This window comes from Carassius carassius, chromosome 17 (genome assembly GCF_963082965.1).
Source record: "Carassius carassius chromosome 17, fCarCar2.1, whole genome shotgun sequence".
Classification (NCBI taxonomy): domain Eukaryota; kingdom Metazoa; phylum Chordata; class Actinopteri; order Cypriniformes; family Cyprinidae; genus Carassius; species Carassius carassius.
In genome coordinates, this window is record NC_081771.1 from 31,996,842 (window position 1) to 32,068,930 (window position 72,089).

The 72,089-nt window shown below is 39.4% G+C and overlaps 2 protein-coding genes across 2 annotated transcripts; both read left to right on the forward strand.

Moving 5' to 3' along the window:
- Positions 1 to 672: 672 nt before the first annotated feature.
- LOC132160436 (protein-glutamine gamma-glutamyltransferase 5-like) lies at positions 673 to 30,399 on the forward strand. Its single transcript, XM_059570119.1, has 16 exons — positions 673 to 679; positions 2,132 to 2,311; positions 3,147 to 3,389; positions 4,270 to 4,388; positions 4,473 to 4,601; positions 4,684 to 4,861; positions 8,822 to 8,957; positions 9,318 to 9,324; positions 9,436 to 9,496; positions 9,652 to 9,891; positions 26,480 to 26,506; positions 26,749 to 26,802; positions 26,904 to 27,110; positions 28,026 to 28,189; positions 28,880 to 29,016; positions 30,039 to 30,399. Exons 1-16 carry the CDS (start codon positions 673 to 675, stop codon positions 30,187 to 30,189), a joined length of 2,040 nt encoding a protein of 679 aa, XP_059426102.1. The 3' UTR covers positions 30,190 to 30,399.
- A 13,947-nt stretch (positions 30,400 to 44,346) lies between these two features.
- LOC132090950 (protein-glutamine gamma-glutamyltransferase 5-like) lies at positions 44,347 to 52,155 on the forward strand. The gene is made up of 13 exons (XM_059497726.1): positions 44,347 to 44,369; positions 44,740 to 44,919; positions 45,049 to 45,291; positions 45,706 to 45,824; positions 45,909 to 46,037; positions 46,120 to 46,297; positions 47,104 to 47,239; positions 48,669 to 48,772; positions 49,010 to 49,248; positions 49,644 to 49,899; positions 50,081 to 50,244; positions 50,924 to 51,054; positions 51,897 to 52,155. The coding sequence occupies exons 1-13, from the start codon at positions 44,363 to 44,365 to the stop codon at positions 52,045 to 52,047; spliced, it is 2,037 nt and encodes a 678-aa protein (XP_059353709.1). The 5' UTR covers positions 44,347 to 44,362; the 3' UTR covers positions 52,048 to 52,155.
- Positions 52,156 to 72,089: the final 19,934 nt, after the last annotated feature.

Sequence of the window (72,089 nt, forward strand, 5' to 3'; positions counted from 1 at the left end):
GCTGCATTCTCCAGAGGTCACATTTGTAGGCTGCATACTATGCTCCAATTATTATTTATTTTAAAATATTAACTAATTTGACCATCATTCTTAGTGAAGCGTAAACTGATGTAATATGCTTATGAATCGCAAATGTAATACTAATAAACAATAAACAACATTTGTGCCATCTTCCTCTGTTGCTGGCAATTTGATAATGGCAAGAAAATATACTTTTAATACATGTAAGTATTGCAGGATTTGATTGTTTATAGAGTATCAGATGCAAGTGACCACAGATTTGCACATCCTATAACTTTACATGTGACTTAATGAAGGTGACGGTCCTTTTATACATGCACAGAGGGACAAAAGCTGTGCACTGTGATGTCACCTTTGTACCATTGAACATGGATGTCTGTGTAGATATGAGTATTACTCATCCTGTGCCTCGCATACTGAATCCACCTGCTGAAACACACACACACACACACACATCGCTTATGCATTTGCGATTGTGTAATTGTTTTTAAGGTGTTGGTTCTACTGATTGTAACATTTGGCATGTATTGTCTTCTTGTGAATTGGGTATGATAACTTCAGTGGAAAGGGAGAGGCAGATGAATGCTGTATAAAAGCGCAAATAAACTCTGAACCTGAATCAAACATCAAACCCCAACACAACTGCATATCATGGACGGTAAGCGATTACAATTTTTAATCTAATTAATTACATGATGTGGTGAGTAATTAATCGAATGAATCGCACATCAAATTTTGAGAAATTACTCCCAAAAGATAATTTAAAGTCATTGTGTAAAGCATCAGCCATTACAAAAAGTAGGTTCAGCAAGAAATATTTGGTTTGATCAAATGTATTACATATGGCTTTGGACCATGTGAGTAAATGATGACAGAATTGTCATTTTTGGTCGGCTGAACTATATCTTTAATAATTTATTTTCTTAATTTTATTATTATTACTATGAAAATATGAAATTATTTTTTTAAATGAAATTATACTCTAAATAATAAACTAAAACTGCCAGTATGTGTTGTTAAATGTCTTAATGATTAGGTCATCAAGTCATTTATTCGTTCATTTGATTCGTTCAAATGGCTGATAGTTAAGTAAATGGTTCTTTATGAACAGTTAATTGAATCATTAGGCTTGTTCGACTTGAAGCCATCAGACTGATCGGTGTGTAACATCAAAGTACCGCAAGAGTTTAGAGAACAGACGACTCCTTGTGCTTTGATGTACTTTGCGGTACTTTGATGTTATACACCGATCGGTCTGTGCAGCGCCACTTCAAAGCCAACGCATATGCCTTTGGTTCAACGCGCCAAATGATTTACCAAATTCGTTCAAAATGTGGATTAAGAAATTAAATGCTGAGATTTATCTTCTGGTTGGCAAAATTGAGCAAAACAGACAACATTGTGTCTAAAATAACACAATATTAACTTCTTAATGAATAATAAGATGAGTATCACATTTGCACTTGTGTGATATTTCTTAACTATGTGATGTAAATATGAGACACAATCTCAAACAGGCGTTTTGCCCCATATCTTGAATTTTAGGGACATTTTCTAGGCTCCATCACGCAGTAAGTTGTTGCTCTGCCTCATATTAGTCATCAATCGACTGTATGAAATGGCAAATGATCCGCATAGATCTGGGGCGGGGCAAGTGCGTTAAATGCGTTAATAATTTTAATTCGTTATTTTTCTCCATAATTAATTAATCTAATTAACGCGTTACATTAACAGCCCTATTTTTTATTATTTTAATTTTTACTGGTTTATATGCAAAGGTATTTGGTTTAAACCTTTGTCTTAAAACCTTTAAAAAAACTGAAAAAAAAACTTCCTATAATTTTGGTATTTATGACTTTAACTTATTGCAGTAATCTTTACCACTGCATGCAATTGTTTTTAGATGTCATATTATTTTACTATGTTTTACATTTTTTGTGATCAACTTTTTATTGTCATATAACAAGCTGTGAAAATTATTTATAATAGTAAATAATAAATTATTAGTTAACTGCCATTTCAAACACATAAATATTTGTAGTGGTACAATTATGTATATTATCTATCAAAATAATTAGAAATAATATCACATTTGCTCATTTTTACACAGAGTTCAAGGTTCGAACTATCGACCTGCAACAGGTGCAAAACCAGACTCGCCACAGAACCGATGGTCTGAGCTCCAGCACTCTGGTTCTGCGGAGAGGACAGGCCTTCACAGTGACAGTAAACTATGATGGACGACCATTCGATTCACTGAAGGAACAACCGATCTTCCGAATTGATTCAGGTGAGTTCTGCGTGTACATCTGTGTAGTTGTTTTGACTATAATTTTAAGGACCATACTTTGAGGACATTACAAACCCAATAGTGAGGACAGTTTGACTGGTCCTCACTAGTTAAAAAGGCTTATAAATCAGCCAAAATATGTTTTGATTTAAATATAATTCTCTGCACATGCTTCTGTGATGGGTAAGTTTAGGGGCAGAGGTTGGGTTAGCTGATAGCATTAACCTAATCTGTGTGTGTGTGTGTGTGTGTGTGCGTGCATGTGCACATAATTACATTATGATAAAATTAATAGTTCATAATTCATAATTTTCACATTTATTACATTTTAGTTTTAGCTTATGAAGATAAGACTTTATTTTATCCTTCAGGTGAAATTTAGACGTTACAGCATGGACAAGGCTGTACAAAAATACACAAAATAGAATAGAGGGAAAAAAATAATACAAATTTAGATGAAAACATTAGCTGGCTAAAACAAGTTTAAAAAAGACTTAAAACAGTACATTAATAGTGATTGAATATGCAAGATAAACATCATAAATACTAACATAGTAACATTTAATTTTAGATATTTTTATTACGTCAAATTAGACTAAATAAGAAATTTTGCCTTGGCAACTAGCTGAAATAAAATGTCTATAAGTATTTTTGTATTTTATTTAAAATAATTATATTTTTTAATGATTCTAGTTTTATTTAACTTTAGATCATTTTATTTGGTAATTGGTAAAATACATAAAAACTTACAATCAGTTACTCTGTGGAAAAAAATTATTCCCTAACCATATTTTCATGCTCTATCCTGACATCCACACCTTTCTCCTCACCACAGGCCCATTGTATGTGGAGGCTCCGGTCTCTGAGTCCAGACACCCCTCTCTGACCCAGTGGACAGCGGTTCTGGAGAAGTGCATAGTGAACCCAACTGGACACCGTGCATTGTCAGTATCACTGTCCAGTCCTGCGTCTGCTCCTATTGGTGCCTACACGCTTCAGCTGAGAGTGCATACCCGCCTGAGTGTGATAACATACTTTCTTGGCCATGTCACGCTCCTCTGTAACCCCTGGTGCCCAGGTGAGTGCTGTCGGTTTGTCTAAAACTGAATGCCTTAGAAGGCACAAGTTTTTAGCATGTTGCTTTGTGGTTGCTAGTCACTTGCTAGTCCAAATCACTCTACATTAAGTCTCATTGCTTAAAAATGTAAATGAAGAAGCATCTCTTCTTATCTGGAGACATTATTTGAAAAATCATTCATGTTTGTAGGACTCAGATAGGTCCTTTAAGGTATCTTGGAGAGGTGAGGTGTCCAAGTCTCATAATCTACATACCGGGGTGCCTCAGGGCTCAGTTCTTGGACCACTTCTCTTCTCTGTCTACATGGCATGACTAGATTGTCATTCAGAAACATGGCTTTTCGTAACACTTTTATGCTGATGACACTCAACTCTACCTCTTATTCCATTGTGATGATCCGACGATAGCTGCTTGCATCTGAGCTTGTCTAACAGACATTTCTGGATGAAGTACCACCACCTTCACATTGCCAAGACAGAACTGCTTGTGGTTTCAAGAAACCCATCACATCATCACAATTTCACCATACAGCTAGGCACATCAACCATAACTCCTTCAAAAACAGCCAGTAACCTTGGAGTTGTGGTTGATGATCAGCTACCAGTTATCAGCTTCATTTTTTTTTTTAAGTTTGGGGTTGGTAATATGTTTTATTATACATTTTATTTTTCAGGATTCGATGAATAGAAAAAAACAGCATTTATTTGAAATGGAAATCTTTTGTAACATTATAAATGTTTTTACTTTTTATAAACCATTTTATACACCTTTAAAATCACAGTAATGCCTCTTAGAACTTACTGCCTTCATTTATTGCAATTACACACAGATGCAGATTTTTTTGCAGATTACAAAACAAATTGTCATTTTTTTTCTGCAGCTGATTCAGTGTTCCTGCAGTCTGAGGATTTGAGGACTGAATATGTCATGAGTGATATTGGCCTGCTTTTTAAAGGCAGCACCGGGAACATTGTCCCCCAATCCTGGTCATTTGATCAGGTGAGATGTTTGACCATTGACTGACAGCTCAGCACTGAAAAATGACTTCACTTTAACTCCTGTCATGCATAAATGTGTTCTCAGTATGAAAAAGGGATACTGGACATCTGTATGAAATTGCTGCAGTTGAGTCCTCAACATCAAGCAGATATGGGTAAAGATCTACTGAATCGCAGCAGTCCAGTGTACATCGGCCGTGTGATCTCAGCGATGGTGAGAATCGGCTCTCATTCTCTCCTCTCTGCTCTCTCTATCTATTCATGCATTAATATAGTCTCTCCGTCTTTCTAAACAGGTGAACTGCAATGATGATAAAGGGTTATTAATGGGAAAGTGGTCAGGTGACTACAAAGATGGTGTCAACCCTTCAAAGTGGTCTGGCAGTGCAGATATTCTCAGGATGTGGGCAGAAACACAATTCAGGCCTGTGAAATACGGACAGTGCTGGGTGTTTGCTGCTGTCATGTGTACAGGTGGGACAAATACACTCAAACAAAAAATTTGTTGAACGAACTTAATTAAATTAAGGAAAGGTTTTCCACGAAATTGAATTACATTGTTCCAACAATATCTAATTTGTTTGATATGATTTGTTGTAATCTTGTTGTATGAACTTGAATTCATTTTAGTGATGTGTCGTTCTTGAACGAATCGTTCTTTTTGAACGAATCATTCTTTTTGAACGAATCTTTTAGGTGAACGAATCGTTCTCGTTCACGTAATCCACTGACTCGTACTTCTCGTTCAGTGAAGTTCCTCCCTCCACAGCAGCGCGGCGCTATAAGCAGCGCATGCGCAGCTCAGTGAACCGGGTAACAACCATTTCATCCTGTCAAAGAATTACTCAACCTCGAGCCAATAGCCTTCGAGTATGAGATGTGACAGAGTATGTGATTTGTTGAATGTAGCGAACGAATACGCCCTTAATGAACGAGTTTCATATGAGTCTGAACTAGATCTGGAGATCTTATCGTTCGTGAATGAAATGAATGAACTGGTACCCATGTCGTTCGTGAATGAGTTGAATGAGCTGATACATGTCGTTCGTGAATGAAATGACTGAACTGATACACATGTCGTTCGTGAATGAGTTGAATGAGCTGATACATGTCGTTCGTGAATGAAATGACTGAACTGATACACATGTCGTTCGTGAATGAGTTGAATGAGCTGATACATGTCGTTCGTGAATGAAATGAACTGGCACATAGCTTATCTCGTTCGTGAACGAAATGAATGAGAGTAAACCGGGTTAGTCTGCCATTTAGCATGTCAATCTCGCAAAAATGCAAAGCGCAGTTAAGTACTGTACTGTGCACATACGCTTGTTTTGATATTTAGCAACTCCACGTTTAATCCCTGATTTATGAATGTGAATATATAATATACAAACTGTCTGACCAAACAATTAAAATGCTAATTAGCCAAGAAAACCTTGTGCTTTGTTCATCTGAAAAACATAATTAGACTTTATATATTGAATGTGATTATACACACATTTTAATAAAGCCAGATCAGTTTTTGTAACAAGTGAATACGTTCGTTGACTTAAGACATAACACATAATACACTCTTTTTTTGCCATCTGCTGGCTTATTTTGTGTAATACGAAGAAATGGTCACTGAACGAATCAGTGAACGATTCTGAACGAATCATTTTGGTGAACAAACTGAAAATGAACGAATCTCTAAAAAGAATCATAATTTCCACCACTAATTCATTTAGTCAAGACTTCAAAAAAAAAAGTGTTATTCCTACTAGATAAAGTTTTGCCATCCCTTATAGAGAAAATCTTTTCATGTTATCCAGGTCTAATTTTGCCATGCCAACTCTAAAAAATAATTAAGTGTTTTTAAAATGCCCACATAATAGAGCATTAGATATGAAAAAGTCTCCTTATTATCACATTTTACTAAAAACTGCATAAAATAACACTTTATTTCAACATTTTCTCTCCCCATATCCAGTCCTGTGCAAAGCATGATGGGAAGTGTAAAACTTATTTTGAGGTACTTGATTGAAACATGTTCTTTCAAAATGAAAACTTTATGTTAAACCAACGAGTGACAGTTTTAAGTCAGTTTAACATGACACAATCATGTTAAACTGAAAAATAGCCAAAATGGCATTAATTCAACATGAATTGTTCAGGTAAAGTGAACAAAACTGAAAAATAATTTTTTTTGAGTGTACATAGAAGTCATTACATTCAAAAGTTTGGGGTCAAAGCAATTTTTTTAAAAGAAATTAATACTTTTATTCAGATGCAGTAAACTGATCAAAAGCTGAAGTAACAACATTTCTAATACAACCCGAATTCCGGAAAAGTTGGGACGTTTTTTAAATTTTAATAAAATGAAAACTAAAAGACTTTCAAATCACATGAGACAATATTTTATTCACAATAGAACATAGATAACATAGCAAATGTTTAAACTGAGAAAGTTTACAATTTTATGCACAAAATGAGCTCATTTCAATTTTGATTTCTGCTACAGGTCTCAAAATAGTTGGAACGGGGCATGTTTACCATGGTGTAGCATCTCCTTTTCTTTTCAAAACAGTTTGAAGACGTCTGGGCATTGAGGCTATGAGTTGCTGGAGTTTTGCTGTTGGAATTTGGTCCCATTCTTGCCTTATATAGATTTCCAGCTGCTGAAGAGTTCGTGGTCGTCTTTGACGTATTTTTCGTTTAATGATGTGCCAAATGTTCTCTATAGGTGAAAGATCTGGACTGCAGGCAGGCCAGGTTAGCAACCGGACTCTTCTACGACGAAGCCATGCTGTTGTTATAGCTGCAGTATGTGGTTTTGCATTGTCCTGCTGAAATAAACAAGGCCTTCCCTGAAATAGACGTTGTTTGGAGGGAAGCATATGTTGCTCTAAAACCTTTATATACCTTTCAGCATTCACAGAGCCTTCCAAAACATGCAAGCTGCCCATACCGTATGCACTTATGCACCCCCATACCATCAGAGATGCTGGCTTTTGAACTGAACGCTGAAAACATGCTGGAAGGTCTCCCTCCTCTTTAGCCCGGAGGACACGGCGTCCGCGATTTCCAACAAGAATGTCAAATTTGGACTCGTCTGACCATAAAACACTATTCCACTTTGAAATAGTCCATTTTAAATGAGCCTTGGCCCACAGGACACGACGGCGCTTCTGGACCATGTTCACATATGGCTTCCTTTTTGCATGATAGAGCTTTAGTTGGCATCTGCTGATGGCACGGCGGATTGTGTTTACCGACAGTGGTTTCTGAAAGTATTCCTGGGCCCATTTAGTAATGTCATTGACACAATCATGCCGATGAGTGATGCAGTGTCGTCTGAGAGCCCGAAGACCACGGGCATCCAATAAAGGTCTCCGGCCTTGTCCCTTACGCACAGAGATTTCTCCAGTTTCTCTGAATCTTTTGATGATGTTATGCACTGTAGATGATGAGATTTGCAAAGCCTTTGCAATTTGACGTTGAGGAACATTGTTTTTAAAGTTTTCCACAATTTTTTTACGCAGTCTTTCACAGATTGGAGGGCCTCTGCCCATCTTTACTTCTGAGAGACTCTGCTTCTCTAAGACAAAGCTTTTATAGCTAATCATGTTACAGACCTGATATCAATTAACTTAATTAATCACTAGATGTTCTCCCAGCTGAATCTTTTCAAAACTGCTTGCTTTTTTAGCCATTTGTTGCCCCCGTGCCAACTTTTTTGAGACCTGTAGCAGGCATTAAATTTTAAATGAGCTAATTAAGTGGATAAAAGTGTACAATTTCTCAGTTTAAACATTTGCTACGTTATCTATGTTCTATTGTGAATAAAATATTGGCTCATGTGATTTGAAATTCCTTTAGTTTTCATTTTATTAAAATTTAAAAAACGTCCCAACTTTTCCGGAATTCGGGTTGTACATAAAAAAAACAAAGATTTAGATTTCACATAAATCGTGTTCTTTTGAACTTTTGATAAGTTCAAAGTTTCTATGTAATCATACATATTTCTTGAGCATCAAATCAGCAAATTAAAACGATTGCTGAAAGATCATGTGACTGAAGACTGGAGTAACGATGCTGAAAATGGAGCTTTGATCACAGCAATAAATTATATTTTACCTTACATTTATATAGAAAACTTTCTAAATCTTAATAATATTTCACAATATTATTATTTTGTAACAATTTTTGTTTTCAAATAAATGGTGAGATTTCTTTCAAAAACATTTTTTTTTTTTTTTACCCAAAACTCTTAAATGGTAGTGTGTGTGTGTTTTCCTTTTGTGTTTCGTGGGTTGAATGAAAATAATGTGGTTGAAACAGCATGGGAGTGTGTAAAAATTTTCATTTTTAGTTGAAGTATTAATTTCATTGGGTGTTGATTTAACATTTAATAAGTACTACTGATGATTAATATCAAAAGAGTTTATGTAATAGTAATGAGAGCCCTTGGCATTCCGACACGAGTCGTCACCAACTTCAACTCCGCTCACGACACAGATGGAAATATGATGATTGAGGAATATTACAATGAGATGGGGGAAAAACTGTCCATGAGCAGGGATAGCATCTGGTGAGTTACACTAATATACCTACAAGTCTAAAAAGTGTAGTTATTATTACTCACATGATTCTTCAGAAATCACTATGCTGAGTTGCTGCAAACATTTCTGATTATTTTTAATGTTGAAAACAGTTGTTATTTTTGTGGAAACTGATACATTGTGTGTGTGTGTGTGGATTCTTTTATGACAAGAAAGGTCAAAAGAACAGCATTTATTTGAAGTAGAAATCTTTTGTGACATTTCAAAATCTTTTTACTCTCACTTTTGATTGGTTTAATACATCCATGCTTAATTAAAAACAAATAAAAATAACCTTTTGAAAATGTTTTTTAATGTATAGTCCTTTAATGTTTTTCCTTATACTTCAGTAAAGGTGTCTGCACCATCATTAAGATATGGTATTGATTGCGGTGTAAAAGAATAATTCATTGTTTCATGATTTTTAATCTGTCAAAATGTGAGCTGAAAGTGTTTGGTCTTTTTCAGGAACTTCAGGTTTTTCAGGAACTGCAGGTTCTCGACCCCACGCCACAAGAGAGGAGCGCAGGTCTGTCATTAAAGCGAATTTTACAAGTTTAACATATATAAAAAAAAAAATAGTGAGTTGCCTAGATAGCATCCTATTCAGTTCCCTCAAAGGATGCTATTTTTTGAGCTGGGATTTGATGATAATCATGCTTAAACATCAATATTCTGTCACAGGAATGTTCCGCTGTGGTCCTGCTGCTGTTAAAGCCATTTATGAGCAGAGGGTGGATGCTCAATACGACGTGCCATTCGTTTACGCAGAAGTGAATGCTGATGTGTGTACAATAATCATCAGAAATGGGAAAGTATTATCAACCAGCATTGATAAACGCAGAGTTGGTGCTCTGATCTCCACCAAACGTCCAGGATCCATGAGTATGCAGAACATCACGTCTGAATACAAAACTGAGGAGGGTAAGAGAAAGAGTGATAAAAAAACACTTAAAAAAAAAAAAAGTTTCAGTCTGATAAAAAAAAGTTTCAGTCTGACTTTATGAAGTACCACAGTACCGAAACTGCTCTTATAAAAATAACAAATGGTCTCACAGTTAATTCCAGTAAAAATAAAGTTTAAATTCTTGTTCGTTTAGATTTGAGTGCATAAAATTGTTTGGAAAAATACCTAGGTCTTTCTGATAATGTATTAAATTGGTTTAAAACTTATATTAAGGGGAGAAATTTCTCTGTTCAACTTGGATATTATGTGTCTGAGAAACATAATTCACATTATGGAGTTCCACAAGGAAGCTGTCTTGGCTCTTTATTATTTTCATTATATATGCGGCCACTTGGAGACATCATCAGAGAAAACAATGCAAGTTTTCATAGTTATGCTGATGATACACATACATTTCTGCTCAGCCAAATGACACTGTGGCTATCAACTCCATCACATCCTGCCTTATGGCAGTGAAAAATTGGTTTCCTATAAAATTAAGAATAGATTAAAAAGTCCTGCTTATTACGTACAAAGCCTGTAAAAAAATTATACACTACATCTACTCAATAAAATTGTGGCAAAAGATTACAAGCAATAATATTAATTAAATTCAACAACTATTAAGAATCAAATCAAGCTTGCTCCTTAAAAATTAGCCATCCAAATTAAATAGATGCAAATAGCACACAAGTTTTTAAGTAAAATTTTAACAAATATATTGTTTTCATTTGAACACGTTAAAGGTACAATTTATAAGATTTTTTCAGTACAATATCCAAAAACCACTAGGCTAGTGTTATATATTTTGTCCAGCTGATTACTAAGTTGTAAATCATGAGAAACTAGTTGTAAATCATGAGAAAATTCCCATTCTAAACAGTGACACGGGGCAGTGCAGTTGCCTGTCAATGACCTTACTTCTCCTTCTTCTTAGTTTTATGGAAGATTGCAACCATGGCTTATCAGGTGCATACTGCCACCTACTGTATCGGAGTATGTAGCATGGATATGAATTGATGAAAAGATTGTCAGGGAGCTCAATCTGAGAAAAGAACATGACAAATAACAAATAAAAAGAAAACTTTAAATACAGCTTTTAATTTTTTTTAGTGTGTGTGTGCCGTGGGTGTGTGCATAAGTGAGTGTGTATGGGTGAGAAAGACAGAGATGGATTTACTTCAATCAGGCAATAATTTTCTATACAGAGTGCACACCCTATACAAATTCCACAGCTGTACAATTTTCACACCCTATACTAAATTCACCCTGTACAATAGCCTACTCATCTGGAACGAAGCAGCAAACATTCAGTGTAAGAGTAAACAAATGACACAACATTATTTAATATTTATACTACAGGGCCATTGAATGCTCAATTCTGATTGGCTGACGTACGTTCTGAGGTGTGCTATTATTTTCTCGGAAAAGCACGGCGAACATAGTTCCAGGAAGCTCTCTTGACCACATTACAGTTCCATATCACTTCGCATAGTAAAACTGTAATAACGGAAATTACAGGATTAACAAAAACAACAACATGACAGGCGATTTTCTAAAAGTACACGACATTTCTCACTAGCGAGGTAATAACAGCGCTGTTTAGATACGCTGCTGCAGTCTAATTCACACAAGCTCTCTCTCCCTCTTTCTCTCTCTCTCTCTCTCTCTCTCGCGCTCTTTCTAATAACTGCATTAATAACTGCATTATAATGCTATCAAAGTCTCAAGCCTCCGTTACCAGCTTTAAAATGACATTGTGAAACCAGCAAAAGAGGAGTTGGATAAGAAGAATTGTCAATGGTGCATGCTCCCCCTTGCATTGCAAGAATGTAATACTAGGCCACCCTGTTCTGTAAGATCATTATCTTGTGAAATGTTCCAAGAGTTCTTGACCACCATGTTTGTGTACAAGTGAGCCATGGAACGCAGCGATCTTCTGTGTTCGTGGTAGGAGCTGAATCACTTAAACATGGAATATTTTGAAAGGTGGTGTCGTCTGTTATTAGACTAAGGTGCACCTGCCATTCAACTTTACTGGTAGCACACTATAGATTGAGGTTCCGCATAGCCAAAACATGCCTGTTGGAGGGGGGATCTTGCACCATTGTTTCACAATAAATAGTTTAGGGAATGATCGAGTTTGCCTAATACATACTTCCACATCCTCATTCTTTTGTCGTCTGGATGATGAAATTTCAGTCTTCAGTGACATTCCCATTTTAACAGCAACAGCAAAGAAATCACTCACTAGTCTTGATTAAAAAGCTTTTTTTTTACTTCAATAAAGAATAATCTTTAATTTATAATCCAAAATGCAATGCTGTTTTATATTTGATTACTTTAATTTTTGTACCTAAAAACTAATGCAAGACCTACCTAAAAAAAAACCTGAAAGTCAGTTTATTTTAATTTGTATCTTTACTCTATTGTATTTATTTGTGCTGTTGCTTGTAGTTAGACTATTCTTAATAATATGATTATATAGAACCACAGATGGTTCTAAGCCCTTGCCATATGCATCCATTTAGCTGGAAATGTGACTATTCGTTCGCTGTATCTGTGTTAGGTGGCTCTTACCGCCTGACGGAGAGCATAGTACAACGTTTGTAATCACTCATGTTCCCCGACGAGAGACTGGCGTTGTTCTCAGCAGTGCGTTTGTTTACTGCTGCACAGATTGTTCTGTCCACCCATGGTTTCTTATTTGAGAATGTCCTTATAATCATTGTTTCTTGTAGCTTGTTCGGTTAGCACATTTTCAAAGCTTACTATTTTAAGCAAATTATTTTTAAATAGCAGATTTTAACTAGTATTTTTTATTATTATTATTGATGCCTATATTAGATAAATTAGAAAATTCGAACAATTTACAACAGTTTTTCATATATAAAACAAATAATATACCTTACCTTTGGGAAAATAACTGAACAAGATCAGAGATCAGCCTTGCCTCCGTAGTCGCGGGAAACTTTAGTGCATGCGTGCCTTGCGCTCATGAGCTGATTTAAACCGTGCATTGTAACAGAAAATGATTGTAAATTTAAAACAACCCATTTTCTTCATGTTGGATTCATTCAATAATCTCTCTATTTGTAATTAGTTATATCCTTAAAACAAAAATGAGTAGGTTTTATTCCAGTCATTTCCACTGGTTTTTATTCCGTTCATAAAAAAATAAAAAATAATAATTTTGTTAAATAAAGTTTACACATTATATTAACTGAAATCTACAAACCCACAGAATGACTTTTTACAGTGCAAGAACATAATTGCATTACCAGTTCTCTTGTTAATTATACTCCAGAACTTTATAATAATTTAATACAGTTCCCAGTTCTAGAAGGAAAAAAATTTGCTGATGCATCCTTTGTAAGTTATGTTCCAAAATTATGGAATTAATTACCATTAGATATTAGGGAAGCTAGTACAGTAAGTACTTTATTTTATTTTATTTATATATTTTTTTATCTTGGCATTCATTTAGTTTACTTTGTAAATGTACATTTGTGTTGTATGTTGCCTACTGTAGGTCTTTTTTATTTTTATGCTTGATGTATTTGTTTTATTGGATGTAATATTGTTGCTTATTTAACTGTGTATTCTTCATTATTTAAAGCACTTTGAGTCACATTTTATGTTTGAAAGGTGCTATATAAATAAAGTTTTATGATTACTATTATTACTGCTGTCAAAATGTGTTTCATACAAAAATCTCATTCTTTCACATTTAGATGGAAACACATGTTGTGGATCATTGGTGCAGTGCGTTACTTTGCATTGATTTAATAAGATATGTAATCTGAACGCACCCCTGGCTCACACAGCGAGTGAGGAGGTGGGTTAATAACGAGATTAGAGATTATGATTTGCCAAGGCAAAGTCATGTGTTTTATGGTAGCCAATCAGAGCCAGGGTTTTTAAACACATGCAGGCACACGCGCCAGCGGCGCCAAACACACACACACACACACAACATCTAGCTAAACAGTAGTGGTGGGCGATACTGCATCGATCCGATACCAAATACATATAGGGTCAGTATCGCCGATACCGATAACAATACGATACTTTTTACTTAAAAAAAAAAAAAAAAAAAAATTTGTGTAGGGGAGTGTAGTAGGTCTATGTCATTATTTCTGAGGTGGATGAATGATCAATTGTCACACCCAGGGGCTGGCTATGCTTTAACTAAGCCACACCCCTTCTCAACTTCCACCTCGAGGAGGTCCCCAAACCCGACCCAATGGCCAAACAACACGAGAACAAGTAAGTGATAAAACAATCTTTATTTAAATATTTAAAAATAGCTTGGGGAATAGGGAAAGGGCAATTAAAACTAAACTCTGACTCGGCCCTCCAGATGGGCTATGGCCGGGAAGAGGTCAGGGAGCAAGGGGGCCACGGGGATCCGGGGCGTGGGACTCGGGCCCCGGCCTGAGTCTTAGGTATCCGTAGCGCCCTCCTTCTTCCTCCTCTTCGCTGAATACAGCTCACGGTAAGTACTGGTTCACACAGTTCGTTCTCGAGGTGCTCACTCTCTTTCTCTTCCTCCACAGGCAACGGGCTCTTTCTCTTTCTCCACAGGCAACGGCTGGGACACACAGGCACAGTTAATTCAGCTTGGTTTTGCTCTCACCTCTTCGCTGATTACAGCTCACAGTAAGTACTGGTTCACACAGTTCGTTCCTTGGGTGCTCACTCGCTTTCTCTTTCTCCACAGGCAACGGCTGGGACACACAGGCACAGTTAGTTCAGCTTGGTTTTGCTCTCACCTCTTCGCTGATTACAGCTCACAGTAAGTACTGGTTCACACAGTTCGTTCCTTGGGTGCTCACTCGCTTTCTCTTTCTCCACAGGCAGCGGCGTAAGTGCAGGTTTCCTCAGTCTCTCCTCGTGTTACCCGCTCTCTCTCCTTTTCTCTCCACAGGTATCAACTTGGGCACAATAGCACAGTTAGTTTGCTTTGAATGGCTCTCACCTCTTCGCTGGACACAGCGTACTGTAAGTACAGGGTTCGCTCTATTCCTCCTCGTGTTATTCACTCTCTCTCTCCTTTTCTCTCCACAGGTATCAACTTGGGCACAATAGCACAGTTAGTTTGCTTTGAATGGCTCTCACCTCTGGGCTGGACACAGCGTACTGTAAGTACAGGGTTCGCTCTATTCCTCCTCGTGTTATTCACCTCTCTCTCCTTTTCTCTCCACAGGTATCAACTTGGGCACAATAGCACAGTTAGTTTGCTTTAAATGGCTCTCACCTCTGGGCTGGACACAGCGTACTGTAAGTACAGGGTTCGCTCTATTCCTCCTCGTGTTATTCCCTCTCTCTCCTTTTCTCTCCACAGATATCAACTTGGGCACAATAGCACCGTTAGTTTGCTTTGAATGGCTCTCACCTCTGGGCTGAACACAGCGCACTGTAAGTACAGGTTTCCTCTGTTTCTCCTTGTGTTACTCACTCTCTTTCCTTTCCTCTCCACAGGTATCAACTTGGACACAAAACACAGTTACTCTGCTTTGGATGGCTTTCACCTCTGGGCTGGACACAGCGTACCGTGCTATCTCCGGAGATCTGAAGCACGCTCACAACATATACTGTACTGAACTAGGCTAGGACCAGCAATCTCCTTGTCCCCCCACGCCGAAGTGCGTGAAGGCGGGGGTTTATCTGACAGGACACACGGCAATACACAGCAGCCCACAGCAATATACAACACCACGTCAAAATTATAGGTTTTCACAGCACGAAGACTCACCCACCACACTCAGTGTACGGAAAGGACACCCGTCTTCCTTCACTTCGCTTGGTTCGGATCTGGCGATGGAATATGCGGCCTAGCTAGTGATGTCGTCGTTGTGACTACTTCAATAAGTATTCCTTCGGCTCTCCCACCACACTATATTAGGGGTAGGGCCGCCCTCCTCCTCCTGGAGAGATCTACACAACGCCAGGTCAATATACAGGGCACTTTCGACTGGCTCTTAGTACTCACATCAATGCCACTTCCAATCCCCTTTTTCACGTCGTCTCAGTTCGCCGTATAATCTGTTCACTTCTCAACCTTTAAGGTTCGCGATGTCTTCACAATCATACAATTCCAGCCTGAGGGAGAGAGAGAGTTAGACAGCTACCAGCAGCGTACCAAGACGGGCACAACCCAGTGCTTCACACACACCAAAAAGAGCTCCCCAGACTGGGAAATAACTTGGCCTTAAGTACTGCCTTGTCCAGCGTATCCTCCAATCACCAACCGCTGTCCCTAACTAGGCACAGGTGCATCGAATTCCCTGAATTTCCTTCTTACGGCGCTACCGGAAGTTCCGGTGTTCTGTTTTTCCGGTCCGGGCGGAAACGCTTCCGGGCGGAACCAAACTTCCCGAATTTTGGTTCCGCCCCTAAAGATCGTCACCTTGTGACATCCTCCCCCGCCAATCCGTTCTAGTCCCTAGAACGTCCTCGGGCTGTCCACTCCCCATAGCGGGCAGGGGGTCGGCCTCGGTTCTCTCGCTGGGATCGTCTCACTGGTGAATCGGGCTCAGCTTGTTCAGGGGCTGCTTCTGGTTCTCTCGGGGCGATCGGGGGTGGTGCCACCACGGGTCTCCCTGGTACCACAGCCCAACCTTCAATCCAGGGGGCCGCTGGTACAGGTTCCGTGGGGACTTCTTCCACGGCTTCAGGGTAGTTAGGGCATGGGCGAATCATGTTCCGGTGCACCACACGGTCGGGGCCTGACTTCCCTTCTGGCCGGATGGTATAGACCGGCTGCCCCGGCCTCTGCTGCCGGCAGACTACATAAGGGGTGGCCTCCCAACGGTCACTCAGTTTCCCCTTCCCCTGCCGCCGATTATCTCTCACCAACACCCTCTCTCCTGGCAGTAGAGGGGCTTCTCTAGCAGTCCGATCATACAACCGCTTACTTTTCTCTCCTGCCGTCTGTATCCTTTTTGACACCTGCTCGTAGGCGAAATGCAAGCGCTGGTGATGGCGCCCCACCCACTCCGTTACACTTGCTTCCTCTTGGTCGGCTATCACTCCTAGGACCAGGTCAGTAGGCATTCGTATGTGTCTGCCAAACATCAGGTAAGTGGGAGCGTAACCCGTAGTACTATGTATACTGTTGTTATAGGCCTGTAGGAGGTTTGGCAAGGCACTCACCCAATCGTCCTGCCGTTGTTGGTCCAAGGTCCCCAGCAGCCCCAATAGGGTCTGATTGAATCTCTCACAGCCGCCGTTCCCCTGAGGATGATACGAAGTGGTGTGAGTTTTCGTGCAACCGTACAACTGGCATAGTTCTCTAATTACCCTGGACTCAAAGTTGGCTCCTTGATCGGAGTGCAGAAACTCCGGGCATCCGAACGTCTGGAAGACGGCCCGCCATAAAACTGTAGCGGTGGTGGTTGCAGTCTGGTCGAGGGTGGGGATAGCCCAAGCGTACTTTGTGAACAAATCCGTTATTACCAAGATGTTCTGGTAGCGATCTCGTGGTCGGCCCAGTGTCAAGAAGTCCATAGCCATGATATGAAGGGGGGCCTTCGCATGGATGGGTACCATTGGCGCTCGGACCTCCCGTCTGGACTTAAACAATATGCATCTCGGGCAAGCTTGAATTAGGGCGTGCACCGATGCCTCTAGCCCGGGCCAAAAGAAGAATCTCCTAAGCAGGGACACGGTCCTCTCCTGTCCCTGATGCCCCAACTGGTTGTGGTACGCCGAAACTAAAGCCGTTACCTCATCTGCGGGTACCACGATCTGGCGTACTTCTTCGCCCAACTTCGGGTCACTGACCCTTCTGCACAAAACGCCATCTCTCAGCTCCAGCCTGTCCCATTGCCCCAGCAGCCTCCTCCCAGTATCCGTCTGGGCTAACCTCTCCGCTGGCGTCAGCCGTCGGCCCTGTTCCAGCCATTCTCTTACCAGCCGCACATCTTGATCCCTGGCCTGTCTCTCCCTCCACCGACGGGGATCCCATCCCCAGTTCTCAGGCACGGCCTCTTGTCTGCTGCCTGGTGCCTCTACTGCTCCTACCATATAGCCCTCCTCCGGGCTGGCCCCTCCGGGGCTTTCCGCTTCGGGCAGCCTTGAGAGGACGTCCGCGTTCGTGTGTTCACGCCCTGGTCGGTACTGTAGTTGATAGTCAAAGTTGGCCAGTTGGGCCACCCACCGCTGCTCCACGGCTCCCAGCTTCGCCGTCTGTAAGTGTACTAATGGGTTATTGTCTGTAATGATCGTCACCTTGGCACCCCAGAGGTAGTCTTTAAATTTCTCACTTAGGGCCCACTTCAACGCCAGCAGCTCCAATTTGAAAGAACTATAGTTCGCATCGTTCCTCTCGGCTGGGTGGAGGCTCCGGCTGGCGTACGCGATGACCCTCTCAACTCCGTCCTGCCGTTGAGCCAACACCGCTCCCAGCCCGAGATTGCTGGCATCTGTATACAAAAGGAATGGTTTTGTGAAATCTGCGTATGCCAAGATAGGGGCCTGTAGCAGCTCCTGCTTCAATGTCTGGAACGCCGACTCACAATTTGCATCCCAGTCTACGTTGGGCGACCCCCGGCCCCGGTTACGACCTGTGCCAACCAGCAACTGATTAAGGGGTTTAGCAATTTTTGAAAAGTCCTTTATGAAACGCCTATAGTATCCCACAAATCCTAAAAAGGATCGCACTTGCCTCACTGTCCTCGGGGCCTTCCAGTCCTTCACGGCCGATACCTTTCCAGGATCTACGGACACTCCAGCCGCACTGACCACGTGGCCCAGAAAGTTGACTTCTCTCCGTAGTAAGTGACACTTATTGGGCTGTAGTTTCAATCCGTACTTCTCCATGGCCCGAAAGACTTCCTCGAGGTGCCTCAGGTGTGAATCAAAATCTGGGGAGTAGACAATCACATCATCCAGGTAAACTAATACTGACTCCATTAACTGACCTCCCAAGCACCGCTGCATCAGCCGCTGGAAGGTGGCCGGAGCGTTACAGAGCCCGAAAGGCATCCGGTCCCATTCAAATAGTCCAAACGGGGTTGTAAAGGCAGTCTTCTCCCGGTCTGCTTCGGCCACCTGCACCTGCCAGTAGCCACTGGCCAAATCTAGGGTAGAGTACCATGCCGACTGCGTGAGGCTGGCAAGCGAATCTTCGATCCGTGGCAAAGGGAAAGCGTCTTTCTTAGTCACGAGGTTCAGCTTACGGTAGTCCACGCAAAATCTCCAAGCCCCCGTCTTCTTTTGCACCAGCACTATGGGGGCCGCCCACGGGCTGCTGCTTTCCCTAACAACTCCTTGCTTCAGCATGCCTTGCAGGAGTGTACGTACCTCGGTATACAAAGTGGGCGGAATTGGGCGATACCTCTCCCGGCTGGGCCCTGCATCCCCGGTAGGTATATGATGTTGTACCACCTGGGTGCATCCGTAGTCTTCGTCGTGGGTGGCGAACACATGCTGCCATCTCCGAAGGAGGGCCTGTAACTTCTGTGTCTGTGCTTGCTCTAAATCCTCCCCTTGTAACGACTCACCCGCCAGGTGGCTCGGCACACTCCTCTCCATACCACCCCATGGGGTGTCTACTTGTGTCAGGGCCACCTCGATGACAGTGGGGCACACCTGACGAAAACTAATATCCCTCTCTTCCCTTACTTGGTGGGATGTAACCGTTGTCAGACGGGCTAATCGTTGGTGCCGATGTAGTTGCACCGCGTATGGATGTACATTCCGTATCCTCACGGGGACTCTCCCCCGCCGGACCGTCGATAATCCTCGTGCCACTTCCACTTGTGGACAATCCACATGGGGCTCCACCAGCACCCACTCTTCTGGGCCCGCTCTTCGGGGCGGTACTCGCGCCCACACAACAGCCTCACTTTTTGCGGGGACAGACAAAGCAAAACGACACATCACTCTTCCTACCTCTTCCTGTTCCCTGCGGACTTGGCTCATTTGCACCCTTCGACAGTCAGCTACCACACACTCCCACTTGGGCCTCTCTGCAGGTGGTATCTTCGATACGGGCCTAGCCCGAAATAGCTCTTCCCAGCAATCAGCGAGGACATTCATGCCCAACAGGGCTCGATGTGCACCCAGACAATGGTCTTGCACGATAATCACACCTTTCTGGGGGACCATCACTCCGTGAACCTCTAGGTCCGTCAATCGGTAGCCAATATATGGGATGTCGAGGCCGTTTGCGCCCTTCAGAGTAAGCCAGGGGGCCTCCGCCCCTGGTGCCCCTTGTTTCCCAAACACTTCTTCGGATAAACTCTCAGCAAACAACGTCACTTGGGAGCCTGTGTCTACCAGGCATTGAATCTCCTTGCCGCACACTCTCACCTTCGCCACGGGGCTACGCCCAATCATCTGGCTCCTAGAGCCATATCCTCTTCCAGGGTCTTCTCGAGGGGTCCCGGCCACACGACCCACAGTGGCCGGCCGACCTAAAAACCCCCTTCTGACGCCCTGCGGGGCCCACACTGACGGCTATAGTGACCTGGTTTGCCACAGCGGTTACAGATGGGTCGCCCTTGCTCGTCCCATTCGAAACGGGGCCGGTTAAAGTGGTTCGGGCGCCTGAACGGCTCTCGGCCTCCCTCTGAGTACACTCGGTCTCGGGGCGCCGGCCGTGGTTCCTCCCGCGCCCGTCCTTGGCGCAATTCTCCTACGAGGGCTTTAGACAGTTCAGACATCTGATCGCGGACATCTTTCAAAAGTTCAGCCTTCAGTGCTTGCTTCCAGTCAGGGCCTCCGGGTTGTGCTGGTGCTACTTCACTGACAACCGCACACACTGGGGAACCACTCACCTCAGTCTCATCACCTTCCAGGGCTAGTGCCTCTTTCTTCAGATCTTCGAACGTAAGACCCGGGTCCCTTCGAAACTGGATACGTAGGCTCTGTCTCACCGGACCCTCCTTCAACCCCAGAAGAAACTGGTCCCGCAATAGAGTCTCTCCATCTCCCAACCCGTGGTCCCGACGGGTCTGTAGTCGGGCGAATTGCTCTCGCAACCTCAGGGCGAAAGCTCTAATCGGTTGGCGGGGGCCCTGCTTACAATTGAAGAACTGGGAGCGAAGGACAGCTACGGGGGTGTGGTCACCATACTGTTCAGTGAGGAACTGGAACACGGTTTGGGCGTTGGCTCTAACGGCTTCGGGGGCGGCATGCACCTCTCGCCGCACTTCTCCATCCAGGGAGTTTAACACAAATTGAAGCCGCTGGGCTGCACTAAGGCCCTGTAGGTCGGCCAAGTACTCTAGTTGAGCCTTCCATTCAGACAATCGTACCTCGGATTCTGTCCCCCCATATTTTTGAATCCAGGGGCTCCCCATAAAAACGGGCATGGCACGGGGTTGGGCTGAAAGCCCCGCGTTGTCGGTCATTGGACGACCTTGGTTACTCAACTCGAGGTGGAAACCCTGCCGACTACGCCAAATCTGTCACACCCAGGGGCTGGCTATGCTTTAACTAAGCCACACCCCTTCTCAACTTCCACCTCGAGGAGGTCCCCAAACCCGACCCAATGGCCAAACAACACGAGAACAAGTAAGTGATAAAACAATCTTTATTTAAATATTTAAAAATAGCTTGGGGAATAGGGAAAGGGCAATTAAAACTAAACTCTGACTCGGCCCTCCAGATGGGCTATGGCCGGGAAGAGGTCAGGGAGCAAGGGGGCCACGGGGATCCGGGGCGTGGGACTCGGGCCCCGGCCTGAGTCTTAGGTATCCGTAGCGCCCTCCTTCTTCCTCCTCTTCGCTGAATACAGCTCACGGTAAGTACTGGTTCACACAGTTCGTTCTCGAGGTGCTCACTCTCTTTCTCTTCCTCCACAGGCAACGGGCTCTTTCTCTTTCTCCACAGGCAACGGCTGGGACACACAGGCACAGTTAATTCAGCTTGGTTTTGCTCTCACCTCTTCGCTGATTACAGCTCACAGTAAGTACTGGTTCACACAGTTCGTTCCTTGGGTGCTCACTCGCTTTCTCTTTCTCCACAGGCAACGGCTGGGACACACAGGCACAGTTAGTTCAGCTTGGTTTTGCTCTCACCTCTTCGCTGATTACAGCTCACAGTAAGTACTGGTTCACACAGTTCGTTCCTTGGGTGCTCACTCGCTTTCTCTTTCTCCACAGGCAGCGGCGTAAGTGCAGGTTTCCTCAGTCTCTCCTCGTGTTACCCGCTCTCTCTCCTTTTCTCTCCACAGGTATCAACTTGGGCACAATAGCACAGTTAGTTTGCTTTGAATGGCTCTCACCTCTTCGCTGGACACAGCGTACTGTAAGTACAGGGTTCGCTCTATTCCTCCTCGTGTTATTCACTCTCTCTCTCCTTTTCTCTCCACAGGTATCAACTTGGGCACAATAGCACAGTTAGTTTGCTTTGAATGGCTCTCACCTCTGGGCTGGACACAGCGTACTGTAAGTACAGGGTTCGCTCTATTCCTCCTCGTGTTATTCACCTCTCTCTCCTTTTCTCTCCACAGGTATCAACTTGGGCACAATAGCACAGTTAGTTTGCTTTAAATGGCTCTCACCTCTGGGCTGGACACAGCGTACTGTAAGTACAGGGTTCGCTCTATTCCTCCTCGTGTTATTCCCTCTCTCTCCTTTTCTCTCCACAGATATCAACTTGGGCACAATAGCACCGTTAGTTTGCTTTGAATGGCTCTCACCTCTGGGCTGAACACAGCGCACTGTAAGTACAGGTTTCCTCTGTTTCTCCTTGTGTTACTCACTCTCTTTCCTTTCCTCTCCACAGGTATCAACTTGGACACAAAACACAGTTACTCTGCTTTGGATGGCTTTCACCTCTGGGCTGGACACAGCGTACCGTGCTATCTCCGGAGATCTGAAGCACGCTCACAACATATACTGTACTGAACTAGGCTAGGACCAGCAATCTCCTTGTCCCCCCACGCCGAAGTGCGTGAAGGCGGGGGTTTATCTGACAGGACACACGGCAATACACAGCAGCCCACAGCAATATACAACACCACGTCAAAATTATAGGTTTTCACAGCACGAAGACTCACCCACCACACTCAGTGTACGGAAAGGACACCCGTCTTCCTTCACTTCGCTTGGTTCGGATCTGGCGATGGAATATGCGGCCTAGCTAGTGATGTCGTCGTTGTGACTACTTCAATAAGTATTCCTTCGGCTCTCCCACCACACTATATTAGGGGTAGGGCCGCCCTCCTCCTCCTGGAGAGATCTACACAACGCCAGGTCAATATACAGGGCACTTTCGACTGGCTCTTAGTACTCACATCAATGCCACTTCCAATCCCCTTTTTCACGTCGTCTCAGTTCGCCGTATAATCTGTTCACTTCTCAACCTTTAAGGTTCGCGATGTCTTCACAATCATACAATTCCAGCCTGAGGGAGAGAGAGAGTTAGACAGCTACCAGCAGCGTACCAAGACGGGCACAACCCAGTGCTTCACACACACCAAAAAGAGCTCCCCAGACTGGGAAATAACTTGGCCTTAAGTACTGCCTTGTCCAGCGTATCCTCCAATCACCAACCGCTGTCCCTAACTAGGCACAGGTGCATCGAATTCCCTGAATTTCCTTCTTACGGCGCTACCGGAAGTTCCGGTGTTCTGTTTTTCCGGTCCGGGCGGAAACGCTTCCGGGCGGAACCAAACTTCCCGAATTTTGGTTCCGCCCCTAAAGATCGTCACCTTGTGACACAATTATTTAGCCAATATTTTTTATTAATGTATTGAAGTCCACAAAATTATTAGTTATTAGGCACTGTAGTAGAATGAATTATTTACAGCCTTTTAAAATAAAGAATAAAAAAAATCTTTCCCTTTTTCTGGTTTTAAAAGCAAATGAAATAAAGTGCACTCAATTATTACTGAAGAACAAACAAATAACAAATATACCTGTGCAATTACATTCCCTGAGCCCCCCTTGTGGACTTCAATGTGCTATCAGCTTCGCTCACTCTGTTCGCTGCTGCTCGGCGCGTTGTGACAGTGAGTCACGTGACGACACAACAACGAATCACAGCAGAGCAGCAGGAGGGGGAGGAGTAGCAAAGTGGGCCAGGATGTGAAAGCAGCGTTTGCTCAGGATTGTAAAGGTAGAAGACACGAGCAAAGTGTAATGAACGTAGACGAGAGATATTTAAATTAAAATATTGATTCAATTACAATTGTATCGATCTGATACCAATACCAGTGTTGGCATCGATACTATCGATATTTAGATCGATCCGCCCACCGCTACTAAACAGAGATTCGCAGCAGAGATGGCAATCAGGAACAATCCGATGAAAAGCTGCCATTTTCAAGGTGGAGATATAAGCACTACTTCAAATTCATTGTGGTCAAAGGCAAGAACGTGCATTTAATGTGTACATGTAATGTGTGAGACACGCATCTACAAAGCTAGTGGCCAAAAACACTTTTCTTACAAAGATAATACTTGAAGTGCAGGATAAAACTCTTGCTGTCTGTTGACGTGCAATAAATATCGAAAGTTATGTACGAACAACCTGTCTGTTCTACTCATTTCAACTGACTTGTGAAAACTGCTCAAAAAGGAAAAAAAAAAAAAAAAATTATTTGACATAGCAACTTTTTTTTTTTTTTAAAGTAACGCAAATAGTTACTTATCCTGGTAAAGAGTTACTTTTATTATAGAGTAATTCAGTTACTAACTCGGTTACTTTTTGGTACAAGTAGTGAGTAAATATAACTAATTTCTTTTTTAAAGTAACGTTCCCAACAGTGTTGACTAGTTTCAGCAATCGCTGAGAAAAAAAATTAAATAAAATGAATAGTTGTTTTTAAAGACAAGGAAAAGTTTTTGGTGTAGGATTACACTGACACTGTTTTCCTTCTGTAAATTTCTCACATGATTTCAAGGACATGGCAATTAACACATTGGATAAAATGTGAAATTTAGAAGTTGTAAGATTAAAATAGTACAATAGTAAAATAGTACTCGTAAAACACACTTCAGTGGTCTTTGTTTGCTTACAACTTACAGCAAAAAAAAAACATTTTAGTGAAGGTTTCTTGAACACTTTGAAAAAACATTTAACAAAAACTGTTAAATTAACTCAGTGTCAACTAAATCCATTTTGAGAATATTTTTATGTAAATATTTATGATTTTCTTCTAAATACTTTTTTGTTATTCATCTAAGTTGCAGGAAGAAGCATTCCTTGCCATTCTCAACCTCAAAGTGCTATGTTCATGGGTAAGTTGTAGCATTTATTTTTCCTTTTCTCAAAACCACTGCTCTTTGTTTGTTTGAGTAAAATGACTAAATACAATGATCAAACATGTCAATTGGTGATGCATCCTTGGTAATTTATGTTCCAAAATTATAGAATAAATTTCCATCAGATATTAGGGAAGCTATAGTACCAACGTGATCTCATGAGAATACGTGTGTATTTTTACGTTAAATGTGGTTCTACCACACGTACATTTACTTACGTTTTCATGCACATAAAAACGTACAATTTAGACGTATTTATAGCAGTAAAACGTACAAATACTTAAGTTTTAGCAGCTAAAAAAACTTTTTAATGGCAGTAAAACGTACAAATACTTACGTTTTAGCAGCTAAAAAAACGTAAATAATAGAACGTAAAGTGTGAATTTATATGAATTCCCATGTATTAATATTAAAATCGTGGCTTTAATGATTTAAATCTGTTGTATTTAATTGTCATATCAATAAATGTTTTTATTGAATTTATTGAAAGCAGTTTACTCATCTACTTAATAGGAAATAACATTTCTGTGCATGCTGCAAACCATAGATACACAAAAGCACAGCATAAAATTACAAATCACATCCATTTTATTTGTTTGCTGTACTCCATATCTTTAGAATCCAGATGTTTGCAAGGAACATATCCATATCAATCGATCTTCATCTTAATTCTCAGCAACAGCGTCCGTCACAGTCAAAGCCCGCGCTCGTTTATGATTCGAATTTGAAAATAGCGCCAGTGCGCCACAGGAACGTTACGACATGGTTTACGGCACTAATATCGAACTCTCATTGGTTCTCACATAATTCGTCACAGATTGCGACATGTCGTGTTTCAGTTGATAGAGTGCGCCAGTGCGCCTTCACGGAACTGACTGGTCAGAGAACACGTTCTATCTGTACGTATTTGAGGTTGTTTTTACGTAAATTTCGATACGTATCAAACGTAAATGACACTGTAAATACGTAAAGGCACATACGTATTGGACAGTTTTAATTTACGTCTAAATATGTACGTTTTGATTGTGAGATCAGGCTGATAGTACAGTGAGTACTTTATTTATTTTTATCTTGGCATTCATTTAGTGTACTTTGTACATGTGGGTTTGTTTTTTATAGACTGTGTTTTATGTACTGTAGGTCTTTTTTATTTTTATGCTTGATATATTTGTTTTATTGGATGTAATATTGTTGCTTATTTAACTGTGTATTCTTAATTATTTAAAGCACTTTGAGTCACATTTTATGTTTGAAAGGTGCTTTATGAATAAAGTTTTATTATTTTTATGATTACTACTGTTAAAATGTGTTTCATACAAAAATCTCATTCTTTTACATTTAGAGAGATGTTGTGGATCATTGGCTGGTGGTAAGTCATTCTAGCTCTAATGTTTAAAGCTTAAAATTGTGTAATTCATTTGACTAGTTTCAGCATCACTGACTTGTAACTTAAAAAAAGGGTTCTTGAACACTTTGAGGAGACATTTAACAAAAAATGACATGCATGTCAAACTGTTAAATTAACTCAGTGTCAATTAAATCCATTTTGAGAATATTTTTATGTAAATATTTATGATTTTCTTCTAAATACTTTTTTGTTATTCATCTAAGTTGCAGGAAGAAGCGTTACTTGCCATTCTCAACCTCAAAATGCTATGTTCATGGGTAAGTTGTAGCATTTATTTTTCCTTTCCTCATAACCACTGCTCTTTGTTTGTTTGAGTAATATGACTAAATACAACGATCAAACATGTCATTTCTTGTAGATTCTAGGGGTGTTGAAGTTTCTCTCCAGCTTCTGAAAGCCCCTGTAGTGGGAGAAAACATTTCTTTTAACGTCATAATCACTAACAATGATGCTGCTGTAAAACTGCTGAAAAAACACGTGAACGCTCAGAACAAGGAGTACAACCGCAATCCCACTGGAAGCTTTTGGGAGTCTCATGATGACATGAAGATCGGCCCGAAAGAAAGTAAGAGTCCTGCAAAAATAGCTTAAAATGAGTTTTAAATGTATTTATATATATATATATATATATATATATATATATATATATATATATATATATATATATATATATATATATATAAATCACAACCTGTAAGTGTTTTACACATTTATTCGGCTGTAGTGGTAAATGAAGTGGCAGAAATATTACAATTGCTTTTTCAGGCATCATTACAATTCATCTGATCATGATTCTCTAATGTTGGTTTGGAAGAAAACATTTTTTTAATCAGTGCAGCCAAACAAATTTTGCTATTTAAAAATAAAGCCTTATAAAGTAGCAAAACATAATTTAAAAAAGCAACAGACTGATGATTTTGTGTTCAAATGAATGGATTTAAATCAATAAAATCTAAACTGATGCTAACATTTACTATTGTATGCTGACAAATGTTGCTTTCAGTATTATTATCATGATTAAAATGTCTTTAAATTAAAATTAAAATTTGTAATTTAAAATGTCTTTATCCTCTGGCAAAACAGGCTGAAACCCCAGAATGCAGTGCATCCAAATTAATCACAATATTTTACTCATTATTTCATCAGACTGCCAAATTGTTTTACAGAAAAAAAAAAAAAACTTTTACAAATTTTTACAATGACTGGAAGCCACTCGCATCATTAAAGCATTATGTGACCCTAATGTAGCACACTACCGTCTGAAATGTTTGTCATGGAATGCATACTGCATACTGTTTATTTAGTATAAGGAAGTACAGAATTACATTGAACACAATACAAAACAAAATTCTTTTACTTACAAGTCTTGTAAAAACCTCAATCTTGACCACATGGTTTCGAATACAACAAAACATGGCGAAATGATTGATTAGGAATTGTGAGGTCACATGACTGAATCCTGTTTACTGTACTCCACCAGCTGTGACTATAAAACATGAGATCTCCTTCAAGGAGTACATGCTGAAGGAGACTGCAGAGGATTCTCTGGTTAACCTGGCTGTGGTTATTGAGGATGTGAAGTCTCAGGAGAGAGTGCTGGCTTCAGAAGAGTTCAACATCCGCACCCCTTCCCTCAATATACAGGTATATGCTGGCCCAACACGACATTTATACTAGCTTCAAAAGAAACATGAACTCCTCTACCCTTGACGCCCTTCATATAATTATCAAGAATTGTTTTGTGACAAATTTAAACCATTTTCAGATGTTTTTTTTATTTTTTATTATTATCTACGCAGTAAATACATCCATCACTCAAAGATCATAGATATTATGTTGGAGAATTTAATGACAATGACAATTTATTTATATAGCACAATTAATTACAACTTCCGTCGACCAATGTGCTTTCCATTAGGTCATTAAAAACAGAGGAAAACACAACAAACAAACAGAAAAGATATAAAATCATACAAATATCTCATCAGCCAAATTTACTTGAAGCCTTTATCTATAATGCATTATAAAAGTGTTTTAATGTATTAATTATGCTTTGCAGTGCACCTTATAATGCATTGCATAATTTCATAAATAAAATATTATAAAATTTATTAGGTAATTGTTACACCTTCAGCAAATATAATGCATTAAAACAAAAAGACTAATTTCAGATGTAAGAAGGAATCTTCAAATATCATAATGCATTGGTTATAATTATTTAAGAAAACATAACACATTACAACACTGTATAATGCATTATACATAAATGGTTATGTTTTTGCATAACTAAATTCACAAGTAAATAAAACTAAAGCAATTTGTGTTTTCTTCCAGATTCAGAATGAGGTCTCTGTCACCATTAACACACCACAAGTTGCCACGGTGATCTTCACAAACCCATTCAGCTTTGCAGTGAGAGGAGAACTGACCGTATCAGGTTCAGGACTCTTGGAGGAGAAGGCTCAAATGAGGTGCATAAAGTGCAAAGTCTTTTCTGAGCATCAACAAATGAATCACACAAATGGCTGTTTTCAAACAGGTTTTCCCAAACATTGGTTTGCCATTGGTCAGCAAACTCATAGCCCCGCCCCCAAACACACACCATTGGTTGATACAATATGTCAGGCTGATTGGAATGCTCAAATAAACAGCACAATGTTTAGAAAGTGTCACACTGTTATAATTTCCCCAAAAAAAAAATCTTTGAATCTGCATCATTAGCACGGCAGTATGAGAGAAAGTATTTCAACATCCAAAAAATGACGAGCATACCCTGATGTTTACTCCATACTATAGTGAGTACAGGTTTTTTTTGTTTTGTTTTTTACTACAATAAAGCCACATTATCATACATCAGTCTCATTAAAAAATTATAAAAAAAATAAAAGAAACCCAGGTGAAGAAAGTACACTTCCATAATGTACTTAAAATACTCTATTATCAAAATTAGTGCATGAAAATAATGCACATTAAGTATATTATGGAAGTGAACTTTTTTCACCTGGGAAGAATCTTACACTGTTTATAGAACTAGATCCCTTTTTTATGTATGTTGATTATATAGTATTAACAGTGGTTATTATGAAAGAAGCTATGCTTGTCATGATCATTTTAGTTCACATGGCTGATGAGTGATTCTGACGGGCCTCAAACAGTCGAGTTCATACAGTTTTCAGTCAGTGGGAGGGGTGGTTTCTGAGATTTTTGACATGATTATCTTTGACATCAGTTTCACTGCCACAGTGTCTATAAGAAGTGTCAGTACACACTTGTTAGTCAGCATTTCTGAAGCACTTCTGTAATCATAGGCATATCACAGCAACTCATGTGAGTTCATTGGTATGTTAAACCTGCAGATTTACATCATGATACACTTTAAACTCTATTGTAAATCACCAAACCTAAACATGAGCAGCAGTAATGGTGATGCATGGAATAGTAAAAGTGATGTTTACCTGTTTTTGTTCTAAATGTCCTATGTTTTATATTTCAGGATTACAATCCAACCCCGAGAAACCACAAAGAAGCCCGTCAGTTTCACTCCCAGGATGGCGGGTGCCAAGATGCTTTCTGCTAATTTAGTGTTGGAGAATCCTCCCACCATCCTGCATGGATTCAAGACCATCAATGTTCAAGCATCTTAAGAGTCACACACTTTTAGAAATAATTGTGAAGCCTCATGGAGTGCTGCACTAGTGGTTGAAACACATTTAGAAATTGATTGCTTTCTAATCCTTTTTTATTTATGTCACTGTGAAATCTGACTTGATTCACTGACTTGTTTTCAAGATTATTTAGGCACAAGCCTGAAAATAAAGCATTTCCATGCCTTATCCATGTTTGTGATCTGTTCACATGCATTCTCCAGAAGAGGGCAGAGTAGTTCAGTCATTCACAGCAAAGACTATCAGCTTCATATTCTCTCACATTATTAATCATTATGGGAATTGGTAACTGAGATAAGCTATATATCTAACCATTATTAATTCAAGATACAATTAAGAATTAAAATAACATAAGATACTAAGCCTTGTTTTAAGGAAAAATATAAAAATTAAGTGAGTCTTGCAGTAAAGAGAAAATAATATCCACCATAGAGGCAAGATAAATCATTTATTTTCCATTTGAATTCAAGTCAAATTCTTAGGTTGCATGGCCTTTGTGTAGAACTCCTGTGGCATTAATCACCAGTCCAGCTTTCATCAGATATAAACTGACAATTTCATCATCTTCTTCACACACTCCAAACTCATGCGGCTGTGTGTGTGATATATTGCCAATGCTGGCAGGATTTCGTCATGAATGATCTTCCATGGAAAGTTATATGCAAATATATGTGCACACACCCACAAACATGCACAAACAATGCATAATTTGTCGCTGAGTCACCGTAATTTTGTATAATGTGTAATGTGCTGAAAAGTCTTGACAAAAGTTCAATATGTCAAAAAACTACCCCAGTTGAGTTGTTATTTTACTCAACACTGTCTGCTCTCAACACAACGCTGGATGGGCTGGTAATTTAACGAGTTAATTAGATTAATTATTTATGGGGAAAAATAACATGTTCAAATTATTAACACATTTGATGCACCCCAGATCTATGTGGATCATCTGCCGTTTCATACAGTCGATTGATGACTAATATGAGGCAGAGCAACAACTTACTGCATGATGGAGCCTAGAAAATATCCCTAAAATTCAAGATATGGGGTAAAATGTCCCTGTTTGAAATTTTGCTTCATATTTACATCACATACAGTCGTGGCCAAAAGTTTCTGAGAATTACATAAATATTAGTTTTCAAAAAGTTTGCTGCTAAACTGCTTTTAGATCTTTGTTTCAGTTGTTTCTGTGATGTACTGAAATATATTACAAGCACTTCATACGTTTCAAAGGCTTTCAATTACATTGGACAATTACAGTTTGTCAGAATTAGTGGGCTTTTGTTTGTCCACCCGCCTCTTGAGGATTGACCACAAGTTCTCAATGGGATTAAGATCTGGGGAGTTTCCAGGCCATGGACCCAAAATTTCAACATTCTGGTCCCCAAGCCACTTAGTTATCACTTTTACTTTATGGCACGGTGCTCCATCGTGCTGGAAAATGCATTGTTCTTCACCAAACTGTTGTTGGAAGAAGTTGCTGTTGGAGGGTGTTTTGGTACCATTCTTTTTTATGATTATTTATTTATTGATTAATTGCAAGATTGAACAAGGTCCACATGAGACCACCATTAACTATATACAAGACCAGGGTTTGCTTTGAGAAAAAAAAAAAAAAAAAAAATATATATATATATAACAGTAAAAATAGATGAATAAGTTAGGGGGTTAATTAACGTTAGCACAGCTCTAGGATTTCCACTGCTCCTTAACAACACTCCGAAACATTCAGTACATATGAGCTAACGAGTTAATATATGAGATATTTTTGTAACAAATTCAGTCCAGGCCTTAAGTGTCTTTGGTTTAGCTTTGTTGATTCTCGCTGTAGTGAGCTCTAGTAGTGCTAGTATAGTTTGGCTGCTGGGACCGTAGGCTCATGCCAGATCTTAAAAATTGTCTTTTTGGCTGCAGTTAGAGCAGTGTGTAGAATCCTGCGCTGGCTAACCGTCAGATCAAGATCCTCATCAATATTCAGCAAACATAGACCGGGGTGCTTGATGATAACCTTATCACATAGTTCTGATACACTTAAAAACACTTCATCCCAAAAGTTACTGATAAGCTGGCACTCATAAAACATATGCATATAGGTACCCACAGAATTGGCATTACAAAGTGAACAGAAGGGGGTAGGTAATCGCTTCATTTTGTGCAAAACATATGGAGTAGCATATGCCTTATGAAGCAATTTAAAGTGTATCAGTTTGTGGGCAAGATTTTTAGACATTGTTGGAATAGTGTCCCATATCAAGTCCCAATTTAGTTTGCAGGGAGCGAATTCCATCCCATATCGTGGTAATAGAGAGCCTACCACAGCCATGCTTAAGCAGTCTGTTGTAAATAAATGACACTGCTCCTCGTGCCTGTGAATAATTCACACAGTCCATCAGAGGGTGAGAGTCCAATTTACAGTTCCACGGAATTCCGTAAGCACGCATAGCACTTCTCAACCTTAAATATAAAAAATAGGAATGTCCAGGAAGATTGTAACACTCTTTCAGAATTTGAAAGGACCTCAAGCCCTGATTATTGAATATATCACACAGGGTATGTACACCTTGATCTGACCATGGCTTAAAAACAAAAGGTCTGTTATCTGATTGTAAATTATTATTATGCCAGATCGGAGATTCAGACGTGAACTTAAATGAACACCCCATGAATTTGCATACCTCATGCCAGATTTTCAGAGAATTACACACAATTGTGTTCCCAACCTTCACATCTTTCCTTAATACACCCGTGAATAAAATATACTGGAGCTGATGCGGGAGCACAGCGGACGCTTCCACATCCCTCCAGGCGATCTGGGAATCATCCTTTAACCAAACCTTAAGAGATCGCAGCTGACATGCCCAAAAGTACAAATGGAAGTTTGGAAGTGACAAACCTCCTTTATTGGATCATCTCTGTAGTGTTGAAAGTTTAATTCTTGGTCGCTTCTTGTTCCATATGAATTTGGTAATCAAGGAATCTAATTCTTTGAAGAAGGTTCTATGGGGAGATAAAGGGATCATGGAGAACAGAAATAAAAGTCGAGGGAGGATATTCATTTTGATGATAGAAATTCTGCCTTGCAGTCAGGTTAAAAAAACATCCCATCTCTGTAAATCTTGCCTGATAGAAGTAAATAAAGAGCTATAATTTTCTTTAGAAATAGTCTGCAGTGAAGGAAAAATCTGAATTCCCAGATATTTAAATGTCTTGCTGATTGAGATCGAGCTAATTGGGATCGAGGAGGACGCTAATGCAGCAATAGTCGACGCTGACAAGGGCATTAATACGGATTTTCCCCAATTAATTTTGTAACCACTTATAATGCTAAAATCATTAAATATTTTAAGACATTGAGGAAGAGAAGAGGAAACATTAGACATATAGAGCAGGATGTCGTCTGCAAAAAGAGAGATAAAATGCTTAGAGTCACCAACAGTAGCCTAATCGGGGAAATAATGTGGTCTTGTCGAATTGCCTGCGCTAAGGGTTCTAATGAGATTGCGAATAGTAAAGGGGATAACCGACATCCCTGTCTAGTTCCCCGGTTCAATGGGAATGCCTCCGAACAGCACAAACCCGTTGAGACCCGCGCAGACGAGTTAACATAAAGGGTCTGAATCATATGTATAAAACGCGGGCCAAAGCCAAAACGGGTTAAGACAGACCATAAATATGTCCACTCGACCCGGTCAAAGGCTTTCTCAGCATCTAGCGAGAGGATAGCACGTTGTTCGTTAACCGGGTCGGGTGAGTCAATAATGTTCAAAAGACGACGCAAGTTATCCTCAGCAAAACGTTCCTTAAGGAAACCTGTCTTATCGTGGGTAATTAGAAAACCGGCAACCGTTCCCAAACGGTGGGCTAGAACTTTGGCATATAAGTGAAGTGAAGTGAAGTGACATTCAGCCAAGTATGGTGACCCATACTCATAATTTGTGCTCTGCATTTAACCCATCCGAAATGCACACACACAGAGCAGTGAACACACACACACACAGTGAGCACACACCCGGAGCAGTGGACAGCCATTTATGCTGCGGCGCCCGGGGAGCAGTTGGGGGTTCGATGCCTTGCTCAAGGGCACCTAAGTCGTGGTATTGAAGGTGGAGAGAGAACTGTACATGCACTCCCCCCACCCACAATTCCTGCCGGCCCGGGACTCGAACTCACAACCTTTCGATTGGGAGTCCGACTCTCTAACCATTAGGCCACGACTTCCCCATCAAAACTTGACATGAGTACCAATTAGTGAAATCGGCCTGTAACTAGAGCAGCATAGGGGTTCCTTTCCCTTTTTCAGCAGCAGGGAGATAAGAGCAGTATTATGGTCTCTATGGAAACAACCAGTATCTATGGCGAAATTTATGGAGTCGAGGAGGAGTGGTCCAATCATATCCCATATTGCCAGATACAGCTCCGGAGGTAACCCATCCAAACCCGGGGTCTTACCTTTATTCATAGCCACTAAAGCATCCTTCAACTCTTTTAAATCTATTGGGGAATAGAGAAAAGCACATTGATCCTCACTTAATTGAGGGAGATCTAAGTTTATCAGAAATTCACTAACAGCTTGTTCATTCGCTCCCACCTCAGATCTGTATAACAACTCATAGAAGTCCTTAAATATTCTGTTTACATCCCCTGGAGCCGTGTGAAGAACATCTGTATTATCCTTAATGGCTGTTATTGAGGCCAGGGCCTCATTACGTTTCAACCTTAAAGCCATAAGTTTTCCTGGCCGCTCACCATTAAGATAGTAATTTTGTTTGGTACGGTGTATTAAAAATTCTGCCCTTTTTAATAGAATAGCCTTGTGGTCGGTTTTCAAATTTCCCAAGAGTCTGCTTTTATTTTCCGTAAAGGTTTTTTTAAGATCTTTCTCTACATGTTTAATCTGGGCCTCCAGTTGGGATAATTTTTCCCCTCTGGATTTATTTACATGGGAGGCAAAAGAAATGCAGTTTCCTCTCAAGAAACATTTAGTCGTCCCCCATAGGATTTGAGGATTAATAGATGAACTTAAGTTTTCTTGAAGAAAAAGAGATAATTTAGAACGTAACTGGGACAAAAAATCTTCATTTTGCAAGAAAGTTGTGTTCATACGCCACCTTTTAGAGCTTAAGGGAATTATCGGAGGAGATAGATTACAAATCACAGCGGAGTGATCTGAAATCAGGATAGGTAGGATATCAATGTGATTTACTCCTTGGATAAGAGATTTAGAAATCAAGATGTAATCTATTCTCAAGAATGATTTGTGGCGCGCCGAGTAAAAAGCAGAGGTGGAAAGTAACGAATTACATTTACTCGCGTTACTGTAATTGAGTAGCTTTTTTGTGTACTAATACTTTTTAAAGTAATTTTTTTAATCTGTAATTTTACTTTTACTTAAGTATATTTTGTTTGAAGTATTTTACTTCGCTACATTTTAAAACACATTAATTACTGAGTAAAAAATAAATAAATAAATAAATAAATCGCTCCCTGGAAACTACGGCAGTAAATGGGCAGGAGGGCAAACTGGCGCTAAAATCACAAGAAAGATGCAGACGGACAAAACAGGCGTTAGTGGTGCAGACACCGCTGAAAACGAAACCCCGTCATATTCTGATGTTGATTGAACTCGAAGGAAATGAAGTGAACCCATGGCCATATGTATGCTCTATTATGCAGTGTAAGCTGTACTTGCCTAGGAAGACCAAACTAGCAGCTTATAAAATCTCGACAAGACATCAACCCTTCGCAAGAATGTATAGGTAAGCTAAATAATTGCATCGTTGCATTGGTGGTTAAAATGAAGCTTTGACATTTTAGCAAGAGGTTTTGCACAAATTAGCCAAAAAGACAGTGGTGAGGAGTGTGCTATTTTTGTTTTAATGATGTTCGCGCGCATTTATAGTGCGTTCTTTCACTGTGTGATTCAGTCTCCTAAAATGCATTTAGAATGATCACAAAATTGAAGATATAGGGGCAGAAAATTCACATATTTATATAATTTCATATATTAAATCAAAATCACACAAAGAATGCCATCTTTTCCTCCAAAAATCACCATGAATATATACATACAAATATATAACAGTTCAGTAAACAAGTTAATTAAGAGACTTGCGTTTTAGACACCATATTGCCTTTTTAGCTCTATTTCTACAACAGAAAATAATTCCAAACATGAATCAACCGTTTAAATGATTCGGTTCAATCGCAATGACTCACTTATTAACAGTGACTTGCTGACACATACTGGCCATTTTAATTTCACATTTAAAGTACCTTTTGATTTTTTTAAATAATTAATTTCTTATCATTTCAAATGAGTATTCAACATTTTATGTCTTGTATATCAAAACATTATTCATGCATTTTTAACTGCAGGTTAAATGCATTCTTGTCCTGCACTAAACAGTGTAATACATCTAAATGCCACTTCCAATGAATCTTCTGCATTTCCTCTGCATTAAAAGATTAGTTTGTTGATAATGATTTGCCTGGTAACAGCCCAAATGTTTTATTATTCTAAATTACTGATTCCTTTAATTAAAAACAACTAGTTTGAGATTAATAGACCTATCCCAGGGGTGTCAAACTCAGTTCCTGGAGGGTCGTAGCCCTGCAGAGTTTAGTTCTAACCCTATCATGTACACATATCATGTAGTTTTCAAATAAACCTAAATGATTAGATTAGCTGGATCAGGTGTGTTTAATTAGGGTTATATCTAAACTGTGCAGGACTGTGGCCCTCCAGGAACTGAGTTTGACACCCTTGGCCTGTCCCATTTTTGACTCCCTTCCACTGTTAAAATGTAACTAAGTAATTTTTACTCTGAGTAAATTTTAAATGAGCTACTTTTTACTTTTAATTGAGTAGATTTTTAGACTGGTACTTTTACTTGTACTTAAGTAAAATTTCATTAATGTAATGGTACTTTTGCTTGAGTAGAATATTTTTGTACTCTTTACACCTCTGGTAAAAAGTATAATCTCTTGAGTTCCCATTTTTCACTCTCCAAATATCACAAAAGTTGTTATCAACAATGAGCTCGTTTAATGAGTGTGAAGCCGGATCACCATGGACAGCGACAAGGGATCTATCAAATAGGGGGTTACAAACTGCATTAGCATCCATACCTACAACCAGTTTGTAATCTACAAAGTTAAGAAATAGTTTAGTAAGAGATGGGAAAAAGTCTACATCGTAATTATTAGGGGAATATACTGAGAAGAGAACTATTTTTAAATTATTCCATGAGCCAGAAGCATATGTAAACCGCCCGTTTTTGTCACCTTCTATTTTCTCTATTAGAAACGGGAATTTCCTGTTCTGGAGTATAATAACTCCTCTTGAGGCACTATTATGCGAAGAGAAAGCTATCATTTTAAAATGTCTATTCTGAAAGCGAGTAACATCAGAAGCCTTGAGATGAGATTCTTGTATTAATGCAATGTCAGCTCGTTTACGGTGCAAATAATCTAGGCATTTAGATCTTTTTATGGGAGAATTTAGACCATTTACATTCCACGATATCACATTACAATCCCTCATTCTGTCACAATATAATTACCCATAAGACAACGGTAAGTTAGCCATATAACATAACGCATCATTAATAATTTCACCCCCATGAAACAGTAAAATAACAAAAACAGCAAACCCTGGTAGTTCTAACATAATATTAGTTAACAACAGTAACACAAAAAATTATTTACTATCGGCAGCTTGCAGAGGGGAAAACCGCACCCTCTTATCTGCCTGGAAAATAAATCTACTCGAGGCCATGCACTCGGACTGTCAGGGTAACAGTTACTCAAGCATCAGCATCTCTCACCTGAGTGTCCATCACCGCGAAATCAAAACTATATCCCTACTTAGGATGTTAAAAAAACAAAGGCAAAAAGGCCGAATTTAATCCTCAGGCGGCGGCATATCTAATAGCGCGGTGGTATCCGTCTCCGTGGTGGTGGCGCTCAGAGACAAGATGTACCGCTCCAGGTCCGCAGGGGTCTTGAAGAACAGTTGCTCCTGGCCGTGACGTACTTTAACCGACGCGGGGTAGAGCAGGAATGACTCGATCCCTAGTAGTTGGAGACGTTTCCGACCTTCAGCCATAGCTTTCCTTTTTTGGGACGTTCCCTTGCTGAAGTCAGGAAAGCAAACTCTTCAACTCAAACCCTTCGAAACTCAGAGGTGAAGCACTCCTGGCTCCCTGTAGGATCGCCTGTCGGTCATTGTAACGAAGAAGCTTGAAAATTAAAGTGCGCACTCTATTCCTAGAGGGATCCTCATTCGCGTAGAGACGGTGCGCGCGTTCGATCTCTATCGTCTTCCCTTTAAGAGCCGGAATCCACTTGGGAATATGGGTCTGCAAAAACTGAATTGCATTCCCGCCTTCAGCTCCTTCCCTTAGGCCCACCAACCTTAGGTTATTTTGTCTGGATTTATCCTCGTAAAGAAGTAATTTCTCCTGGAGCTCCTCCAGACAGGACTTGTTAGCAATCGAGTCTCTCTTAACATCCCGGACCGTTGCCTGCATCTGGTCACCTCTACTGCCGAACGATTTGACATCTTTTTCCAGCGAGTCCAGTCGTGCTGTTATCGTCGATATTTCCTCGCGAACAATCATCGTCATGCTTTGCTTTATGGCGCTCAGTTGATTATTGAGCATTTCGGCAATGGCGTCATGAAGGCGATCGTCATCTTTCTGCTTTTTCTTCGCCGGGGACTGGATTAGATCTCTTTTAGATGCCATTTAGAATAGCACTAGATCCAGATATTTACATGAAATGCAGCCAAAAACTTAGTAGGGATTGAAAAAGGGCGAAAAATAGGCACTGAGGTGGAGCGTCGATATTAAGCAGCCATCACCGTCCGCTGCGCATGCGCATCCCCTTTGGTACCATTCTTTATTCATGGCTGTGTTTTTGGGCAGAATTGTGAGTGAGCCCACTCCCTTGGATGAGAAGCAACCCCACACATGAATGGTGTCAGGATGCTTTACTGTTGGCATGACACAGGACTGATGGTAGCGCTCACCTTTTCTTCTCCAGACAAGCCTTTTTCCAGATGCCCCAAACAATCGGAAAGGGGCTTCATCGGAGAATATGACTTTGCCCCAGTCCTCAGCAGTCCATTCACTATACTTTCTGCAGAAGATCAATCTGTCCCTGATGTTTTTTTTTTGGAGAGAAGTGGCTTCTTTGCTGCCCTTCTTGACACCAGGCCATCTTCCAAAAGTCTTGGCCTCACTGTGCGTGCAGATGCGCTCACACCTGCCTGCTGCCATTCCTGAGCAAGCTCTGCACTGGTGGCACTCCGATCCCGCAGCTGAATCCTCTTTAGGAGACCATCCTGGCGCTTGCTGGACTTTCTTGGATGCCCTGAAGCCTTCTTTACAAGAATTGAACCTCTTTCCTTGAAGTTCTTGATGATCATATAAATTGTTGATTTAGGTGCAATCTTAGTAGCCACAATATCCTTGCCAGTGAAGCCATTTTTATGCAACGCAATGATGGCTGCACGCGTTTCTTTGCAGGTCACCGTGGTTAACAATGGAAGAACAATGATTTCAAGCATCACACTCCTTTTAACATGTCAAGTCTGCCATTCTAACCCAATCAGCCTGACATAATGATCTCCAGCCTTGTGCTCGTCAACATTCTCACCTGAGTTAACAAGACGATTACTGAAATGATCTCAGCAGGTCCTTTAATGACAGCAATAAAATGCAGTGGAAAGGATTTTTTGGGATTAAGTTAATTTTCATGGCAAAGAAGGACTATGCAATTCATCTGATCACTCTTCATAACATTCTGGAGTATATGCAAATTGCTATTATAAAAACTTAAGCAGCAACTTTTCCAATTTCCAATATTTATGTAATTCTCAAAACTTTTGGCCACGACTGTAGTTCAATATCACTTGAGTGCATATGTGATACTCATCTTATACAACAGTTCATTAAGTTAATATTGTGTTATTTTAGACACAATGTTGTCTGTTTTGCTCAATTTTGCCAACCAAAATATAAAGACAAAATCAGAACTTTTCATCCCTGAGCAACCAACAACAGCATTTTATTTCTTAATCCACATTTTGAACTAATTTAGTGAACCATTTGGCACATTGAACCACTGGATTTGAAGTGGCGCTGCACAGACCGATCGCCGTTTGACATCAAAGTAACGCGAGACCAATTCAAAAGCACAAGTAGTTGTATATATGTTCTCTAAGCTTGCAGGTCTTTGATGTCACACACCGATCGGTCTGATGGTGATGAACCGCTTCAAGTCGAAAAAGCCTAATGATTCAATGAACCATTCATTAAGAACCATTTACTTCACTCCTGAATGAATCAGCCATTTGAACGAATCAAACGAATGAATCATTGAGAAATTTACCACCACCTACTTTTTACTTTACTTTATCATTTAGAGTATCATTTCATTAAAGAAATAATTTCATATTTTCATAGTAATAATAATACAATTAATAAAATAAATTATTAAAGTTATAGTTCACCCAACCAAAAATGACAATTCTGTCATCATTTACTCACATGGTCCGAAAGAGTAGGTTATATGTAATACATTTAAACAAACAAAATATGCTGAACCTATCTATTCAGAGTAATTTCCCCAAATCTGATGTGCAATTTATTAGATTAATTAATCACCACATCATGTAATTAATTAGATAAAAAAAATGTAATCACTTACCAGCCCTAATATATATATATATATATATATATATATATATATATATATGAGGGGTGGGCAGCTCCACAGGAATGGGTACCTGAGGGGCAGAAACCGGAGCGGGACTAGCTGACCTGAGGGGATCCTGGCAAGACAAGCTAGCTTGGCATGCTAACCTGTGACAGCAGCTCTTCATGGGGAAACGCGCGCAGTGTTCGCAGGATCCGGGACTATTGACCGCCATTTGAGCATGTTTCAGCCCAAGAGATCCAGAGCAGACCTGGTCTTTGCATGAGATCTTGTTCCTGTAGGAGCAAAGCCACGCATTGCTGCAGCCATAGAATGACCCTAACAATGTGCTGGAATGCCGATTTAGGGGTAGGCTTGGGGGAAGTTGTGGCCTAGTGGTTAGAGAGTTTGACTTTTAACCCTAGGGTTGTGGGTTCGAATCTCGGGCCGGCAATACCACGACTGAGATGCCCTTGACGTAGTGTTGCACCTGCACTGAATCAACGCTCTGTCAAAAGGTCTCGTTTGAACTGATGGCAGGAGGAGACTTGGTGCTTGTTGGAGATTGTTTGCCTTTCATGGGTCTACCGGTGTTCTAGAGGGTTATGGAGGTTGCGGGAGACCACCGCCCACTCGTTGAGTTCTCGTATGATCTGCCATTCCACAGAATGGATTTTTGGATATTATCCTTCGTTGGTTTTGTTAGTTTGAATTTGTTACACTTGTATTACTTACATGCCTGCTGACACACTGACTATACTCTTATACTGATTACTAAGCGTTTCATGTTTATTTTCTATAGTTTAATAAATTAAGCTTTTTGCAAATTAAGCGGTTGTGTGGTGTCTCCCTGATTTTGTTGCGTTCCTTGCCGAGGAACCGTAACAAAATATATATATATATATATAAGTGTTCATTGAATCGATTGTAAAATCGATTTTCCATGTCTAAAAAAAAAGACATTTCCTTTTTCAGCCTCAAATAACGGACGAACGTAAAGAGAGCGCTGGAAAAGCACAAGTCAGCAATATTTCTTATTTATTGGCATGAAGTTTCTATATATATATATATATATATATATATACAGTACAGACCAAAAGTTTGGACACTCCTTCTCATTCAAAGAGTTTTCTTTATTTTCATGACTATGAAAATTGTAGAGTCACACTGAAGGCATCAAGGGCTATTTGAGCAAGAAGGAGAGTGATGGGGTGCTGCGCCAGATGACCTGGCCTCCACAGTCACCGGACCTGAACCCAATCCAGATGGTTTAGGGGTGAGCTGGACCGCAGACAGAAGACAAAAGGGCCAACAAGTGCTAAGCATCTCTCGGGGAACTCCTTCAAGACTGTTGGAAGACCATTTCAGGTGACTACCTCTTGAAGCTCATCAAGAGAAAGCCAAGAGTGTGCAAAGCAGTAATCAAAGCAAAAGGTGGCTACTTTGAAGAACCTACAATATGACATATTTTCAGTTGTTTCACACTTTTTTGTTATGTATATAATTCCATATATAATTCCACATGTGTTAATTCATAGTTTTGATGCCTTCAGTGTGAATCTACAATTTTCATAGTCATGAAAATAAAGAAATCTCTTTGAATGAGAAGGTGTGTCCAAACTTTTGAGGTCTGTACTGTGTGTGTGTATATATATATATATATATATATATATATATATAAAACAAAAGTTTTAACTTTTTCAAAAAGTGCACCTATACTTCTATACATCTAAAAGGTGAATATTGTAAACTTAAATGAATTTATCAATACCTACAGTGTGCATTAGTACCTTTTGAAAGAGTACTGCCCCAGTGACAGCTTTTGTATTTTTCATTTTCTAAGATTGTATTGTATTTGATTTGTCTTTCTTGAAACAAGCTCTTTCTGGACCCAGACACCAGAAAAGTTCAACTTTGGATCTGGTGTTTTAACATGTTTTTTTTTTTTTTTTTGTGACTAATCTCGAAATTTGGGACACTGCCCTTTGATCATTGTTTGGTGGTTTTTGACTCTTTGCTATCTTGTACTTAAATAGTGCCCAAATCCTATCATTCCACATGTTTACTAGATGTTTTAATTCTTCTACTTCCCTTATAATGATGTGTGTCCATCTACTCAAACCTTTACTGCTTTTACGGCCCTTTCCTCTGGTGTCAGTCCCAATAAATTGGGTAATCTTTGTAACAGCAATCGCGTCATTTGAGTCAATTGCAGCATTTGACACAAACGTGATCATAAAATCGCTTCTAAATACCACAGTTCTTTCTCATAAATTCAGAGGATGTTTCATGTCATGTTTCATACAGTATTTCATGACCCTCCTTCATGAGAGTGTCATAATGAGAGTACCTTGGAAAATGGGCAGAGTGAATGAGTGATCTGGGAGTGAAACCAAGCACCACACCCCCTCCACGCTTATCCGTTTTATATATCTGTCGTAAATTGTTATATATTCAGTGAGTAAGGGTGTGTAACCTCAGTGATTTCAGGCCCTTTCTGTGAATGTAGACCCAATGACATGCTTTATAAATGAAGACTTTTCACAGTCCATACAATGCAGAGTAAAAAAGCTGTCAAGCATCAATGAAAATACCCACCAACCAATAAATAAATAAATAAATAAATATCACTCCAGGACTCACTAGTAGTAGGCTATTCACTGAGGGCTGAATCGAAGAAAACCCATTCCAACCCAGAACCCAAAAAAAAAGGGAAGATTGCATTGCATTAATGGCATTAATTTTGCTTAAAGAAAACCTCTTTCCAAAAGTATTTATTAAAGAAAGAAATAGATAAACTGTATTTGTATTTTCCATTTTTTACAGCTATTCTCACACTGTAATGCAACAAATATTATTTCATTTGTATTTGTATACCAATGTAACCTTTTGTACTGCCTTTTTTATTCTTCAAATACAAATAGTTTTGTGTATTTTTCTGCATGTTTTAATTTAAATCACATACTATATTTACACACACATTAAACACACACATTATTTATATGTGCACTCTCATAATCCATAATAACCATTATTTAAAACTACGTTCTGTGGCATGACATCAGATATTATTTTATTATTATACTCTTTCTTAAATGATTGTGGGTTTGGGTATCTGCGATGACACTCGCAAAAATAATAAATAAATAGAATAAACAGCATATGTTAGTGTGATGAGGACATGGAAATATCCTGCACTGTTGGTATAGGGCATTAGTAGATGACACAGATGTCTGGGCTTGCACATTCTGTATCCACCTGCTGAAACAGTTCTCACGTATGTACGATTGCGTAATTGTTTGAGGTGTAGGTTCTTTTGATTGTAACATTGCGTGTCTTTACGTGAATGTGGTCTGGCAACGTTGGTGAACAGGGAGGGGCAGAAGGATTACATATAAAAAGCACTATAAACGAAGAATTTAAATCAAACAGCAAACCACAACCCTGCATCATGGATGGTGAGCTTTTAAATGTTTTAATGATTTCTGGGTTTTATAAATTATTATTATAATATTTTTTTTATTCGTTTTGCTAAACCTCTTACAATAAGTTATTTAGTTACATTTATAAGCCTATTGCATTTAATATTTTCTTAAAACAATCGGCCTATTTTACTTTACTTTTTTTACTTTTACTTTTTATTACAACACATAATTAAGTTCTATTTCTGTTTGCTTAAAAACAGCTTTTTTGAAGATAATTTAGAACAATGTTTATTTGAAAATTTAATTATTTAAAAAGTATTATCAAAAATACATTTTAAATTACTTTTTTTCCATAAAAACATTTGCAGCTGCCTCAGAAATAATTTGACCATTTTTGACACAGAGTTCAAGGTTCGAACTGTCGACCTGCAACAGGTGCAAAACCAGATCCGACACAAGACTGATGGTCTGAGCTCCAGCACTCTGGTTCTGCGGAGAGGACAAGAGTTCACAATACTAATGAGCTATGAAGGGCGGCCATTCGATCCAATGAAGGAAAATCTGATCTTCCGAATTGTTCTAGGTATGTGTGTGCATTTGTGTGGGGTAAGCCTACATTTCATGGGGACTAAATGTCCTGACATAAAATTTCGATTAATTTTACGGCAATATAGGCAATGTATAAGTACCCACTCCTCTCTCCCCACCACAGGTCCACTGTCTGTGGAGGTCCCGGTCACCAGACTCGGACAGCCCTCTCTGAATCAATGGAGCGCTGTTCTGGAGAGGAGCTTCCCGAACCCGACCAGACCCCGTGCTCTTTCAGTATCACTGTTCAGCCCTGCGTCTGCTTCTGTCGGTGTCTACACACTCCAGCTGAGAGTCGAGACCCGTGTGACTGTGAAAACACATCTGCTCGGCCAGTTCACACTCCTCTGCAACCCCTGGAGCCAAGGTGAGTGCTGTCTGTGTGTCCATACAAAACCGAATGCCTTGATAGTATGCTGTTACATGGCAGGCTGAAAAATGTAGTGGTTTTTGCTGCTATCATTCTAATATGCTGATTTGCTGTACTGCTTGCTTCATATTTTGTGACACATCTTATTTTTCAGGATTCTTTGATGAATAGAAAGTTCAAAACAGCAGCATTTATTTGAAATCTATTTATGCATCCTTGCTGAAAAAGTTTTGGTAGTGTAATTACATAGAATGTTTTATTGTAATATTGTAATTTAACATTGCTTTTGCTGTTATTTTATCAGCTGCTAAAATTACAGTAATGCATAGCCTCTTATTGCTTACTGCTTTACATTTTTTCTTTACACAAAGATCACCAATAAAACAAACAAACGGTTGTGTTTTTCTGCAGCTGATTCAGTGTTCCTGCAGTCTGAGGATTTAAGGACTGAATATGTCATGAGTGATATTGGCCTGCTGTTTAAAGGCAGCTCCGGGAACATCGTCTCCAGACCCTGGTCATTTGATCAGGTGAGATGTTTGACCATTGACTGACAGCTCAGCACTGAAAAATAACTTCACAGTAACTCCTGTCATGCATAAATGTGTTTTCAGTATGACGAAGGGATACTGGACATCTGTATGAAATTACTGCAGTTGAGTCCTCAACATCAAGCAGATATGGGTAAAGATCTACTGAATCGCAACAGTCCAGTGTACATCGGCCGTGTGATCTCAGCGATGGTGAGAATCTGCTCTCATTCTCTCCTCTCTACTGTCTCTCTCTATTCATGCATTAATATAGTCTCTCTGTCTTTCTAAACAGGTGAACTCTAATGATGATAAAGGGGTATTAATGGGAAACTGGTCAGGTGACTTCAAAGATGGTGTCAACCCTTCAAAGTGGTCTGGCAGTGCAGATATTCTCAGGATGTGGGCAGAAACACAATTCAGTCCTGTGAAATACGGACAGTGCTGGGTGTTTGCTGCTGTCATGTGTACAGGTGGGACAAATACATAGAAGTCATTACATTCAAAAGTTTGGGGTCAGAGCAATTTTTCTTTTCTTTTTTCTTTTTTTTTTTTTTGAAAGAATGGTTTAAATTGATCAAAAGTGACAGTAAAGCAATTTATTATGTTACAAAAGATTTCTGTTTCAAAGCGTTCTGCTTTCTGTTCTGTCCTGAAAAATTAAATGTATTACAATTTGTACAAAAATATTCAGCAGGATGACTGTTTTTCGACATTTATAATAATCAGAAATGCAGAAATGTTCAGCATATTAGAATGATTTCTGAAGGATTGTGTGAGACTGAAGACAGAAATAATAATGCTGAAAATTCAGCTTTGATCACAGGAATAAATTATAATTTACAATGTATTCAAACAGAAAAATGTTATTTCAGATTGTTATAATATTTCACAATATTACTGTGTTTACTGTGTTTTTGATCAAATAAATGGTGAACATACTGAAAAAAACTTACTGACCCCAATCTTTTAAATGTTAGTGTGTGTGTGTGTGTGTGTGTGTGTGTGTGTGTGCGTGTGTGTGTGGGGGTGTGTGTGTGTGTGTGCTTTAAAGGGTTAATTTACTTTAAAATCTCACATCTTCTTTGCTTTGAAACACAAAAGGAGCTCCTGTACATACAGTGATAGTGAATTTTGATGTATAATACCACACTCAAAAACCCATTTTTTTTTTGGTGTTTCATGGACTATACAAAAATAATCACAAACAATTACATTATGTGGAAATTGTATTTGTGCTGTTGATTATCAATATGAAATGCATTTATTTGTGTAATAGTAATGAGAGCCCTTGGCATTCCGACTCGAGTCGTCACCAACTTCAACTCCGCTCACGACACAAATGGAAACATGGTGATTGAGGAATATTACAGTGAGATGGGGGAAAAACTGCCCATCGGAAGAGATAGCATCTGGTAAGTTATGCTAACATCCATATTTGATTCAAAATACAGTGAAAACAGTAATATGGTGATATATTATTACAATTTAAAATAACTGTTTTCTAGGTGAATATATGTTAAAATGCAATTTATTCCATTCTTATGTTACATTTAATTACATTTAGTCATTTAGCAGCTGTTTTTTTTCAAACTGACTTATAAATAAGGAAAATGGAAGCAATTAAAATTAACAAAAGAGCAATGATATGCATGGGAAGAGCAAACAATGGGTTTGATGGAACCACAAGCAGTTCTGTCTTGGCAAGGTTGAGTTGAAAGTGATGGTCCTTCATCCAGCAAGAAATGTCTGTTAGACAAGCTGAGATGCGAGCAGCCATCATCAGATCATCAGTATGGAATGAGAGGTAGAGTTGAGTGTCATCAGCATAGCAGTGGTATGAAAAGCCATGTTTCTGAATGACAGAACCTAATGATGCCATGTAGACAGAGAAGAGAAGTGGTCCAAGAACTGAGCCCTGAGGCACCCCAGTAGTTAGGTGTTGTGCCTCACTTCTCCAAGATATTTTGAAGGATCTATCTGAGAGATAAAACTAACTTGAGTGCTGTGCCTGAGATGCCCTTTGCCAGTAGGGTTGATCTGGTGGTTAACCGTGTCAACAGCAGTGGACAGATCCATCAAGATAAGTATAGAACATTTGGAAGCCGCTCTTGCCAGTCTTAGAGCTTCAACAACTGAAAGCAAGGAAGTCTCAGTCTTCTGAAGCCAGATTGGTTGCTGTCAAGGAGGTTGTTCTGTGTGAGAAAGGCAGAGACTTGGTTGAACACAACACACTCAAGTGTTTTTGCAATGAAAGGCAGAAGGGAAACTGTTCTGTAGCTCTCTAAAATAGATGGGTTGAGGGTGGGTTTCTTAAGTAGTGGAGTAATACGAGCCTGTCTAAATGATGAAGGAAAAACACCAGTGTGGAGGGATGTGTAAATGATGTGAGTGAGTGCAGGTACAACTGCAGGAGAAATGGTTTGAAGGAGATGAGATGGAATAGGATCAAGCGGACAAGTAGTAGGACTATACAGTATGCTGATTTGCTGCTCAAGAAACATTTCAGATTATTACTGCTTCATATTTTTGTGGAAAGTGTGATATATTTTTATTTTTCAGGATTCTTTGATGAATAGAAAGTTCAGCATTTTTTGGAAATATAAATCTTTTGTAACACTTTAAATGCATTTTGATTAATTTAATGCAGAAGAGTAATAAAATTATTCTTTCTTCTGAATTTTTTAATTATTTAGTCCTTATGTTTTTCCTTATGTTTCGGTATTAGGCTACCGTATACAAATAACCATTATCTGAATGAATTAAAAAGGAACAAATCATTGTTTCAGGATGATTAATCAGTTAGGGTTAGAATTTGAGTTAAAAGTGTTTGGTCCTTTTCAGGAACTTCCATGTGTGGGTGGAGAGTTGGATGAAGAGGCCTGATCTGGGTCGAGGTTATGACGGATGGCAGGTTCTCGACCCCACGCCACAAGAGAGGAGCGCAGGTCTGTCATTTAAAGCTAATTTTACAAGGTTTATGCATATTGAAATCTCATGTGTTTTTTTTTTTTCTGCTGAAAAGACCAGTCTCTTAAAGGCTGGTTTATGCCGGTTAGTACTAATCTGGTGGGCCAATATCCTTGTGAACTGCCTATATAGCATTCTATTCGTTTTATCCAAAGCATGATATTTTTTGAGGGACAGGATGATAATCATGCTTTAACATCAATATTCTGTCACAGAAATGTTCCGCTGTGGCCCTGCTGCTGTTACAGCCATTTATCAAAGGCAGGTGGATGCGCAGTATGATGTGCCGTTCGTTTATGCTGCAGTGAATGGGAATGTGCACACAGTAATTGTCAGAAATGGGAAAGTATTATCAACCAGCATTGATAAAAGCAGAGTTGGAGCTCTGATCTGCACCAAACATCCAGGATCCATGCGTATGCAGAACATCACGTCTGAATACAAAAATGAGATGGGTAAGTGACAAAAAAAAAAAAAAAAAAAAAACCTTTACATTTCTGCTAGTTTAATACAAAAATCTCATTCTTTCATATTTAGATGACAGTACAGGTCCTGAACTGAGAACTGATGGTAAGTCACTCTAGCTTTTAATTTGTGTAAGCTGACATGTGTAATCCAAACAGTAATAAAAATAATAATAAATAAATAAATAAAGTAAATGTGTGTGTTTGTATATATATATATATATATATATACTAACACACACACACACACACACACACACACACACACACACACACACACACACATATATACAACAATAATTGAAGAAAACTGAGAAGTAAGTAACTGAGAGTGACAAGATAAAAATTCTAGCATTTGATTTCCCATTTCTATGTTTGTTTCTATGTTTTGAAAAAAAAACATACGTTTTTTTTCCCCATGTCCTATCATGCAGCACCTCAGGGCCTTGCAGTTTCTCTCCAGCTTCTGAAAGCCCCCATAATTGGTGAAAACATTTCTTTCAACATCATAATCACTAACAAAGTTGCTTCTCCGAAACTTCTGAGAAAACATTTGAACGCTCAGAACAAGGAGTACAACCGCAATCCCGCTGGAGCCTTCTGGGAGGCTCATGGCGACATGAAGATTGGCCCGAAAGAAAGTAAGAGTTCTGCAAACTATGGTGAAAAATAAATAAATAAATATAATGAAAATAAAATGAATATAGCAAAAAAGAAATAAAATTAATGGATCATATGATTTTGAATGCCAAAAGTTAGGAAACTGACTCAATATGAATTGCTCAGTCAAATCAATGATCCCTGTTCCTTGTACTCAACAAGCTGTGACTATGAAACATGAGATCTCCTTCAAGGAGTACATGCGGAAGGAGGCTATGGAGGATTCTCTGGTTAACCTGGCTGTGGTTATTGAGGATGTGAAGTCCCAAGAGAGAGTGCTGGCTTCAGAAGAGTTCAACATCCGCAGCCCTGCCCTCAATATACAGGTATATGCTGGCCCAATCCTTGCTACCATTTAATGTTGTTGTTTAAAAAAGTCAGCGTGACTTGACCAATCAGTTAGGAAAAAATAGAGTCCCCTCCTGGTTGAGAATGCAGTTAGTAAGATGAAATGACAAGACATTTGTTTAGTTACAAATTAAACCATTTTCAGATTGTTTTCAAGACCTACTTAATAAAGACATGCATCAATCCATAATAATTGATCTTATGTGGGACAGTTTGTGGTAACACTTTACTTGAGATCATTATAAACATATTTTTATTGCATCAATTATACCTTGTAATACACCTTTTAATGCATGGCATGATCTTATTAATAACTGTAACCACAGTTATATTAAATTATGATATTTCTTTATTCATTGTTACCCCTTGGAAAATAGGTCTAAAATGCATTAGAATACATAACAAACGCCTCATTTCTATGGAAGCCAGTTTTTACCACCATAAATATTTTATTTGTTGCTTTATATCTTACAATTCTTACTTCTAACAAATAATTGTGAAATATTAAAATGCATGTTAATTTTGGTTACAATTTATGTATGGGAATGTATCATGCATTACAACATACAAATGTTGTCTAAACACCTTTATAATGCAGTATACATGAGGGCTAAGATTTTAATTTGTTGCTTTTTTTTGTGCTTTTTTTAATTTCAGGTTCAGAATGAGTATGTGGTCATCAACGCGCAGCAAGAGGCCACAGTGACCTTCACCAACCCATTCAGCACTGCAGTGAGCGGTGAACTGATTGTAGCCTGTTCAGGACTTCAGGAGAAGGTTCAAAAAAGGTACATGAAGTCTTTCATTTCTGAGCGATCACCAAATGAATAAACACATAATCGTACAACTAAATGACTGTTATGAAACAGGTTTCCCAAACACGCCCCCATCAGTCAATGGCCAAACAAACAGAATGTTTATAAAGTGTCAGACATATACTTTTCAGAAGAATCAACCTACAAATGTCTCCGCATAATTAGCTTGAGTATTTTATTATATACAAAATATAATACATACATTTCTATCCACACCCATTTTCCACTCATGTTGAAATCTGCCAACTCCTTTTCAAATGTATCAATAGTGACTACAGTACAGTTTCCACTACAGTACAGTAAAACTATATTATCCACCACTGTATTTAAAAAGTAAATAAAAAACAATTGAAAGATTCTTATGGTAGATAGATCCCATACTCATTTAGATTTTACAGCACTAATAGTATTTTAGCAGAAACTATGGTTGTATTTTTGTGTACATACCTGAAGAGTGAGTCTGTGTGAACAAGTCACTGATGGGCGTCAAACAGTTGAGTTCATTCAGACGTATGTGTTCATTTGGAGGGAGTACACAGTGTACAGCTGTGTCTACTAAAATTCACGCACTTGTCCAGCAGCATTTCTGAATCACAGGTTATCTCAGTTTCTGTGTGTATGTGTATCGCAGAATCTCTAGTGTAAGTTAATTTGTTTAAACTGTAGATTTGCCCCAGTATACAGGCCTACAAATTAACCTCTGTGTAATAAACCACTTACCCTAAACATGAGCAGCATTAATAGTGACGCTTGTAATAGTAAGAGTGATGCTGGCCTGTTGTTGCTCCCTAAATGTCCCGTTCCTTATATTTCAGGCTTATGATCCAGCCTCGAGAAACCACGAGGATGCCCATTAATTTCACTCCCAGGATGGCGGGTGCCAGGATGCTTTACGCTAGTTTAGTGTTGATGAATCCCCCCACCGTCCTGCACGGATTCAAGGCCATCAATGTTCAAGAATCTTAGAGTCAAACACCTTTAGAAAGAACTGTGAACCCTCAACATGAAATACTTTTAATGCTCCTCTAATACATTATGTGAATTCTTCTAAAATACGTATGTGTCCAACACTTTTCAACACTTTTCTTCTAAAATACGTATGTGTCCAACACTTTTCAACACTTTTCTTCTAAAATACGTATGTGTCCAACACTTTTCAACACTTTTCTTCTAAAATACGTATGTGTCCAACACTTTTTCAATGCATTTTCTGCTGGAAAATGCATGTGAGGAGATCGCAAACAAGTATAACACATGGACATATGTATTTTTTTTTTGGCTAAATAATCTTGAATATACTGTTCAGAGTGAATCAAGTCGAATTTGTTTTTTTTTACAATATATATATTTATATATATATATATATATATATATATATATATATATATTACATTGATGTTTACAGTGTTAAAAAAACAATAAAGGTGTTTCAGAGTCTAGTTTAGTAAAAAAAAAAGAGAGAAAGAGAGAGAGAGAGAGAGACAGAGAGAGAGAGATAGAGAGAGAGAGAGAAGAAAGAAAGAAAAAAGACTTTAGAAAAAAGTGAGAAATAGTAACAGTGATGGTGATACCACAAACTAAGGCAAATACACTGCAAAAAAAAAAAAAAAACTACTAAAAAAATCCCGTGAAAAGGGGAGAGAAGGGGGAAGGAAAAGGAAGGGGAAGGAAAAGAGAAGGGGGAAAAAATATTGTGTCAACTCTGATATGTTAAATGTATGATTGCAATATGAAAAATGCCACAATAAAAAGTATATAAAAAATAAATCCTGTGAAAAAAAAAACATCTGCTAAAGGGGCAAGAAAAAAATATTTTCCAATTTCCCCTTTAAATTATTATTATTAGTAGTAGTAGTATTATTATTATTGTATTATATATATTGTATTGTATTATTATTATATAGTATAGTATTATTACTATTTATTTATTTTTACCCTGTTCCAAAGGCAAAAACTAACCAAAGTTTGATACCTTTTTCTCAGAAAAAAAGAGATTTTCTTATGTTATTACCAAGTAAATGTATCTTTATTTAAGAATTTATAGATATTGTTACTGAAAAACCTGTGAAAATATCATGAGTAATTAAATACTCTTTGTAAACTGCTCCAGGACTATAGTCTTCTCTGTGTTCTTGGTGTTGTTGTGTTGTCCTCTGACAGCAGATGCAGCGTTTATTGATCCGTCTAATAGAGTAAAGGAACCGAGTTCAGTGCTGCATCTCTATTGTGTTCCAGTCTCTGCAGAACTGACAAAAACTCTAGAAAGCATCAACCTAACAGAAAACAACAGCAGCAAACTCACAGTTTATCTGGAACAACAAGTGTGATGAACCTGAACATGAATTATAGAAATACAAAGCGTGATGATTTTTGAGCTGTGTGGTCATTTGTACAAGAAGAGAAGAAGATATGCTGTTATGAATGTTTCCTAAAACACACAGAGACATATATTCAGTACCATTTCATGTTCTAAATACCAGATAACAGTTTAACTGACAGTTATTAATGATGAGCCAATTCAAACTATAATAAGAAGGAATAAAATACTATTTGGTGGTTGTTTTAGGCAAAACTGCTGTTACATGAATCACTCGTTCATATGTCTAAATTCAGTCAGTCGTCTTAATCTGTTAACTTTTTGTAATAAAGTTGACTTATATCTTACTATCTCATACTTTCATTTTATGTTACTTAGCATCTCATTATTTAGACTGTGTCATATTTATGATTTATAATGCAATTGACTTCAATTTCACAATGTAAATATTTTGTATTATTTTTGATATACCGTATTTTCCGCAATATAAGACGCACCGGACTAAAAGCGCACCTTCAATGAATGGCCTATTTTGGAAATGTTTTCATATATAGGATGCACCGGATTATAAGACGCATAGAATAGAAGATACTGCAGTCAAACGTTTGACTGGGTTTGCGTTATGCATCCACTAGATGGAGCTGTGCTAAAGGGAATGTCAACATTTTGACAGAGCGCCTTGATCCATATTTAAGGCGCTCCGGATTATAAGGCGAACTGCTTTTAAGTGCGCCATATAGTGCGGAAAATACGGTAATTATGACTCAGTATCTCATAATTTATAAAGTATGACTTTGTCACAATACTGCTATGTTAATTATGAGTCATAATAATGGCTTTAAACTTCAAGTAATAATTTCAGCTGCTCTAATTTTGTCTCATAATTATGACTTTTTGTCATAATGTAAACTTTTTATAACATAATTTCAGCCTTTTATCTCATAAATAGGACATTTATCCCATAATTGGGATTTGCCAAATCATGTTTTTTTTTTCTTATGTGGAAGAAATGGGCTTCTGTAGTCTCCAGTGCACTTTAAAAGAGTGTTTTTGTGGTGCATCGAGTTCTCTTAAGACGATTTGTTTTTTTAGTATGCTGTCTCTGTAGGCAGCGGGCAGCGAATCTCCTCTTGAAACTGTTTCCATCCGGAAAGACAGAACGATTTGAGCAGTAATTTAATGTAAGCATTCATTTAACCACAGGTGCTCACAGTTACTTTTGTTCTATCTGACATCACATGCATTCATGTTAAAATGCATTATGTTTTTTTTTTCTTTTCCGATACCTCATGGTAATTAATGGCACAAATTGCAATGGCTCCTGGAGCTAAATGTAGGACACAGCAGGTGATAGCTCAACTATTTTTAAATATGCATAGAAATTTTCCTGTTGATTATCTGATGTTCATTATGTAAAGATCCAGCTCACATGCACCAGTCGAGCAAAGACCTCTAGCTCCCCCTGTGACTGCTCTTCTGTAGTGCACTGAGGATGCAGATGTGTGCGGGCTGAAGGACGGCCGGTGCCCTGCTCCTCTCCAGGTGCCAGAGATGAATGTCATGGCTAATTTTAAACATCATGATCTGCTGGAAGTGGAGCACAGTTCGGCCATTTACAGAGCACCTGGACTGCACTACATTACCTTTACAACACACACAGATTTGCTTTTTCCTGCTAATTTTCTCATTTCATTACTATTATGTACTAAAATCAAACAAGGCAACACAAATCTATAGCATGCAATAAACATGAATGAACATCAAAAGGCTTCTTGTTTCAACTGTTTCAAAGTTCTCAGTACACACCATTTTTCAAGTTCAAGTCCACTAATATTAATCTACGCTCCTGTCTGGTGTGTTTAATGGACAAAAATGGCAGATTCAGCCTTATTATTGGTCAGATCGCCTGTCAATCAGCCTCTTGGTGAAGGTTCTACTATACTACTCTGTTTGAAGGACACGTCACCATGCCATTTCTCTTGGTTGATGACAAAAGAGTAAAATCATCCCTTTTTTCCCATTATAAGTGAGGTGTTGGCCATGTAATCACGGCCTGTAGTCCAGGAGTTTTTTTTTTCTTCTTATTTGGTTGGTCCTCTGTGTTGCTTGATTGAAATTCTCTTTGGCAGTTTCACACAGGTCAAAATGAACCCACCTTTGCCTGGTAATGGTCATTCCCATGAGAGATCCAGTTCTCCTATATCAGCACTGATGAAACCAGACGTGTGTGTGTGTGTGTGTGTGTGTCCTGCTTGACACAAGGAGAACTGTTTAAAATGCATGAGTTTTACTGCAGCTCAGTTCACCTGAACTGTTCTTCCCAAAAGCATTGTAATAAATGAAATCCACCGTCCAATACAATCACGATTTTACAGAATGTCTACTTTTCTAATTTTCTGCTTATTATTTACTTCTTTTTTGTTACATATTTGTGCATCAGAAACACAAGCAAATTGACATCAAATATGCTTTTATTGATTTTAATTGTGATTAATGCGCAATTAACAGTTCAAATGAACAGAAATGCATTGTCCTAAAAATAAAAAAAAATAAAATCATATGTTCTATTTAAAAATTCTTTATTTCAGTAATTCTTTGAATCTTGTATAGTAGCTCAGAATCCTTTTCTAATTGGGGAATCTCTTGGTTATTATTTCAGTGTTTGAAAAAAAAAGTTAAATAGCTGAAACCTTTTGAAATGTGATACTCTTCATCTAAACATAAGCCTCATTAATTGAGAAACTAAAACACACATACAAATACACACAAACTCCTGTAACTTTTTATGGAAATGCTGAAGTGCATTAAGAAATTACATTTACATGTCACTGGCACTTAAAGATAATAAACAAACCAATTAGCTAAAATTAAAGTTGATGTAAAAAATTAACTGAGACTTGTTCATTAATTAATTTAATCTCAGAACTATAAATCACGTCTGGTCATATGGATCAGAAGGACTCCTCTTAAGTAAAAATAAATCTGTTTGTCAATTTCGTGATCAATTTGATGGCTTTAGATGCTTGTTTTCATCACACAGTAACTGTCATGCAGAGAAAAGACACTGCTAAATATTCAGAGCTACAATATCAAAACATGAATTTTAGCGTATGATGTTCACTCATTTTAATTCTAGAGCATCTTCTGACCTTTTAAGTCTGCAGCGATGGCAGCAAGATGAGTGAACAACAAAGACTGGAAGAAGTCTGGAGGAAGGAGAAAGATGAAGGTTTTCATTTCAGTTGAGAGATGGATGTGTCGGGGTGGCATTTCTACTGCTATCGAATCAAATGATGAAAGATTCTGGCAGCCTTGGGACAAAACGCTGGGTGTAATTGAGTTGGTTCTGGGGTGGCTGAACCGCACAGACTAATTGGTTTCCTTTGCGCTATCCTTTTTCTTTCTGTTCTATATTTACTTCGATTTATTTGATTTTTCTTCTTCTTTTCTTCAGCACAAGTGGCATATACAATATCTACAATATCTTCATTTTAAGGTAAGACACTACAGCGAATAGGGTAAAACAAATTAAACACATATCACCATTCATCCCTAATTAATTAATCACAGGCCATTGTTTTTGTATTACATTCTTTTTTTTCCTGAAATTTTGTTTACATATGCAAATTAAGCATTGTCTAATTAAATTTGCATAGAACAATAAACAACATTGGATTAATGCACAATTGTTTTCCTGGTGCTTTTGTAATGAGATTCATGCATATCAGTGATTATTGGAGATCTATATATGAAATAACAAAATAACACTGTAGGATAACCTATAGGCCATGACTGCCCCCAGTGTGAAATTGCTTTAATAAAAGAGTTAACACTGAATAATGTGTTTTAGAAGCAACTTAACCAGTTACTTTCCCCACTAACAAATAGTTTCAATTAAATAACAGGGTGATTTTTAGTTTCTGAATGATTCAGTGGTTTTGAAGGAGTCAATTAAATTTATGATTCGATGTCTCATTCACAATTACTTTTTTAATTCCTGAATGAATTGGCCTTTTGAATGATTAGTTGAGTAAATGAATCAGTTACTCCTTTTTAAACAGCCACTTGTATGCTTTCAGAATGAATTCAAGTTTTTGAATGAATCCTTTGGGTGAACGATTCAATGACTCATTTATATATATATACAGTAGTGATGCACGGGTCAATGTATTAATAACACGCACCCGACCAACGTTTTCAACTAACCCGCCCGCAACAAAACAAAAATCCTTAATATATTCAAATTTTGTCAAGAATTATAAAAAAAAATCAGTAAGCTCATAATTTGTACTAATATAGTCTAGTCTGGCTATGTCTATTTGTATGTTTCTGCAAGGTCAGCAGACATTGAGGCTCGGGTTTGTTCCGATCAGAGCTCGTGAGCGGAGAGCATTTCTGAATATCCCGATCCGCTCGCTCATTCTGTGGGGTCTCGCTCAACCCAGAACGGCCTGCTGGTTCGAAAATAAGCAAGGAGTCATTTAATTGTTTAGTAATAAACTGGTGTTTTCTGTGTAACTGCAAAGATGAAGTTGAAGCAAAATCTTGAGTAGTTATTGTCTGATAAACATTAAAAACTGTCTGCGGAGGTTGAATCGTTGTAGCAGAAATGACTCGAACCAGACAAATTAAAGAGTCAATCAGGGCTGTGGCTGAAACACGAGCCGAATTCCACAGTAAGGCAACAGGAAGTCATAAAACATTCTGTGCCACAAGTCCCAAGCAAGATAACCAACCAACCAATGCTTTCACAGCTTTCAACATTAACACCACTAGAACAATATTTGACAATTTTAATTTGCAGAAGAGATTGTCAAATTTGTTGTTCGTAAGTGAGATGCAACGTCGGACATCACATGTAAACCCATGAGAGTTAAACACTTCCCCCACCTAGCAGAACCAGACTGAAATTCCTAAGGGGGGGGGGCCTTTGAACCTCTGGTCTCCACAGAAATCTTTGTCAGATAATGACAAAGTCTTTTGTACATATGGACCAAAATGAACTCCAAAATGACTTCTAAATGAATATCAGTCCATCGCTTAACTCCATATTCATGTATATGTAACCCACACATTTGACTATCATGTTATAATCACTTATTGTGTATGTCTTTTAATAACTATGGGATAGCTTAAGGATACATATTCATGTCTAGTATCTATGTAATCGATCAGTTATTTGTCAAATGTATCATATTCGTGTTATAGGAATCATGTCCAAAATTAGACCCTGCAAGAGCGGGAAAATTCGGACCACATGCTTGGTAAGACAACATATGATTTATGATACCCCCGAGCCAAGACAATATCTGATTTGTCAAGACAACATTTGAGGTGTGGCCAGAAGGCCAGTTTAAATACTTAGGACACCATAAAATTCTGCTTTTAGTTGTTAGCTTTGCTTCTGCTATTAGTCATGCCTGCTTTTTAGTTTTAGCTCTGCTTTTGCTATGAGTCATGCCTGCTTTTAGCTTTGCTTCTTAGCTTTAGCTTTTAGCCATGCTGTTAGTCATCACTGTTCTTTGAGCGCGGTTCCAGCGTGCTTCAGCCTGCACGCCTGCTGCTACTTAGCCACGATGAGAAGAAACACCACCTAGTCTCGTCAGACTTTATTTTTTTTCTTTTCCGTTTGAGAGTTTCGTGTTCTGAGTTAAGTTTTGTAACGCTGTCTGACCTCGACTGCCCGTTCAACTTCAACCAGCCACACAACTCTGCATCTTCAGCCAACGCCCAACCACGGGCTTCCCAAGACGTCACTTCAACGACTACTGAACTTCCAGCCAATCAGCGACATCGGGGGAACCCCATTTCAACGACAACTTTACACAGGCAATGTACCTTCAGACATTTGTACTGGTGTATCTAATATAATTTTAACCTCATTGAGGAACTCAATGCGATGGTTAATTAAGTGATTGATGGTTGTTCATGTCTATGCAATTTAACGTATTGCTGTGAACTTGGGATTTCACATTTTCATTCTCTTAAACTCATCTCAGTGATCAGCCATGAAACAGTGATTCTGTTCAAATTCCCTTTAAAATCTTAAATGATTCCCTTTGAGCTAAATTGACCTGTTTCCCTTACATCGTCCTGCAACCAGCCCCCGCCAGCTGCTCATTGGCTGCAGCATCTTTTCTGAAGAAATACCTTTGGCGGCTCGAATTTAGATATTAATTTATCTAATTAATCTATATGCACAAAGACAATACAACCTTTTTGTCCTCTTTTTGTTTTAAAGCTTGATGAAGAGAGCGCAAGTTGCTGCAGCTGCGAGGAGGACAGTGATGCACGGGTACAGGAGTGATTGACAGTTCGCGGCACTGTGTACAAAAAATACTCCGCTACACAATTATTTCGTTATTTTCGTTTAAGCTTATTAGCGTTAGCATTACAGAAAGGTCTGATTTCCGCACTGTTACAAAGGTCATTGTTTTTTTTTTTCTTTTTACATTGACATTTGAGTTCATGATTTTTATGTTGTTGTTTTTTGTAAAAATGTGTTTAGTTAAGGTTTGAAATTCATTATCTTTTATTATAGGCTACGCAGTCTAATATCAAGCCCCACTTCCCGTCACCCAAGACCGCAGACACCCCCCATCCCAAATTTCAGTCAATCTCATCTGGTCATCCTACAGTTCACATGCAATGGAAGTGTTCGTGCCAGCGCCTCATTACATTGTCTGCTATATATTTGCTTCTTATTTATCAAATACGGGCAATTGATTGATAAAACATTGATCAAAATTAAGATACAATTTTTACAAAATAAAAATCTTTAAAAAAAAATTTCTATAAAACAAAACTTAATGAAGTCGTCAAAATCATTTTTTACCAAAAACAGCATCTTCACCTTTTCTCTTGCCGCCTCCATCTCTACCTGCAGACTGAGCTCGTGCATCATCATCGCGCCAGTTATCCAGGCAATAAAGTGTAGGCCTATGTATTTCAAAATTGTGTCTAGTACTATATTAATTACAAAGGTTTAATTGGCATCTTTATTTCAAATGACCCGACTGACTTCGGTCGCGACCCGAATATCATTAAAAATATTTTTGGATGACTTGTAACCGTGGGCAATCTAAAACGGTTGTCCGTACTCTCTTAATGGGTATGTTTTGGCCATAACGTCCAAAAAAATATTAGAGTGTCGTCTCCCATTCCCTTTAAGAGCCAGTTGCACTTGCACCATGGCAGATTCACTATTTAGCCGGTGGAATTTGCAAGAGCAAAGACTGAACGCATCTCCAGAGAGGAAACAAAGCAGCACGAGCAAATACAGTAGGTAGGATAATTCTGATACATGCAATGACTATCCATTATGACATGTAGGCATTTATAATTTTATGTAGCCTACATAATAATAATCATTTACATCAAAATCATTTAATTTGTAATATTTGGCATGTTTGTGTGCAGCTGTGTGTCTCTGTGTGTATTAAGCAGAGTGTACACATGTTGTGGACCGCCTATAGGTGCATATTAGTAACGTGCTCTTTAAATAAAAAAACTACTGCACCATTGACTTTAGAGCAGGCTTTAGTTGGTCAATGGTGCCTCAAAATAGCAACGTGCCAACATGCACTTGAACACACCTTGTTTTTAGACCAGCATGAAAATAAACGCACATATGGCCGCAAATGGATTTGCTTATTAAACAACATGGTGCAGGACGCGAAAATGATAACTGCGTCGTGCTGAAACTAGCAAAAAACACTTGCGTTGCGTCTGGCACCGCATTGCGCCAGGTGTATTATAGTGTCTCATTCATAAGTATAGTCACTTGTTTTATTCCTGAATGAATCAGCATTTTTAAACAAATTTCATGAGTGAATGATTAAATAACTCACTAATAAAGAACTTACTTGTTCTACTGGCGTAACAATGTAACCTGCAGAAAGAGTCACTGAAATATCCTCTTTCTGTTATCAGAAAGTAACAATAATCCAGCTCACACGTATTCAATGACATTGTCCAAAGCGTATTCATCTGATAAGGAACTCTCATTCACTCCCTGTGTAAAGTATAATGCCACACTGCACTCTTGTCTTATTTCCCAGCTGTATACAATTCTTGCTTGTATGTCAGCTCACTGAGAACATTGTGTTCTCTCCGGAAGATGAGTTGAAAGCTGATGTCTATTCAGAGGCATTTGAGGCATAACAGTGATCCATGAGTGTTAGAAAGACGAGAGACAGAGAGAAGTGGCCTAAAAACTGAATAAAATTTGCATTTCTACACATCATCATCATCTCTGGTGTGACGGTAAACAGCCACAGTGTTTTGCTGCCTCAACAGATGTACTTACTGTTATATCAGTGAGCTTACAACTGAAATAGTTTTAAAGGCTTTCTCTAACACTGGGTAGAATGCGGCTGTTCAGATTAATGGCTCTTTTCAGAGATTTGCATGTTTTGGTACAGGTTCATCACATTTTTCAAGGCAGCTTTATTTTTATTTTCTATTTTGTTGGTGCTAAGCAATAAAATACAGCATATGCAGATATTAGAATGACTTAAAAAATGTTCAATATATCAATGGTTCTCAACTGGAATTGAAAATGCAAATAAAAATGCAGCTAAGCATATAATCATGATTAGATATGATGAAAAACATAAACAGGCTTATTGACTTCTAAAAGGGAGGAGAAATGCATTAAACTAGCTGAGAAAAACCTGCTGTGATCTGGTGTGAAATATGATTTAGGGAAACTTTTGACACGGCATGACCCCTTCATAATGTGCATTTGACACCTGAACGTAACATGCTAGATTCATCTTTTGTAACGGTTTGAATCTATGAAGGACATTCATTAATGCTGTTGCCATGGTGAATTTGAATAATTGAGTGGGTTTGAAATGCACATTAAGATGAGATGATTCACAGGAGGGTTACAGAGTCGCTCTCACAGAGTCAACATGCCACGAACATTTCTGTCTCTGTGATTAGGCATCAAGATCACCTTCCCCTCTCCGTCTCATTTAATGTCTTATTTAAATCAGACATTTGCAGCAGCTCACAGATCACAATGCATGTCATTTTGAAAATGTTGCTGACATTTTATTCAGAATGCAACCACCTAGATACCAGGGAATGTTTTCTGTACTTTGGCAAAAAATTCTGGCAGTATTTTCTCAAAGCTCTTCCCGTAACGTTAATAGAACATTTGTTGTTGTTGTTTTTCTGGACATGCTTACTTGGAGCAATCCATCAGATGAAAATGCAGCTTCAGTGAATAAGTAACAAGTAATGTAATATTTTACAGTGAGCTGTGTGTCATTTTAAACAAAACCACCATGAAAACAAAAATGAAAACTCATTTTGGACACAATCGGCATGCAAATAAGCAAACTCTGTGATATAAGGTGTTCAGTTTCTCCACATTTTGTCAAATGAGACATCAAAACCTTTTTTACTGATTGTTATAGAAAATAAAAGTATATATATATATATATACATATATATATATATATATATATATATATATATATACACACATTTTTTTTCATTTTAATTTTAGTTAAGGTTTTAGTCCTTTTGTTGTAACTTACATTTTTTTTCTTTTATTATTATTATTTTTTTAAAGGCCTATATATAGTTTTTATTCAAACTTATTGTCATTTGCTAAAATCTGATAACTACTTTAGAATTTATGATTATTATAAAGAAAATATTCATTGTGGTAACCTACAGAAATCACTTTTATTTTCAGTATAGAGTTGCAGGTCAGTGTGGATGCACTACATTGCTTTCTCGTGTTCTTTCAAACATGCATTACAAATACAGATTTTAGTGACATACTGTACTGTCTGTTCTCAGATGCTCTAGTCTGACACATTATAATTCACTGATAGTCGTCTGGGATGCTGCATTTGTGAGCAGCAGTTGTTTATTGACTGGACTTGTTTCCATGTGCAGTAGAATGAAGCATTTCCCTGTTTATAGGCCTCTGCAGGCACCGTTTTCACATGCGGTCATTAATCTCCATTAGTGCTGCCAAACACGCATGGCTAATGAAGCTGGTTTGCTTTCATTGCCTCAGACTGTTGTGGTGGCTTTCTTTTTATTATTTCATTCACTATCTGTTTGGTGTGTGAGTGTTTCCCCCTTTATTAATTCCATCAAATTTCTATGAACCTATAAAAGACGGAGGGTCAAATTGAGGAAATCTCACATTGAACCAAAAATGATGCATGAATATGAACAGATTGGGTTTCATAACGCTCTGATGTTGAATTCTATTTCTGTGCTTTAATGGTTTGTTATTGGATGTCATATTGATGTTACAGCCAACAAACAAAGACTTCTTGCATGCGTTTCCCTTCCAGTTATTTGTCTAGTTTTTCTCGAGCTGCAAATAGCAGTACTAAAATGCTCCTTTTTGAATTATGTGAAAGAGGAATAGAAAAGTATGTGCCATTCTCAGCCTCTCAAGGGCAATTACTGTGCCAGTGAAATACCTGCTGTCATGCTGCTATTATAAAGGCAGGAAACACATAAAAGCAGCACCATTAGGAGACCAATAGAAAACTGACCTTACCAGATGTAACGGGGTATTTAGCCCGTCGTGTGGGGAAATGGATTATGGCTGCTCTGGAAGTTCGGACAACGAAAGGATCTTGGTCCTCGCTCCCCAAACGTTTTAGCCTTGTTACACGCTAATGTGTGTATGTGATTTCTTACTTTATTGTATGAGAAATCTAAAGATTGACAAGGGTAGGCTTCAGGTACGATAATGTCACACGGTGGCTTCCTGAAGAGAAATTGCATATGCTAGATCACAGTGTGTTATACTCCACCCTCCCCAGATCTAATAAAGTAAGTGAGACTTCCCCACTCCCTAGCAGCTCTCAATGAAAAGATACACTGTAAATAAGTACAAAAAAAAAACAATTAAACAATTTATTCTTTTAGATTTCTTTTTCTTATGATTGGTTATGTCTTGTCTAAATAAAAAATGAAATAAAAATAATTTACAGCCTTTGTGTTGTCTTTTGAATTCACACCAACACTTTCAACACTGAAATTGTAAAACTCTTTTCGCTTGTGGAATAACAAATCCCTTATAGATCTTCAAATCGAGATAATTTCAAATGTTTCAATTTGTATACCCACAAATTATAACCTTTTTTAAAAAGATCACCTTCAAACAATCACATTTGAAAACAACAAACAAACATACCATCAAATCTCACCTCTGAATAAGCACTTTTAAACGTGTACTCACAGTTCACCGTTTATCAGTTCAGTCACTGAAAAATAAAAGAAAATACCAGTTCGTAGAATGAAGAATTAGAGTGCGTTGTCTGGACGTGGGGTGCGTTGCAATAAACTGAAGATCCCGTATTGAAGTATGCAAGTTCAAAAATACACTCAACTTTGTCTCAACTGTTTCACAGATAAACTGTCTCAAAAATAAAGAAAATCAACTTGCAGATGAATCAAACTGAGATGTCACTTGAATGGCAGGGTAACAACAATCTTCACTCTTGAATCAGCGAAAAAGTTATGTTTTTTTCCCATCAAGTGCATACTGCATACTAGCTGCTACAGCGATCTCAATCTCACGTGCTCTGACTCGTGCGGGAAACTCAATTACACGTGAACAGTCCCACTGAGCTATTAACTCGACGAAACTTTTCGATCAAAACATGAGAAGTGCAAAAAAAAATTAGCAAAAAGACATGTAACAGGTCTCTGGACGGCAAAAAAAATCAAACAGGGTTTGCACGTACTCACAGCTTCCGTGGTCTTCACAATATGTCACTGCTCATTCTCACAGCCAACACATACCACTGGAACGAAACTGTCTTCTGCGAAATCAAACGTGGGTCACTGTTCACACTTTCACTTGATGCTGTCATCCTTTATTCTACTTAAGCCTCGATAATCTTTAATTGAAACAACTTTATCGAACAAGCTTCACAAACGCGACACTGCACTCTCTTCTGTGTCAGTCACACACTCATAACACGCGCTCTTCTTCGTCTCCCTCCGCTGCATTCACAGCACGCACAAAAAGTAGACCACTCGCCTAAATAAAAGTCCCCTAAACAAAAATATATATATAATCTCCTTTCAAAATAATATACCCGTTACATTCCCCCCTGCTAAACCCTGCCACTCCATTGACATCTCTGGCAGATTCATCTCTGAAACACAAAACAGCATTTTAGAAAAACATGTCATATAACTCCATATACTTCCCAAAGTTACAGAAGACTCTGAACTCTTATTTAACAATATAGTCACTTCTATACTTCACAGGTAAGATACCCTTGTTTTGCCTCTGAGAGCGTCTAAGCTCAGGAATACTTTCTCTTACAGCTTCTGAAACATTAACATCATCTGCGTCATCTTGTACCCTCAACTCTGATTCAACTATCACATTCTGATTTTCATCACGGTCACCCTGTCCTACTTCCTGTACCTCCCCTTGATCCACCCTTGTGTGTGCATGGTAAGTGGAGTGTTGTGCAGTTTCTGGAAAGCAGACAATGTCTGACATGTCTGTGTCTGACTCAGGCTTGTCTCTGATACCGTGCCGGTGTGCATGCGGTGTTGTGGATGACGGGAATGAACAGTGCCGAAGCTGATCTCTGTGTACAACCTTAGTAAGACCCCCCTGCTCTGGTTTGATCGTAAACACAGGTATGTCTGCATGGTTTTGCTTTAACACTATGTATGGTTTATCTTCCCATTTATCCTGAATTTTATTTCTGCCCCTGTGTTTGTGATTACGCAGAAGCACTCGATCTCCAGGCCTCACAAGAGCTCCAAATGACTTGCGGTCATAAATTCTCTTTCTCTTTCTGGAAGCCTCTTGAGATGCTGCGTTTGCAATCTCCACTGCCGTCTTCAACCTTGCATGATGACCTTTCACCCAATCATCCAGGTTATCAACCTCATCCTCTTCTAGGTCCTTTTCCCCAAGGACATCCATTGGTAAACGTGCATCTCTTCCGAACATTAGATAGAACGGAGAATAACCAGTGGATGAATGCACATTGCTGTTGTAAGCCATTACCAGCTCTGGAAGGTGAGTCTTCCAATCCTTTTTTTTCTCGGGTGGCAAGGTTCTTAACAAATCATGCATGGTACGGTTGAATCTCTCACACTGAGAGTTCCCCTGTGGATGGTATGGGGTGGTACGGCTTTTTCCTATACCATAGACTTTGCAAAGCTCCTTGATCACGTTCGCCTCAAAACACCTGCCCTGGTCTGAGTGCAAGCGAGCTGGACAGCCGTAATAAACAAACCAGTGCTTAAGCAACGCTTTTGCTGTTGTGTTTGCAGTCTGATTCTTTGTAGGAACAGCAACTGTGAATCTGGTGAACATATCGGTAAGAACAAGCACGTTTTCATACCCTCCAGAAGACTGCTCAAGCTGCGTATAATCCATGGCTAGGACCTCTAATGGAGCTGAAACATTACTGCAGGTCATAGGAGCTCGAAGTCTGGGAAAAACATCTTTGGCTAGTGTACATCTCCTGCACTGCTTGATCCAGCATGGAACATCTGCAGACATTGTAGGCCAGTAATAACTTCTGCTCATCCGAGTAACTGTACTTCTCTCTCCAAAATGACCTCCGTGTTCATGTTGTCCCTCATACACTTCACGCTGTAAAGGCTCAGGAACAACCATCTGCCAGACCTCCTCTCCATCCCTCGGGTCCAAGATGCGTCTGAACAACACTCCCTGACGCATCTTAAGACGGTCAAATTCTTTGGCAAGCTTCTTCAGTTTTGGCGCCATATCTCTGTGATCCATTCTACTTGGTCTCTGGTTCTCAGATACTGCTTTATAAATGGGTCCGATCACAGGATCGTTCCTCTGTTGCTTTCTTATCTCACTCCAACTATACCCATTTATTTCTCCTCTTATTGAAGCCTGCATCGCGGCTTTGCCGTCAGGTTGCTCTTGGTCGACCCTTTTTCCTGGCCACAAGCATGCTCTCACTTCATCAGCTCCTAGCCGAATAAAATCCTTCCCATCATCATCCTTCTCTGGTTCCTCCTTGGAGGGAATCCTTGACAGGGCATCGGCATTCGTGTTGTGTCGGCCAGGTTTGTAGCATACTTCAAAGTCGTACTCGGCCAACTGCGCTACCCAGCGCTGCTCAACTGCGCCAAGATTAGCTGAGTAGAGGTACCTTAGTGGGTTATGGTCAGTAATCACCGTAAACTTTGAATACATAAGATATTCTCTAAATTTTTCAGTGATCGCCCACTTTAATGCAAGCAGTTCCAACTTGAACGCACTATAGTTTTTGTCATTCTTTTCTGAACCCTTTAGCCCTCTGCTTGCATATGCCACAACACGCTCAATCCCTTCCTGTTTCTGGCTGAGGACTGCTCCCAGTCCATGAAGACTTCCATCTGTGGTGAGTATAAAGGGTTCACTGAAGTCGGGATATGCCAGGACTGGTGGTGACATCAAACACCCTTTCAACTTATCCAATGCGGACTGACATTCTTGGCTCCAAGTAAACGTTCCTGGGTTCTTGCTCGTCTTTCCTCCACTTACCAGTGCATGCAGTGGTTTGGCAATTTGAGCAAACCTTGGGACAAATCTTCGGTAATAGCTCATAAAACCAAGCACTTGCCTGACCTCTCTCACATTCTTAGGAACTGGCCACATATCCAGGGCTTTAACTTTCTCATCATTCACTTTTATGCCCTCTGCAGAGATCTGGTGTCCTAAAAACTTTACTTCGGGCTTTAGAAGAAAGCACTTGCTTGGCTTTAACTTCAGACCATATTGTCTTAGCCGGTTAAAGACAAGTTCTAACCTCTCACAGTGGCTTTCAAAATCTCTGGAGAAGATAATGACATCATCTAGATAGACAAGAAGAACGTCAAAGGCTAAGTCACCAAGCACCACACCCATAAGGCGCTGAAAAGTGGCCGGAGCGTTGCACAGCCCGAACGGCATCCTGGTCCACTCAAACAGCCCAAATGGAGTGGTGACGGCTGTCTTCTCCTGATCCTTCTCACTCACAGCCACCTGGAAATACCCAGCAGTCAAATCCAGTGTTGAGAACAGCTTGGCATTCCCCAACGCATCCAAGGACTCGTCCACTCGTGGAAGCGGATATGCATCCTTATACGTTACTTCGTTCAGCTTTCGATAATCACAGCAGAAACGCACACTGCCATCTTTCTTCATAACAATAACTGCAGGTGATTCCCAGGGGCTACTGCTTTCTCTAAGGACTCCCTGGGACACCAGACCCTGGACATGCCTTTTGACCTCTTGGAATATCCGCGGTGGTACTCTACGATGTCGCTGCTTTATTGGTGGCACTTCACCTGTCGGAATATTGTGCACCACAGCCGTGGTGTAGCCATACTCTTGGTCATCCTTGGAGAAAACATCTCTGTGCTTTGATAGTAACTCAGTGAGCCTTTCACATTGTTCTGGTGTGAGTCCGTCATAGTTCACTTCAACAGGAACTGGTAGCGGCGTGAGTGAGTTTTTACCAGCTTGAACTTTGTCTTGCACCAACTCTTTGACATGAAGTACTCCATTATCTTCCTCAAATTCAAGCACGTCCTTTGTGATTACTTCCTTTGGCTTAAAAACAGAAGCAACTCTGGATCTGGGAACAAGTCTAACAGCTTTTCCACTCAAGTTCACTACACGCACAGGGACCTTTCCATCCTCAATTTTAGCAAGAACGTGAGCCACTAAGAGTCCATTTGGCAAACTTGCTCCAGCGACTGGCTCAACTAGCACATGACTGTTCACCCTAGGCGACACTCCAAAGCGGCCTTCCAGCACCTTCTCACAGCGGGGAGGAATAGTGACAGCCTGTCTTCCGGCAATCTTGACATACCCAATCCTTCCATCAGACCCTAGATGTCCTGTTTCTTTCTCAACTTTGGCAAGCACTCTCCGGACCTGGGCTTCATCTCGCCTATTATACTTGCCAATCTTCTCCATCCCCTCAGCTGGGATAAACAAGGACTGAACTTCACTGAGTACATTCATCCCGATGATCCCAGACACCCCTTTCATTCCCTTCACATCAGGACTTGTGTCAGTCAGAACGAATATACACTTTCCAGGAAATACCTTTCCCAGACATTCTACATCAGCCTGCAAGCATCCCAAGACAGGAATGTCCAGTCCATTGGCCGCTGTAAGCTTAACCCAGCACGCAGAGGATAACTTCAACTTCTGCTCCCCAAAGTGCTGTCTGAAGTGTGACTCGGATATGGTGGACACCTCTGACCCTGTATCTAAGAGGCACTTGGTTTTGACACCTGCTATCTACACCTCAATGGCCAAGCAATCCCCAAAAGCACTGTCCTTCAGTTTTTTAGCAGTCTCATCAGCCAACCATTCCGCTGTGTGGCATCTAATCAATGACGGCCCTGGGCCAATTTCTGTCTCTGTAGCCTCAACTGACTCCACTGTATGCTGTGGTGGAACTGGTCCCCTTCTTAACTTGCCACCTTGCGGACAATAGCGACTGGTATGTCCGGGTTCACCACATGAATAACAAATATAACGTCCTTCACTATCTTTTAAAGGTTGACTCTTTGGACGGCTTTGCTGTGGTTTATTTCTCTCTTTCCCGTAGACTGCTTGATATAGTTCCTCTTGACGAGCAGCTATTTTCTGTATCGCCTCATGCAGTTTCTCCAATGACAGCGCAGAAGGAGCATCCTGTGCTACAGCAGCATTCACTACCCCTCTGGCACGGGTACTGGGCCTGGCATTGCTAGAAGGCTGTGCTTCCTCCTCTTCAGACCAGGTAATTGCTGCTTGCATCAACTCCACGAAACTCAATTCTGGCTCAGCCTTAATTCTGCGCTTCATCTCTCGACGCAAGAAGTCATCTTTTAGGCCTAACACCAGTTGCTCTTTCAGAACATTTTCAGCATCTGCCACTCTAGCTGGCTCTCGGCGCTGAACACGATTAAGTCTCTCCCGAAGGTCATAAGCATAGGAGCGTATTGTTTCTCCTGCATTCTGAGCACGGTCATAGAAGTCTTTCAGCCTTGTACCAATGGGCACTTTATCTCCATAGGTGTCAAGGAGAACGGTAAAGATGTTGTCAACAGACTCCTCTTTCCCATCCATCATGAACTTCACTGTGGCTTTGGCCTCATCCTTTAGGTGCTGTTTCACCAGCTCTACCCGATCCTCAGTGGGCACCCTCATGACTTGAAATGCAGACTTCATCGATGCTACCCATTCTTCAACACTCAGCTCTCCTGGTTTTGACACGCAACCAGTGAAATCAGGGAGCTTCCGGTCTCGAGGGATATAAATGGCAGCCGGGGTCGTTTGTGCAGAGGTTTGGCTCTCAATTACCACCTTTGCTAAGGATAGGGCTTCTCTCTGCTCTGCCCTGGCTTGGTCAAGTGCCCCTGCCTGCTCAGCAAACCTCCTCTGCATCTCGGCCATCTCTCTTTTTAGTTCCTCCAGCTCAGACATCTTCTTACTTGACAACAGCTACTTATGAGCCTGGAGACGTGCGACTACTTAAATGTGCCTAATTCGATCCTGTTCGTGACGCCACTTTGTAACGGGGTATTTAGCCCGTCGTGTGGGGAAATGGATTATGGCTGCTCTGGAAGTTCGGACAACGAAAGGATCTTGGTCCTCGCTCCCCAAACGTTTTAGCCTCGTTACACGCTAATGTGTGTATGTGATTTCTTACTTTATTGTATGAGAAATCTAAAGATTGACAAGGGTAGGCTTCAGGTACGATAATGTCACACGGTGGCTTCCTGAAGAGAAATTGCATATGCTAGATCACAGTGTGTTATACTCCACCCTCCCCAGATCTAATAAAGTAAGTGAGACTTCCCCACTCCCTAGCAGCTCTCAATGAAAAGATACACTGTAAATAAGTACAAAAAAAAACAATTAAACAATTTATTCTTTTAGATTTATTTTTCTTATGATTGGTTATGTCTTGTCTAAATAAAAAATGAAATAAAAATAATTTACAGCCTTTGTGTTGTCTTTTGAATTCACACCAACACTTTTGATAATTTCAAATGTTTCAATTTGTATACCCACAAATTATAACCTTTTTTTAAAAGATCACCTTCAAACAATCACATTTGAAAACAACAAACAAACATACCATCAAATCTCACCTCTGAATAAGCACTTTTAAACGTGTACTCACAGTTCACCGTTTATCAGTTCAGTCACTGAAAAATAAAAGAAAATACCAGTTCGTAGAATGAAGAATTAGAGTGCGTTGTCTGGACGTGGGGTGCGTTGCAATAAACTGAAGATCCCGTATTGAAGTATGCAAGTTCAAAAATACACTCAACTTTGTCTCAACTGTTTCACAGATAAACTGTCTCAAAAAAAAGAAAATCAACTTGCAGATGAATCAAACTGAGATGTCACTTGAATGGCAGGGTAACGACAATCTTCACTCTTGAATCAGCGAAAAAGTTATGTTTTTTTCCCATCAAGTGCATACTGCATACTAGCTGCTACAGCGATCTCAATCTCACGTGCTCTGACTCGTGCGGGAAACTCAATTACACGTGAACAGTCCCACTGAGCTATTAACTCGACGAAACTTTTCGATCAAAACATGAGAAGTGCAAAAAAAAATTTGCAAAAAGACATGTAACAGGTCTCTGGACGGCAAAAAAAATCAAACAGGGTTTGCACGTACTCACAGCTTCCGTGGTCTTCACAATATGTCAC

Excerpts from the sequence above, each read along its gene's own strand:
- LOC132160436 (XM_059570119.1), top strand. Across the intron at positions 26,507-26,748 it reads TTGTGGATCATTGGCTGGTG|TTGCAGGAAGAAGCGTTACT; the intron begins GTAAGTCATTCT and ends TATTCATCTAAG. Across the intron at positions 27,111-28,025 it reads GAAGATCGGCCCGAAAGAAA|CTGTGACTATAAAACATGAG; the intron begins GTAAGAGTCCTG and ends GTACTCCACCAG.
- LOC132090950 (XM_059497726.1), top strand. Across the intron at positions 45,292-45,705 it reads CTGCAACCCCTGGAGCCAAG|CTGATTCAGTGTTCCTGCAG; the intron begins GTGAGTGCTGTC and ends GTTTTTCTGCAG. Across the intron at positions 45,825-45,908 it reads GACCCTGGTCATTTGATCAG|TATGACGAAGGGATACTGGA; the intron begins GTGAGATGTTTG and ends ATGTGTTTTCAG.